The following is a 72089-nucleotide window of genomic DNA, read 5'->3' on the forward strand; positions in this document are numbered from 1 at the left end:
GCTGTGCGCCATTGCTCCCCATGCACACTTCACTCTGGTCACTGATGGGTGCAGGGCGCTGGGGGGGGCGCCCTGGGCTGCAATAAGATTACCTTACATTGGCAAAATTACACATAATATAGTCATTAAGACTATATATGTGTAAAATCCCCTGCCATATATCCATGAAAAAAGCGGGAGAAGTCCGCCGTGAAGGGGGCGGGGCTATCTCCCTCAGCACACTGGCGCCATTTCCTCTCACAGCTCCGCTGGAAGGACGCTCCCCAGGCTCTCCCCTGCAGTTTCCAGGCTCAATAGGGTAAAAAAGAGAGGGGGGGCACTAAATTTAGGTGCAAATACATATATATATAGCTGCTATAGGGTAAAATCACTCATTATAGTGTACATCCCTGTGATTTATAGCGCTGTGGTGTGTGCTGGCATACTCTCTCTCTGTCTCCCCAAAGGACTTTGTGCGGTCCTGTCCTCAGTCAGAGCATTCCCTGTGTGTGTGCGGAGTGTCGGTATGGCTGTGTCAACATGTTTGATGAGGAGGCTTATGTGGAGGCGGAGCAGGTGCCGATAAATGTGATGTCACCCCCTGCGGGGTCGACACCTGAGTGGATGGTTATGTGGAAGGAATTACGTGACAGTGTCGACTCCTTACATAAGAGGTTTGATGACATAGCAGATGTGGGACAGCCGGCTTCTCAGTCCGTGCCTGCCCAGGCGTCTCAAAAGCCATCAGGGGCTCAAAAACGCCCGCTACCTCAGATGGCAGACACAGATGTCGACACGGATACTGACTCCAGTGTCGACGACGATGAGACTAGTGTACATTCCAATAGGGCCATCCGTTACATGATTTCGGCAATGAAAAATGTGTTGCACATTTCTGACATTAACCCTGGTACCACAAAAAAGGGTATTATGTTTGGGGAGAAAAAGCAACCTGTGGTTTTTCCCCCTTCTGAAGAGTTAAATGAAGTGTGTGATGAAGCGTGGGTTTCCCCCGATAAGAAACTGGTAATTTCCAAAAAGTTACTAAGGGCGTACCCTTTCCCGCCAGAGGATAGGATACGTTGGGAGACATCCCCTAGGGTGGATAAAGCGCTCACACGCTTGTCAAAGAAGGTGGCACTACCGTCTCCGGATACGGCCGCCCCCAAAGGAGCCTGCGGATAGAAAGCAGGAGGCTATCCTGAAGTCTGTATATACACACTCAGGTATTATACTGAGACCGGCTATTGCTTCAGCATGGATGTGCAGTGCTGCAGCTGCGTGGTCAGATTCCCTGTCTGATAACATTGATACTCTTGACAGGGACACTATATTGCTAACAGTAGAGCATATTAAAGACGTAGTCTTATACATGAGAGATGCACAGAGGGATATTTGCCAACTGGCATCTAGAATAAATGCAATGTCCATTTCTGCCAGGAGAGTATTATGGACTCGGCAGTGGACAGGTGATGCGGATTCTAAAAGGCACATGGAGGTTTTGCCTTACAAGGGTGAGGAATTGTTTGGGGATGGTCTCTCGGACCTCGTTTCCACAGCGACGGCTGGGAAGTCGACATTTTTTCCCCATGTTCCCTCACAGCCAAAGAAAGCACCGTATTATCAGGTACAGTCCTTTCGGCACACAAAGTGGAAAGCTGCTCAATCAGATTGTAATGTCACTCAGGTGCTAAAAGGGAGGGGTAATTCTGTGTAGGAAAAAAAACTGTGTTCCCTAATGCACACCGAGTGAATAATATTTCTACATAATAATAGTCAGATAATACGGAGATCTTAGTTGCGTATATCTGCAGATATAGGGTTAAGCCCCCAGGCCGATCGACAAGGCTTCTCCGTCACTGGGGGTCCCTAATACTAGGTATGGGCCGGGGGTGCAGGACCCCACGATGTCGGCACAGGTCGGCCACCCCAGGTCAGCACACAGGTGAGAATTAATAAGGGTTAATAAGAAGCACAGAAGTGCTATGTAAGTGGTGTGATTAAAATAATGTATACAAAGTGATAGGAAAAATAATAAGTGTTAATAAAGTGTTAGGGTGTGCCGACCTGAAGCAGCCCAGCCATACCGACACAGGGGCCACCGCACCCCACACCCACCCCATAAATAATCATAAATATATCTGGGTTAAATTCCCAGTGTAAGGCCACATGGTAATGGCACCTACAGCATCTGAGAGCCAGCTTACCTGGGGATACCCCTGGCTTCCCCTATGGCACTTCTGGAGTCAGCAATCCCTCCTAATGCTGACCCATTTATGCCTCTCTATATACAATACACAAAGTGGAAAGCTGCTCAATCAGATTGTAATGTCACTCAGGTGCTAAAAGGGGAGGGGTAATTCTGTGTAGGAAAAAAAACTGTGTTCCCTAATGCACACCGAGTGAATAATATTTCTACATAATAATAGTCAGATAATACGGAGATCTTAGTTGCGTATATCTGCAGATATAGGGTTAAGCCCCCAGGCCGATCGACAAGGCTTCTCCGTCACTGGGGGTCCCTAATACTAGGTATGGGCCGGGGGTGCAGGACCCCACGATGTCGGCACAGGTCGGCCACCCCAGGTCAGCACACAGGTGAGAATTAATAAGGGTTAATAAGAAGCACAGAAGTGCTATGTAAGTGGTGTGATTAAAATAATGTATACAAAGTGATAGGAAAAATAATAAGTGTTAATAAAGTGTTAGGGTGTGCCGACCTGAAGCAGCCCAGCCATACCGACACAGGGGCCACCGCACCCCACACCCACCCCATAAATAATTACAAATATATCTGGGTTAAATTCCCAGTGTAAGGCCACATGGTAATGGCACCTACAGCATCTGAGAGCCAGCTTACCTGGGGATACCCCTGGCTTCCCCTATGGCACTTCTGGAGTCAGCAATCCCTCCTAATGCTGACCCATTTATGCCTCTCTATATACAATACACAAAGTGGAAAGCTGCTCAATCAGATTGTAATGTCACTCAGGTGCTAAAAGGGGAGGGGTAATTCTGTGTAAGAAAAAAAACTGTGTTCCCTAATGCACACCGAGTGAATAATATTTCTACATAATAATAGTCCAGAAAGGCAAGCGGGTTAGAGGCGCGTCCTTTCTGCCCAGAGGCAGAGGTAGGGGGAAAAAGCTGCACCAAACAGCAAGTTCCCAGGAACAAAAGTCCTCTCCTGCTTCCTCTAAGTCCACCGCATGACGCTGGGGCTCCACAGGTGGAGCCAGGTGCGGTGGGGGCCCGTCTCCGGAACTTCAGCGACCAGTGGGTTCGCTCACGGGTGGATCCCTGGATTCTACAAGTGGTATCTCAGGGGTACAAGCTGGAATTCGAGACGTCTCCCCCTCGCCGTTTCCTCAAATCAGCCTTGCCAACTACTCCCCCAGACAGGGAGGCGGTGCTGGAGGCGATTCACAAGCTGTACTCCCAGCAGGTGATAACCAAAGTACCCCTCCTTCAACAGGGACGGGGTTACTATTCCACAATGTTTGTGGTACCGAAACCGGACGGTTCGGTGAGACCCATTTTAAATTTGAAATCCTTGAACACTTACATAAGAAGGTTCAAGTTCAAAATGGAATAGCTCAGGGCGGTTATTGCAAGCCTGGACGAAGGGGATTACATGGTATCACTGGACATCAAGGATGCTTACCTGCATGTCCCCATTTACCCTCCTCACCAGGAGTACCTCAGATTTGTGGTACAGGACTGTCATTACCAATTCCAGACGTTGCCGTTTGGTCTGTCCACGGCACCGAGGGTATTTACCAAGGTAATGGCCGAAATGATGATACTCCTTCGAAAAAAGGGAGTTATAATTATCCCGTACTTGGACGATCTCCTTATAAAGGCGAGGTCCAGGGAACAGTTGTTGATCGGAGTAGCACTAGCTCGGGAAGTGCTACAACAGTACGGCTGGATCCTGAATATTCCAAAGTCGCAGCTGGTTCCTACGACACGTCTACTGTTCCTGGGGATGGTTCTGGACACAGAACAGAAAAAGGTGTTTCTCCCGGAGGAGAAGGCCAAGGAGTTGTCATCTCTAATCAGAGACCTCCTAAAACCAAAACAGGTGTCGGTGCACCACTGCACGCGAGTCCTGGGAAAGATGGTAGCTTCTTACGAAGCAATTCCATTCGGAAGGTTCCATGCAAGGGTTTTTCAGTGGGATCTGTTGGACAAGTGGTCCGGATCGCATCTTCAGATGCATCGGCTGATAACCCTGTCTCCAAGGACCAGGGTGTCGCTGTTGTGGTGGCTGCAGAGTGCTCATCTTCTAGAGGGCCGCAGATTCGGCATACAGGACTGGGCCCTGGTGACCACGGATGCCAGCCTTCGAGGTTGGGGGGCAGTCACACAGGGAAGAAACTTCCAAGGACTATGGACGAGTCAGGAGACTTCCCTACACATAAATATTCTGGAACTAAGGGCCATTTACAATGCCCTAAGTCAGGCAAGACCCCTGCTTCAACACCAGCCGGTGCTGATCCAGTCAGACAACATCACGGCGGTCGCCCATGTAAACCGTCAGGGCGGCAAAAGAAGCAGGATGGCGATGGCAGAAGCCACAAGGATTCTCCGATAGGTGGAAAATCATGTGTTAGCACTGTCAGCAGTGTTCATTCCGGGAGTGGACAACTGGGAAGCAGACTTCCTCAGCAGGCACGACCTCCACCCGGGAGAGTGGGGACTTCATCCAGAAGTCTTCCAAATGATTGTACACCGTTGGGAAAGGCCACAGGTGGACATGATGGCGTCCCGCTCTGGTGACACCGTGGGTGTATCAGTCGGTTTATGTGTTCCCTCCTCTGCCTCTCGTACCCAAGGTACTGAGAATAATAAGAAGGAGAGGAGTAAGAACTATACTTGTGGTTCCGGATTGGCCAAGAAGAGCTTGGTACCCAGAACTTCAAGAAATGATCTCAGAGGACCCATGGCCTCTGCCGCTCAGACAGGACCTGCTGCAGCAGGGGCCCTGTCTGTTCCAAGCCTTACCACGGCTGCGTTTTACGGCATGGCGGTTGAACACCGGATCCTAAAAGAAAAGGGCATTCCAGAGGAAGTCATTCCTATGCTGATTAAAGCTAGGAAAGATGTGACCGTAAGACATTATCACCGCATATGGCGAAAATATGTTGCTTGGTGTGAGGCCAGAAAGGCCCCAACGGAGGAATTTCAGCTCGGTCGATTTCTGCACTTCCTACAGTCAGGAGTGACTATGGGCCTAAAATTGGGTTCCATTAAGGTCCAGATCTCGGCTCTGTCGATTTTCCTCCAAAAAGAACTGGCTTCACTGCCTGAAGTTCAGACTTTTGTTAAAGGAGTGCTGCATATTCAGCCCCCTTTTGTGCCTCCAGTGGCACCGTGGGATCTCAACGTGGTGTTGGATTTCCTAAAGTCACATTGGTTTGAGCCACTTAAAACCGTGGAGCTAAAATACCTCACGTGGAAAGTGGTCATGCTGTTGGCTTTGGCGTCGGCCAGACGTGTATCAGAATTGGCGGCTTTGTCATGTAAAAGCCCTTATCTGATTTTTCATATGGATAGGGCGGAATTGAGGACTCGTTCCCAATTCCTTCCTAAGGTGGTTTCAGCTTTTCATGTGAACCAACCTATTGTGGTGCCTGCGGCTACTCGGGACTTGGAGGATTCCAAGTTACTGGACGTAGTCAGGGCCCTGAAAATATATGTTTCCAGGACGGCTGGAGTCAGGAAAACTGACTCGCTATTTATCCTGTATGCACCCAACAAGCTGGGTGCTCCTGCTTCTAAGCAGACTATTGCTCGCTGGATCTGTAGCACGATTCAACTTGCACATTCTGCGGCTGGACTGCCGCATCCTAAATCTATAAAAGCCCATTCCACGAGGAAAGTGGGCTCTTCTTGGGCGGCTGCCCGAGGGGTCTCGGCTTTACAACTTTGCCGAGCTGCTATTTGGTCGGGTTCAAACACATTTGCAAAATTCTACAAGTTTGATACCCTGGCTGAGGAGGATCTTGAGTTTGCTCATTCGGTGCTGCAGAGTCATCCGCACTCTCCCGGCCGTTTGGGAGCTTTGGTATAATCCCCATGGTCCTTACGGAGTTCCCAGCATCCACTAGGACGTCAGAGAAAATAAGAATTTACGCACCGGTAATTCTATTTCTCGTAGTCCGTAGTGGATGCTGGGCGCCCATCCCAAGTGCGGATTGTCTGCAATACTTGTATATAGTTATTGCCTAACTAAAGGGTTATTGTTATGAGCCATCTGTTCGTGAGGCTCAGTTGTTGTTCATACTGTTAACTGGATATAGTATCACGAGTTGTACGGTGTGATTGGTGTGGCTGGTATGAGTCTTACCCGGGATTCCAAATCCCTTCCTTATTGTGTCAGCTCTTCCGGGCACAGTTTCCCTAACTGAGGTCTGGAGGAGGGGCATAGAGGGAGGAGCCAGTGCACACCAGGTAGTCCTAATTCTTTCTTAGAGTGCCCAGTCTCCTTCGGAGCCTACGAGAAATAGAATTACCGGTGAGTAAATTCTTATTTTTTTTCACAGGCCACTGATATTAACGATGAATTGTTGCCTGGTAAAGCAACAGCAAGAAGTATGCATCTGAATATGTTTGTAACTAAGCTATTTTTCTGTGCACTTGTTTTTTTTTTACTAACATCCTCAAGTTGCTGTCAACTCTGTCAGTATTTGTACTGTACTTGCTCTCTCTTTCTTATGGATACAATACTGTTATTGAGTATGAGCAGTATAATGACTTTGTAAACATACTAAATGTAATAAAACTATGTAATAAAACCAACAGTGAGTATATAAATTATAAAGGAGTGTTCACATACATTAAAGAGGTCTGTTTTAGTGCTGAAGAACCTAGTCTTGGTAATGATCTATAAATCAGGGGTTTATAATATCGCAAATAGTCCAATGTAATAGCGTTATGAATGTTGTGTATTTTAGCAGAGTCACAAGGCATATACTTTTGTACTAATCATGGTGCAGCCTGATTGTGAGTTAGACATTTTTGCATCCTGAACAGCTGGTGATGCTGCCAGGTCTCTGCCGCCTTGTCCCCGCCACCTGTGCTCAGTAGTGTCCATCAGTCACATTACACCACATAGTAGTATCCATCAGTCACATTACACCACACAGTAGTACCCCTTATACACATTTACGCCAGGTAGAGCCCCTTATACAACACAGGAAAAACAAGCACACAGAAAAAAAATGATTGATGCCCTTTACATTATTTGTAATTTTTGCTCCTTATAGTAATGCCCCTTGCACATTATGCCACACGCCATAATGCCCATTACACATTATGCCACACTGTAATGCCCATTACACATTATTCCACACACTGTAATGCCCATTACACATTATTCCACACACTGTAATGCCCATTACACATTATTCCACTCACCGTAATGCCCATTACACATTATTCCACACACCGTAATGCCCCTTACACTTTATTACACACACTGTATTGCCCATGACACATTATTACACACACTGTATTGCCCATTACACATTATTCCACACACTGTATTGCCCATTACACATTATTCCACACACTGTAATGCCCATTACACATTATTCCACACACTGTAATGCCCATTACACATTATTCCACTCACCGTAATGCCCATTACACATTATTCCACACACCGTAATGCCCCTTACACTTTATTACACACACTGTATTGCCCATTACACATTATTACACACACTGTATTGCCCATTACACATTATTCCACACACTGTAATGCCCATTACACATTATTCCACACACTGTAATGCCCATTACACATTATTCCACTCACCGTAATGCCCATTACACATTATTACAGACACCGTAATGCCCCTTACACATTATTACACACACTGTATTGCCCATTACACATTATGCAACGTACATTTATGACCCTGATACAATTTTATGCTCCACACACAATAATGTCCCTTACAAATTATGGCCCACTGTAAGGCCTCTAATTATTTTAAAATGACCTGCTCGTTGCCAGGGGTCTAATGCTCGCTGCCAAGGGTTTCATGCTCATTGTCAGGGGTTTCATGCTCTGGGTTCCATGCTCATTGCCAGGGGTTTCCTGCTCATATTTTATGATTAAAGTTATCCAACCTGTGTTCTCTATTCCTTCCCTCCATCACTTTATGTACCTCTCCTTCCCTCTATCAGCCATATACCTCTCTTTCCCTTCATTCTTTGTCTGCGGGATCCAGCAGGTGGCGGGTATGGAAACTGGGTGCACACCATGTGGGTGCCCGACAAGCTACAGCGTCAGCGTGGGTATGGGTACCGGGTGCACCCCATGTGGGCACCTGGTGGCGGGTATGTAAATGAGCACACCCCAGATGGGCGGCCGGCGGGTTCCAGTGACGGTGGGTTTGGGAAGCAGGCTCCACACATGGACACAATGCAGCATCCTCCACAGCAGGCTCTCCACTCTGCTCGTCCACCTGCCTGCATCTTGCAGTAGTTATGCTACCTCTCTAGTGTCTGTACACAGTTAAAAAAAAAGTCCAGGTCAGTAACAAAGTGACAGTATGCTATACTGATGCATATATATATATATATATATATATATATACACTGCACAAGTGGCTCAGGTAGTGCAGCTCATCCAGGATGGCACATCAATGCAGCTGTGGCAAGAAGGTTTGCTGTGTCTGTCAGCGTAGTGTCCAGAGCATGGAGGCGCTACCAGGAGACAGGCCAGTACACCAGGAGACGTGGAGGAGGCCGTAGGAGGGCAACAACCCAGCAGCAGGACCGCTGCCTCTGCCTTTGTGCAAGGAGGAACAGGAGGAGCACTGCCAGAGCCCTGCAAAATGACCTCCAGCAAGCCACAAATGTGCATGTGTCTACTCAATCAGAAACAGACTCCATGAGGGTGGTATGAGGGCCCGACGTCCACAGGTGGGGGTTGTGCTTACAGCCCAACACCGTGCAGGACGTTTGGCATTTGCCAGAGAACACCAAGATTGGCAAATTCGCCACTGGCGCCCTGTGCTCTTCACAGATGAAAGCAGGTTCTCACTGAGCACATGTGACAGAGTCTGGAGACGCCAAGGAGAACGTTCTGCTGCCTGCAACATCCTCCAGCATGACCGGTTTGGCAGTGGGTCAGTAATGGTGTGGGGTGGCATTTCTTTGGGGGGCCGCACAGCCCTCCATGTGCTCGCCAGAGGTAGTCTGACTGCCATTAGGTACCGAGATGAGATCCTCAGACCCCTTGTGAGACCATATGCTGGTGCGGTTGGCCCTGGGTTCCTCCTAATGCAAGACAATGCTAGACCTCATGTGGCTGGAGTGTGTCAGCAGTTCCTGCAAGACGAAAGCATTGATGCTATGGACTGGCCCGCCCGTTCCCCAGACCTGAATCCAATTGAGCACATCTGGGACATCATGTCTCGCTCCATCCTCCAACGCCACGTTGCACCACAGACTGTCCAGGAGTTGGCGGATGCTTTAGTCCAGGTCTGGGAGGAGATCCCTCAGGAGACCATCCGCCAGCTCATCAGGAGCATGCCCAGGCGTTGTAGGGAGGTCATACAGGCACGTGTAGGCCACACACACTACTGAGCCTCATTTTGACTTGTTTTAAGGACATTACATCAACGTTGTTTCAGCCTGTAGTGTGTTTTTCCACTTTAATTTTGAGGGTGACTCCAAATCCAGACCTCCATGGGTTAATAAATTTGATTTCCATTGATCATTTTTGTGTGATTTTGTTGTCAGCACATTCAACTATGTAAAGAACAAAGTATTTAATAAGAATATTTAATTCATTAACATCTAGGATGTGTTATTTTAGTGTTCCCTATATATTTAAAAAAATATGGAGCAACACCATATTATGCTCCTTGGGGGTAATTCCAAGTTGATCGCAGCAGGAAATTTTTTAGCAGTTGGGCAAAACCATGTGCACTGCAGGGGAGGCAGATATAACATTTGCAGAGAGAGGTAGATTTGGGTGGGTTATTTTGTTTCTGTGCAGGGTAAATACTGGCTGCTTTATTTTTACACTGCAATTTAGACTGCAGATTGAACTCACCACACCCAAATCTATCTCTCTCTGCACGTGTTATATCTGCCCCCCCTGCAGTGCACATGGTTTTGCCCAACTGCTAAAAAATTTCCTGCTGTGATCAACTTGGAATTACCCCCCTTGTACCATATTTAGGGGTTTATTTACTAAGCCTTGGATGGAGATAACGTACCAGCCAATAAGCTCTTGTCATTTTTCAAACCCAGCCTGTGACATGGCAGTTAGGAACTGATTGGCTGGTACTTTATCTCTATCCACTTATCTCCATCCAAGGGGCGATTTAAAAAGGGATGATTATCAGCTTTCGGGGGAAGGGTGGGAGTATTTCTGTTATAGGGCAGTTTGTGAGCTGTTCATATGCTGCTGTGGTGAAGGTGTATCGTCAGTGTCACTGGACACATGGCACCATTGCAAATAACCAACGTGGAAACGGCGGAGCACCACATGCCATTGATGTGAGAGGTGAACGTCGGCTACAAAGGTGCTTGAGGACTGACCAACACGCTACATTGGAGCAGCTCACCATTAAAATGAACCTGGGGACTACCAGATGTGTGTCTAAAATGTCAGTTCAGCCCGTCTAGCTGCTGTCCGTGCTGCACACGGTGGTTACAGTGGCAATTAGCTGGTGGTCATAGTAATGTGACTCGACTCTGTAAATGTACCATCCTTCTTAATAATAATAGTAATAATAATAATAACAATAAAAAACGAAGAGGTATATTTGCTAATTTGCGGCTTTTAAAAATTGCCACTTGTCGAGTCTGTCCATGGGATTTAAAATGCCAATAATATTAAATAAACAACATTTATTTTTTGTTTTCCTATAACTACCTTTTAAAATCCTTGCAAAAAAAACTGCTGCTTATTACATTTTACCCTATGTTATAACACATGTAACTGTGACAGGGAGGGTGGGCCCCTCTCAGCTCTGGGCCCCATAGCAGCTGCACCCCCGAATCTATGGAAACTATGCCCTGGCCTAAGGCTGTTACATTAAAAACTACGCCCTGGCCTAAGGCTGTTACATTAGTACTTTCTTTAGGTTGTATGTGTTACCTAATGCAAAATCAAATAAATGCACTTTCAGTTCTGCCTTCGCAAATTAAGGAATACATTTAAGTAAAATCAAAGAGTGAACACTCCATTTGCATTCTCACTGGATTACATTTTAACTGTGAAGAAACTTTATTTTCTTTCCACTTGATTGTGATAAATGTTTTCCTCTTCCTGTGTGGGCAAGACACGTTTAATCCACTTTGTGAAAACTTGACTTCACCTTTAGAGGAGAGGTAATCCAATGCCAATGGATTTCCCCTGATCGGATAACTTAACTGGCCCAATTTAGAATACTAAGGAAGAAGGCGGGGACAATAAAGGGCACCGACAATAACAAAGGTCAGCAGCGCCCTTAAATATATTCAATATCATTAGTAACAGAACAAGCAGATAAACCTGAAGGAGTCTGCCACCGTGTTTCCCCGATAATAAGACCTACCCCGATAATAAGACCTACCCTTATTTCTGCAGAACGGTCCAAAATAAGCCCTACCCCGAAAATAAGACCTAGCTAAATCCCCATTTTTTCCGGTCTCTGTGCTACACTACAATGCACCCAGCTCCCCCACCCCCAACCCCGCATGAACTGGATGCCGCTGTTAAAGATTTAACAGTGGCATCAAGTCACAGCTGCAGCACTCTCACAGTGAGCGTGCACCCTCCCCCCGTTTTCTGTGAATGATGCTGGCGTGCGTGCCAGCGCCATTTACAGCAGCGCCGTGGAGGAGAGTACAGAAAAAGAAGAAAGTGAAGACAAAAAAAAAAAAAACCGGTAAGTAAAGTATTGTAAAGCAGGACTGAGGGGCAGGAAATGGAGGCGCAGTTAGATTTTTTTGTTCACACTTACCTGTTTATTTAAGTTAAAATAAGACCTACCCCGAAAATAAGCACTATGGTGTTTTTTGGACCGAAAAAAAATAAATAAGACAATGTCTTATTACCTGGGAAACACGATGTAAGTAATAGTTAAAACAAATGAGTCAATGTCCCACACATTGTGATTACAATAAAAAAAAATAGGTAACCTATTAACAATATTAATCATTTACAAAAATGTTGCAGGGTACTTGCCAACATCAGAATGATTTCCGATTTCATCTGGCATCTACATAACCAGTGCTGAGGAGCTACAGTATGCTAGGAAAAATCGCAATTGAAAATGTTTCCCAATGAAAACTACTGTGAAATGTTCAGGCTCTTAAATGACATGATAGATTGTCTCATATAAGGTGTGATACAAGATGAAAACACTTTACATTGTATAATGATGATAATAGTCACTTCAAAACATTGAGAAATATTTGAAGCTGACGGAATGACCCTCAGTTCAAGTTCCTGTGTATAGAATTGGAACAAGTTATTATAAACCTGTGAAATTGCATGACTTGTGGGTTACGGTGATCACAGTGCTTGGATGAGATAACATAGCAAGCCACTCGTGCACATATTTCCAGATAAAGAATACAAAAAAGAAAACATGTACAGTATCTGAATACTGTTGATAGCAGCTAAGATTATGATAAAATATTTGTCTTTAACATTTATATAGAGTACATATAGAGCCTTTGTCAGAGTTCCTTTATATACAAATCCGTCTGCACACGGATCTTGTGATTTTTTAGCAAACTGTGCATGTGTTAGAGCCTGCCTACACAACTAACAGCAATTACATGTGATTTGTAATTGTATGGGTCTCGGTTACATCTCCACTTGTGACTGAGTGGGTGTAATTAGGTGTTTGCATACCTGATAAGTGTGTATGGGCATGTCATGGGCACATATCTGGAATTGCGGGCAATATAGAGGGGAGCATGTACTTCAGGCTGATATCTTGCACCAAGGACAGGGATACTGCAAATGTGCGCTGACACCGCTGACCGTTACTGTTACAGGCGGAAGGATGGGAGCAGTGCGGCCAGATAGATAGATAGACTCTGAATACAGGTGGACATCTGCATTTATTTGTGAGTATGGAAAAGGGAATGCAATTAGTATCACTTTATGTTCTGAAACAAGCCTGTATACAATTTGTGCCGTGTGTACTGAGATAAGACTACCTCAAGCAGAAAAATGACTAGACACAATTCCAGTAACAATTTTTCCCCTTGGAATATGAACAAAAGTGCAACCATTGTCTAAGGAGATCTCCCGCCCTTATTCAAACCGGCAGAATCCTTCAGCCACCATTTATTCATTTAAGCTTAGGGCCATTGACCAATGTCTCAGCTACCCCATCTCTATATTTTCTACTGACCAAAGAGTCTGCAGAATATTCCCAGTGAGCGGGGCTGATCCTGTGTTTTTTGGATCTCAGTTATTCACCAATTGTCCAAGTAGCTGGAAAACTGACACTGTGCTTTGCATTTATTTAAACATAAAACAAAATAAAAATATGGAATATAAACAGGGAAGACAGACAGATACAGACACTCAAATGTCTTCGTGATATTTTCTTCTAACCCTTTTTATTTAACTTAATAAAGAGTAAATTGATGGTTAGAGGTAGGTTTATTGTTTTTCATTTCTCCTTGAACGAGATATCACTAGTATAGTTTTTATTTCAGACAGATAGTAGACAACAACAGTCAGTAATATACAAAATGTAGACAGAAAAGGTCAATCACAAAACTGCAAAAATCTGCAGAAGAAATGTGCCTAATTGACAAACATAGTTGGATAGTTGGACGTATATAGTTGGACAGTTGGACGTACATAGTTGGACAGTTGGACGTACATAGTTGGACAGTTGAACGTACATAGTTGGACAGTTAGACGTACATGGTTGGACAGTTGGACGTACATAGTTGGACAGTTGGACGTACATAGTTGGTCGTACATAGTTGGACAGTTGGACGTACATAGTTGGACAGTTGAACGTACTTAGTTGGACAGTTGAACGTACATAGTTGGACAGTTGGACGTACATAGTTGGTCGTACATAGTTGGACAGTTGGATGTACATAGTTGGACAGTTGGACGTGCATAGTTGGACAGTTGAACGTACTTAGTTGGACAGTTGAACGTACTTAGTTGGACAGTTGAACGTACTTAGTTGGACATGAATTCTCTGCATTCATGAAGAAGATCCATGCAGCTGTAAGATAATTTGTAATTCACCACACCTTTCAGTCTCATCTATGAGTTATATATATAAAATACATCATGAAAGTAACTTGGAGACATTGGTGTTGTCTTTTCTTCATGTGTAAGAATGATGAATTTTACTCTTTGCATTACATTAGTACAATGCCTGCGAATGCTAATTTGTATATAAAATGCACCTGGATGGGGACAAAAATATAACATTTCATGTAGTATAAACCAAGGATGTGCAAAAAAACCAAACAAACCCCAACCGTTTTGTTTTCGTGGGGATAAGGAGAATGTGATGCTACCTGATGGACTGGTAAAATGTTCACTCTCTACCCCTTAACATTCATAAAAAAATATAATTTTGTGCAATGCAAAATCTCATATTTTGGTGAAAATTAAGAACATTATTGTGCCTAGCCCAGATTCAGTAAGGAACACAATATTCCTCCAGCTCCTTTTATCAAAACAATTATGCCTTACCCCCTGCTATTTGATGCTATGAACCCATGCATACAGGAAGCAGTTCCTCAGGAGGAGAACATGATGTAACAAGTGGGGAAGAAGTAGCTGCTGCACTGTTCATCTACATTTTATAAATGCTACAGCTACAGCTTTATAAATGACCACAGAGTGTACAGAGAGAAGCACAGATCGAGAAAGAGGGACAGGGATATTTAACTTCAAAGGTTACTTTAGATTAGTCACATCATAGTCCTACACCTCATAAAACTGATGTTATCTATACATATTATCAATACCCACAAGGTAAATAACATACGTTGTGTGCCATGCACCTTAGCGCTGTTACCAGATCTGAGTACACACATCAATACCAGGCCTTCAGTTAAAGCCCACAAACCATATAAGTGGCGAGGATTTGCTGTTTTGCTACAAATCAGGTAGCTCTTTTAAAAATAGAAATAATCATGTGCCAGGCAAACATAAATGGTAGGTGGTGTGAGTGGAGTTATGTTGTTTCACAGTAATTGCATCATTAAAGACACCTTAGGTGTCATACCAAAACTACAAAATACTATACAATTTGCTGTGTATTGCACTGGTGCCAAATGGGATCCATAATGAGCCCATTTTCTTAGGCAATTTATAAACCCTCTAGGTAAATCTAGGGTTCTAATATGTTTTGTGATGTTTGCCCAATGTTCGAAGTGCCATGCCCCTTAGCAGTGCCGCTTGAATCCAGAGCATGTGACAGGCAAGTTCCAGGGATGAAAACATAAGTTCTCCTAACTCAGGGAAGGGAACCTTAAGTCAAGATTTCTTTTCAGGCCGTTCCGATATGTCCATCCTTTTACCATCATTCTGAATCATATAGACAATGTGTTTCAAGTCCAAACTGCGAGTCAACACCTCCAGGAGTAGCTCATCTTTCTGCACACCTTCCATAAACTCTTCCAGTGATAATTCACCTAGGATAAAGGACACACAAATAGTGTGAGACTCACAGTAGGCAGCCATGCATGTAGGTAGTTATATTGGTGTGAGGCTCATCATGAGCAGCAATGCATGCAGGTAGTTATATTGGTGTGAGGCTCATCATGGGCAGTATTGCATGTAGGTAGTTATATTGGGGTGAGGCGCATCATGGGCAGCCATGCATGTAGGTAGTTATATTGGTGTGAGGCTCATCATTGTCAGCCATGCATGTAGGTAGTTATAGTGGTATGAGGCTCATCATGGGCAGCCATGTATGTAGGTATTTATATTGGTATGAGGCTCATCATGGGCAGCCATGCATGTAGGTAGTTATATTGGTATGAGGCTCATCATGGGCAGCCATGTATGTAGGTAGTTATATTGGTATGAGGCTCATCATGGGCAGCCATGCATGTAGGTATGTAGTTATATTGGTGTGAGGCTCATCATGGGCAGCCATGCATGTAGGTAGTTATATTGGTGTGAGGCTCATCATTGGCAGCCATGCATGTGGGTAGTTATAGTGGTATGAGGCTCATCATGGGCAGCCATGTATGTAGGCAGTTATATTGGTATGAGGCTCATCATGGGTAGCCAAGCATGTAGGTAGTTATAGTGGTATGAGGCTCACAGTGGACAGCCATGCATGCAGGTAGTTATATTAGACAAAGTACACAAAGGAAAAGCTGCTGGATATCTTCCTGTTTGCTGGGGCCTATAATTGCAGTCTGCAGGTCAGTGGTGATTTTATACCTTAGTATACCAACATGTCTGATACTCTGATCTAACTCAATGGGCTTCGGTGTGAAGGATAACGCCAGCAAAAGCTAGCATCACCCTATAGAAGCCTATGGGCTTCTTTGTGCATCAGTGCTGTCAGAGGGATCCAATCGGATCTCTCCCAGTATCCCCCGAAGGCACCACGTCCTTTTTGTGCATGTGCAGATGGACTCCTAGGTCATAAACCCAGAAGTGCAGGGACAGACGGCAATCACAAAGTGCAGCTCTAACTCTTTGCGATACTAATTGCATATGTTAGTACATATGCAATTAGTATCGGCGTGATAAGTGGTGGGATGTACCGTGCAAGGTTGGTACATGTCGCCCATTGTATGTAATTACAATATTCTATACATTGTAGCACTTTGTTGTTCCTTACTATTCCTTGAGAGGGCACTCTCCAACAACACACTACTACTACTACTACAACAACAACAACAACAACTCTTGTGTAAGGACTGGAATAGAAATGCAGAAATACCGTTCAAGTAATTTCCTTATTATGTAAGCTATGCTTTTTGTATACAAAAATCCAGCAGTATTTACTATGGAATATAGCAGAAAATAAAGGCTAGAGCCACATCGAAGAAAATGAGTATGTGCTTGGCTGGGACATTCACTTTGCAGAAGCATAAGCAATTATTTGGCCCGATTCAGACCTGATAATTGTTTTGCGAATTCGCACAATGGGCAATTATCGAAAGACTGTGCATACATAGGCACCACAATGTGCAGGCATATCGCGACAGAATGGTGCGAAAATTTCAATTGCAAGGCGTTCTTAAGGTGATTGACAAGAAGAGGACGTTTGGGGGTGGTAACTGGACATTTTCAGGGAGTGTCAGGAAAAACGCAGGAGTTCCCAAGTGTTTTCAGGACGGGTGTGTGACGTCAGATCCAGCCCCGATCACCCTGTTTGTATCGCACTGTAGAAGTAGGTCTTGGGCTACGCACAGACGGCACAGACTGGAAAAATCATTAGATGGTGAGTGAGGTGCAAACGGATTTCTGGCGGAATTTTCACACAGCGTACACATGCATTTGCACACTTGCACAGGGCGGGTTTTCACTCTCCCTGGGTGGCGACTATCTGATTGCAGACCTCTGCAAATTTGCAGCACAGCGATCAGGTCTGAATCGGGCCCACTGTTAGGAAGCTCTGGTAAGTTGGAGTTAAACAATGTTAATAAAATTGTTATTTATCAGCAAAAAACCCTGATAAATAATAAATAGACCCCTTTGTCCTTAATAGTAGCATTGAGACCTCTAGTGGATTTATTTGGCAGGTGCAAGGGATGGAAATGTTTATTGCATACTAAAGCAGCCCACCCAAGTTAATCCTGTATACATGGTACCAAGGGGGTGATTCAGACCTGATCGTGGGGCTGTTAATTTCGCTGTCCTGCGTTTAGATAATTTCCGCCCCCAGGGGGAGTGTTAATTCGCCATGCAAGTGTGCGATCCAAAATCCACTTTGTGCAGTCTCTGTGCAACCCAAAACTTACTCCTACAGTGCGATCACATCAGGCTGATCGGGATTGGAGCTGATGTCAGACACCCTCCATGAAAATGCTTGGGCACGCCTGCGTTTTTCCGGACACTCCCAGAAAACGGTCAGTTACCACCCACAAATGGCCTCTTCCTGTCAATCACCTTGCGAACGCCCGTGCGATCAGGATTTTTTCACCATTCTGTTGCTGACCGGCGATGCCCGTTGTTGCTATCTGATGCATGGGCGCATTGCGGTGTATATGCATGCGCAGTTATGACCTGATCGCCCGCACAGCAGCGATCAGGTCTGAATCACGCCCCGTTTGTTACCAGATATCAAGCGGTCTCAGGAACTATCATTCGGCATGTTGTGCCCGCTTTGCATGGTATTACTTCTGTATTTTGTTATTGTGTTTCATGTTTCACCTTTATACAGCATTATTAATGTCATATGTAACCTGTTTCCCACTACTGCCACAAATACTGTAAATAACAATAACAAAAATACTTTATTTAAGTGCACGACATGAAAAAGGTGGAAATTTACTCACCATCCCCATTGATGTCAATTTTGTGAAAAACCATATCTGTGAATTCCTCTGCCGTCATCTCATCATTACATCTGTTAATAGCCCTAATTGCCTGGATAGAAAGACAACATAGCGTTAGTTAGTGAATGTCTATACAGCATAATGCACTCCCTAACGTGGATTATATAGAAGAGGTGGATTATAAAGAGGGAACAGTGGCACAAACCAGTGATTTATTACCAGTTATGAATATAACACATACAGATTCTGCATAAGGTATATGTACTAAGCCTTGGAGAGAGATAAAGTGAACAGAGATAAAGTACCAGCCAATCAGCTCCTAACTGCCATGTTATACAGTAGGCTGGATTTGCAATATGACAGGTAGCATACCTCCCAACTGTACCGATTGCCGTGGTACTGCCCTGTTATCCCACCCGAGGTCCACAGTGTCCCGTGGTGTGTATATGTGTGTGTGGGGCAGTTGAGAGGCACCTGTCACTAATTAAGTTGCTGCTCTGTAGTGGTGAATAGACGCTGTGCGCATGCGCACAGCGTCTTTTCACTGGAGGCAGAGAAGCTGGGGCATGGCCAGCAACTCACAGAGCGCTGCCCATGCCCCCACAATGACAAATATGGGAGGCGTGGCTTGCGATAGCGGTATTCCCGCTAAGCCTACGCATGTCCTCTTTCCCCGAGACCATGCCGCAGGAGTCCCGAATCCAGTATTTCAATTGTTGGGAGGTATGAGTTAGGAGCTGGTTGGTTGATACTTTATCTCTCCCCATTTTATCTTTCTCTTATATCTACAATAACAGGATCAGTATGGGTTCCGTATGTTTTGTTGACATACGTAATGTCAACATGAGAATGTCAACATGTTCTTAATGTCAACATTCAGCACACTGACATGCTGTGAATGTCAACAAAACAGTGGGTCCCGGCATTATTTCACCCAAATAACACACGGTGCGGGCGCAAACGCAAAAGGGACGTGGCTTCATAAGGTAGGATAGGCCTTTATTGGAGGGGTGGGGGGGGGGCTAAGCATTCCGACCCCTGTTTTCGTCACTTCAGGAGATGCGGCCTGTTCCCGGAAACTGGCATGCGTGCTGTGCTGGCTTCTACAGGGTGACAGAAGCCGGGTTGCTGCACGTAATGTCACTGAGCAGGAGCCGTCGGCGGGTGACACCCCCCCCCCCCCCCCCCACACCACTCTTGTGATGGGTCCCGGTACTGTGGCAATTGCTTCCCTCTGTTAAACTCTAATGGGCCCTACAGACATGCCGATCCGCCACCGAGGTGCCCGACGGGCGATACGGCCGACGGGCGACCCGGCGGTGGGGGGGGGCAGTGACGGGGGAAGTGAAGTTTCTTCACTCCCCCCGTCACGCGGCTCCATTGAAGTGCAGGCAAATATGGACGAGGTCGTCCATATTGGCCTGCATGCACAGCCGACGGGGGACCAGCGATGAACGAGCGCGAGGCCGCGCATCGTTCATCGCTGGAGCGTCCACACTGAAAGATATGAACGAGTTCTCGTTCATTTATGTACGAGATTGTTCATATCTTTCAAACAAATCGGCCAGTGTGTAGGGCCTATTACAGTGCAGCAGTGTCTTCTGGTTCTGACAGCGTCATGTGATATGGATTTCCAGAACGCTAATCCCAATCCCTAATCCTTATTTTATTCCTAACCCAGACTGTAACCCTAACCTTTGCCCCACTGCATAACCCTAACCCTGCCCGCAGGCATTTCACCTGTGACAATATCAAATGTCAACACTGTAAACATGTCAACATTCTGCAGATGTCAACATGTTCCATGTCAACATTTCATAAATGTCGATATCATAATTGTCAGTCTGTCATTCTGGTGTTGACATTATGATTGTCACATGGTGACTGCCCCCGATCAGTAGGTGTAAACACATATTGTACTCTTGTGTTGAACTTGACACCCAAAAGGAAGCTGCAGGTGTTAATTAAAAAGTGAATAAACCTTATGATACATGGTTAAATGTTTATATAGTTATCTGGTACAATAAATGTAAACCCTGAGAATGATATCACTTTTGTTAATTGATTGATGACTCACATTATTTCCACATTGAGCTACTGTATGTTGCTGCCAAACGTCTCCCACAAATAAGGGTGTGTGACCTATGAAACTGTGAATGAGTGGTAACTACAGTGCTACTAATTTGCCAGAAATAGAGTCTTGTAGGACATTAGCTGACGCCACAGCAATGTGGTTTACAGCACTATACTGTAGCTAACAAATAATCTGCAAATTGATACAAAATGTGTGAAAAATGAAACAGAGATACTGTAACCTTAAAAATGTTCAGCTTCATGTGAATGACATTTACTTGGAACTGCTTGTAATAATTTCCTCAGTTGAGAACTTGGCCAAGTCTAGTACTTGGGGCAGGGGCGCTGTAAGAGAGGAGGAGGGCTGTGTTTAGCCTCCTCCGTTCTGACCCCCTCCTCTCCACTGGGAGTGCTGTACTGCGAATGCGCAGATCTCCGCGAAAATGCCACGGCAGCCATTTTCCCAGTGATTTCTCTACTGCGCAAGTGCAGAATGCCGCCATTTTCACAGGGTTTTAACAGCGCCGGTGACATTGATGCCTGACTACGGAGGGGTGAGTATTACAATAATGGGTGCAGCGTGGGACCCCCCCCCCTGAACTCAGGGGCCTGTGTGCACTGCACACACTGCACCCATTAAAGATACACCAGTGACTTGGGACCTTATTCAGGTTTGTTAGTAAACCAAAAAAGCACACTAATGGGCAAAACCATGTGCACTGCAGGTGGGGCATATATAACATGTGCAGAGAGAGTTAGATTTGGGTGGGGTGTGTTGAAACTGAAATCTAAACTACAGTGTAAAAATAAAACAGCCAGTGTTTACCCTGCACAGAAACAATATAACCCACCCAAATCTAAATCTGTCTGCACATGTTACAACTGCCCCCCGTCCCCTTACAGTGCAAATGGTTTTGCCCATTAGTGGGCTGAATAACCCCCAAGATGCAGTGTGTTATATAGCAATGGTTTTACAATGTTCTGTGAGAAAAGTCTGAACATTAACTATGGCAGTGTGGTTTCCTTGAATCACGGCACCCTATAGCATCAGCATTTTTTTTAAATCACACCTTAGGTCAGTTTCTTATCAAGAAATTCAGAAAAATGACAGTATATTAAGTATATTGTACTTATCTGTCATCCTTAGGTTCAGTTATGTAGTGGCAGACAGGGTAATGCTTCTGCTTGTCCACACATTTTATGCTTGTCAGTCACTATCACTGGTTTTACCTATCACATTGACCATAAATAATTTAATTTGGTCCTGGACCCCCAACCCATGGCACCCCTGCAGGTACCCGGACGCTCTTCAGGGTGATACGGCAACCAGTTTGGGAAACATTGAACTACGGTAGAGCACAATGGTGGCTTCCACAGCAGATAGCCCACACATCATTGGACCACATGGCAGTCACATGTGCTACTACAGTGACAGTTACACTGCTAATAAAGGAGGACAATACAGATAACATTTATCAAAATTCCTCACCTTGATTATATTGAGAAGTTCACCTCTGTCAATACATCCATTTCCATCAACATCATAGAGTTTAAAGTACCACCTCAGCTTCTGCTCCACTTTGCCCTTCAGGACTAAGCTCAGGGCTGCCACATATTCCATAAAATCCATATAACCATCCTGAAAAACAGACATGTTCATGATTATATGGACATTTCACTTCATCATGAGGCTGGTGCATGAATATTTGTTCATGGAGAGAAAGAAAAATGTAACTGCATCAATCATCTGTGTTTTGCAACACATAAAATAAATCAGAGAAAATAAATTGCAGAAATATCTATATGCTTTACACCTAAATATACTTTACCATGGTGCTACTACTAGCATAGCTGTTTTAACCAGGACTATGTGCCTAAAACCAGGGCTGTATGAAGTTATGGTAGAGAGAATGTGATCAGATGCTGCAATCGCAGAGATTGTGACTTCTGATTGGTCCTCTGTCTCACAGTACCTCTTCATAGCCATATTAAAGAGGTGAATTTAAAATATTGGTCAGGTAATGCAACCTCAAGTGTTTTTTTCTTTTCTTATTTTACATACTTTCTTTTTCTTTTATTAATCTGTGCTGACAGCACACCCAATGCCACTTGTCACTCACAACATTTTACCTAGGGAACAATATTTGTGTACACCTTTATTGCCAGTATGTTATGTATCCTAGCTGTTATATCACTTCAAGGCCTTAACTGTGTATTTCCTCCTAGAACTCATGGTGACGTTATGTTAAAAGTATGTAACAAAATTTATAGCAACCTTAAATAGTTTCAGTAAAATAAGATTTTTTCTTCCATAACTGAAGCTTCCTTTCTATCACCCCCCTTCCCCCACAAAATAAATAAATAAATAAATAAATAAATAAATAACAAATAATAATAATAATAATAATAATAATAATAATAATAATAATAATAGTAATAATAAAAAATAAATAAATAAATAACAATCTTAAATAAAAATATGATATTAAGTTTGGCAGATTTGAGCAAGTTGAAATGCTCCTGCCTTACACTGAGCAGGAATAACTTTGTTTCTCCCGCCCAGATGACATGATACATGTATCAGTAGGTAGAAGACAGGGAGCCGTGGCTGCTGTTTTACCCATATCTATACTGTAATCTGTCATTCTGCAAATCCAGTAGGCATTGCTCTTCAATACAATACAATGTACTGTAATAAAACTGTTTCATTAAAATATGAATTTATTGAGTAGAATATCTTATGAATGCGATGTTGGAAGCTCAGGGAACGTTTAAAGATACATCCTCTATGTTGTTTGTGCCGATGATACCATGTATCTTTTCATGTGGGTTGCTGAAAATGCCTATTGTACATTGTCATGTATAATTCTATCTCTCATGTCACATAGGCTTTGAAAGTCATTTTCTCCATCCTATCCTCAAATCTTCCCTATTGATCATGTTGAAGGATAATCTTTGATATTATGTACATTGCTTTCAACATTGGGAGTTTATGAATTGGAATGGGGTGTTGTGGCCACACACTGGCTGCCTTATTGTGTCATGGTGGGTGTGCCCACACAATCAATATCCATGTCCCCCATGGGTATTTCTTGCATAAAAACACCTTTTATTACTATGCAGCAGGGCACATGCCTCTTATATATCAGGATAAATGATGGTGGGTGAGTCAACTCCTGCTGGGACTCTGCGGCCGCCCCGCTTTGGATTGGTGGGATCTGTGCTACATAGGAGAAAACTGGGAGTGTCTTGGGAAGTCATAACAAGAGTTATCAGGGATGTCAGTTCTCTGTGGCATGACTTGTTGGTGGAGGCTGAGGATCTATATAACAAAGAACGTTGTTAGCTCTATCAGGACTAAAAAAAACTCTTAATTTCTTATGTCATTTTGTGAAAAAAATACTCCGTGATTCTTTGATTATCCTGCTGATGTCTGAGATAATAAAAGACTGTCTGTCAGAGAGAACCATTGCTTCGTTACTACGCAGACATTCCATAATTGCACTAGAAATTACCATTGACCATTACAACATTTCACAAGACTCCAAATTTGGTTGGAAAATTAAAAATAAAACATCACGTCTATCCATAAAATACTCCCAGAAATTGTATCTATTCATTCCTGTCCAGGAAAAGGGAAAGCTGATTAACTTCTTAAGCCCTTTAATCATGACCACCAAATTATTGTTCATGCTTTACTCATGTTGTCATGTTAGTAAAAGCCTGAAGACAGGTACGAGAATATGACAATTTGATTCCAAAGACTCCTATACCTGTTAGCATTTACTTTTGAGGTCTGGAGCATTTTCTCTGTGCTGATGTTTTTTCAACTCAATTTATCCATTCACTTGTGTGTACTGCAAGTGAATACACTAGTGTGAAAGGGGTGTCCTGTATTAACCCCCTTGACTGAAAGTACAATCTCTCAGTAACCTCTTAATGGGCCAGATGTACTAAGCCTTGAAAAGTGATAAATATCACAGTGATGAAGTACCAGCCAATTGGCTCCTAACTGTCATTTTTCAAACACAGCCAGTGACATGGTAGTTAGGAGCTGATTGGCTGGCAGTTTATCACTGTGAAATTTATCACTTTTCAGGCTTAGTACATCTCTCCCAATATGTGCTGGTATCACTGGTGTTTCTTATGCCACCAGTAGGTAATCAGTCTAAATCAGCATACTTTTTTATAGAAAAACTTCTTTTAGATAGTGATTTCTCATATATGAATTCTCATACATTCCGATACTGTATATTACATGATACAGAGCTGCATAGGTGGATTTGAAAAGTATGAGATCCAAGTAGGGTCGTAATTCTGAGTTGATAGCGTGAAAACCACTGTCATAGATGATGGTGCAGAAATTTGTACTTATTTAGACCTGAATACAGACGCTGCATTAAAACAAAGCGGCCGCATTCAGAGGGACTGTGCACGCGCAGACCCTTCACCATGCGATCGCATCCCGGAAGGATGTGATCACATGGTGATTGAAAGGCAACAGGCTTCCGGGGGTGGCAACACAGTGTTAGGGAAAAGGAGAGCAGGAAACGCAGGCATGTCATGGCCGTTTTTGGAGTGACGCGATAAAGTTGCCTGCGTCTCCTGCAAGTGGAAACATGTCGCCGGGCCGCCTGCATACACAGCATGGCTGCATAGGTAGAGGTCTACCTCTATTCAGTGTTATTGCAATTGTGGGGCAAAGCCACACGTGCTGGGCAACCTTGCCCTATGCTGGGCGACCCCCAGCATGTGAGTAGTATGGTCGCAGATTTTGCTGCGATCGCAAAATCTGCGACCAACTAATTTGCCCCCTTCTGAGTGATATTGACAAAAATATTGCACAGTGTGTATGCCACAAATGGCGGCCAATGCACGTTTCCGGGGGTCATTAGCGACCTCCTCTGTCGGCCGTACATGCAGGTCAACTTTGGCTATGTTGGCCAAACTGCACGTATCGGCCAGCCGCGCCGGGACGTCACCAAGCGATATCGTTTGTGGTATCTCTCAGTGTGCATGCACAATGACGGGTGGCCCGGGAGGTAAGGGAGCACACGGTGCAATATCGCTCATGGAGCGTATCGCACAGTGTGTACCCAGCTTTATTGTGTTTGTTATACAGATAAATAAGTAAATTTTTTAGTGGTAGCACATTTTTTAATTACCTGGGAATCACTTTCCCATATGTGCCCCAAAATGATTGAAGATATTTATTATCTAACCACACCTCCGTGCATTGGCCTTGCCCCCTCGGATTACCTGGACACCACTGTTGGCGCCCCTGCCTGTAACACTCAGATTGAGGGAACGAAATAGCATGTGCTACACACATTGGGTTATATTCATGAAGCAGTGAAAAGAGTGGAGAAGTGAGCCAGTGCAGCAGTTGCCCATGGCAACCAATCAGCATTGAAATAAAATTTATCAAGTGCATTATATAAAATTATATGTAGCAACTGATTGGTTGCCATGGGCAACTTCTCCACTGTCTTACTTCTCCACTCTTATTACTACTTTATGAATAGACCCCTATAGATCACGATCGCTGAGCAAGAAATTGCTCAGTGTGTACAGGTGTATATGAATCCGATATTCACTCTGTCGGACCGGAGCGTTTACTGGCTTGGCAGTACCCATGGGGCTGTGTGTACCAAGCTTCAGGTTCTATCCTTGCTGTACTGCTGGGACAATGGGGCCAATGCAATTGCAGGCAGCCGTGAGATGCTGTTGAGTTACAGTGACCGCTAGATTCAAAGTTGCTAAATCTTAAAAGGAAAAATCCACCTAGTTTAGTGTTGTAAACTATTGCTTTCAGTTTACAGTAGCATTGAAATTGCTGAAATCTCACAACTGCCTGCAACTTAACCGCTATTACATTTACCGCAATATCGCCTTGTGATCATTTGGCCTAATAATAAACTATGAGTATAGCTCCTATTTCTAATTTCTACAACATTTATTTAATTATGAACTCATTTTCCTGACTTTATATTGCTTTTCCTAAAATCCAAGTATAGTTATTTTTAAATTCAACGATTATTGTTGTTGCAAGATTAGATTAAAATCTGATGTGGAGCAAAGCAACTAATTACTGCAACATACTACGTTTCGCCAGTTCTCTTTCTCTTATGTAAAGAGCGTGCACAGCATTAGCATGGAACGCCATAATAATATGGGATCTGGTCAGGATCCCAGCTGTCGGGATCCCAGCAGTCAGAATACCAACGCCGGAATCCCGACACTATTAGACTGCGGGAGGGGGGATTAGGGTTAGGCTGCAGAGGGGGATGGGTCAGGTTTAGGCTGCGTAGGGGGAATAGGTTTAGGCACCAACGGGGAGGGTTAGGGTTAGGCTCCGGGGAGGATGAGGGGGGTGGTTAGGTTTAGGTGGCGGGGAGGGTGGGTAGGGGATGGCGGGAGGGGGGGGGAGTTATGTATACTGACTGCTGGTATTCCATCCACTGGTGAATTGAACCCAACCCAGTAGTTTGGGTGGTTACCAGAGTAGTGCTGTGACTTTGTGCAAGGGATAGGAAATCACAAACCCCACATGTACATCATACTTTTTCAAAGATGACAATGGAAAATAAAATAACAATTTTTTTTTATTTAAGGTACATTCTTCTCTTAACATATGGTGAAATATAATACTGTATTACCTTGGTAGGATGAAAACTATGTCACACTTAAGCACACATTAATATGTCTCTCCAGGAGGCTTCTTGCAGAATAATTTAGATTTATAACACTGCCCAACAAAAAAAGTTTTTTTGTTTGGTGCCTGGCATGCCCAGGTCGAGGCACATCCCCATCTAGGCGACCTTCAGTCTGAGCAGGACATCATTTGTCCTGGTTATCAGAAATTTTCTGGGCAACCACAAAGCTCAAAACTATGCTGAGCTAGTAAACAACATGCTCATTAATTTCAGAGACCTTGGATGCAATATGAGCATAAAAGTTAATTACTTACACAGCCACTTGGACACTTCTCAGAAAATTTGGGTGATATGAGCAAAGAGCAAGGTGAAAGATTTCACCAGGACATTAAAACAATGGAAGATCGCTACCAGGGAAGATGGGCTATACATATGATGGCAGATTACAGCTGGAACTTGCAAAGAGACTGTCCAAACAAAGGGCCTAATTCAGATCTGATCACTGGGCTGTGTTTTTTGCTGCCCTGTGATCAGATAGACGCCGCCTACAGGGGAAGTGTATTTTAGCTGTGCAAATGTGCGATCGCATGAGTAGCAGAGCTGCACAAAATGAGTTTATGCAGTCTCTGCGCAGCCCAGGACTTACTCTTCCAGTGCGATTAAATCCTGCTGATCAGGGCCGGAGCTGACGTCAGACACCCTCCCTGAAAACGCTTGTGCCCACCCGCGTTTTTCCGGACACTCCCTGAAAATGGTCAGTTACCACCCACAAATGGCCTCTTCCGGTCAATCACCTTGCGAACGCCCGTGCGAATGGATCCTTCGCATCATCCCGTCGCTGACCACTGATGCCTGTTGTAGCTGTCCAACGCGCCTGCGCATTGCGGCTCAGACGCATGCGCAGTTTGGATCTGACCGCCCGCTGTGAAAAAATGCACAGCAGCGACCAGATCTGAATTACCCCCATAGTCCATTCAAGAATGTCCCACAGAAGCTTCCTAAACTAATTTTCTTTTCATTTATAGTTTCATTTTATTATTTTGAAGAAAAAGTGTTATGTGAGTCACTATAGTGTTACTGTAATATTAGTATGTTTTATTGATATCATTAAAATATTCTAGATAATATTTTTACACTGCTTTTTAACGTTTTGTGTTTTATTATGTGAATCATAGGCCTAATATGAAATAGAGTATCAAAAATCAGACAGTGTTTATTTCTCAAAAATCAGAGCTGATAGGCGAAAATGAATGTTATATTTGAAATCAGCACACCAAATATACATAAAATCAGCTAAAAAATCCTCGGCACCAAAACGTTTTGTGTTTTATTATAGGAATCATAGGCCTAATATGAAATAGGGTAACACAAATCAGACGATGTTTATATCTCAAAAATTAAAGCTGATAGGAGAAAATGAATGTTATATTTGAAATCAGCACACCAAATATACATAAATCATCTCAAAAATCCTCGGCACCAAAACTGTGTGGGCTGTGTAATCTGTTGTATTTATAGACTTTATAATTTTAGGATTAAAAATTCCAAAATTTGTGTTGCATGATTAAAAAAAATATATGGTTATGGAAGTACTACTTATATTTGAAAGATGTATTCTGCTTAACATTTCCTAAAGTCAATGATATGGCTGTTCTTGCAACTAGCTAACATTGAAGACTGTAATGTCTGTTTAAAAATGTTGCTTAAAGGTTTCCATTATTCACAACATGTCTGTCAAAGGGGGATATGTACTAAAGGGGGGTACTCACGGGAGAGATGTGTGCTGAGCGATCTTAACACAGACCGCTCAGCACACATCTCTCACCCCGCTCAGCACAGCGCGATGTGCTGAGCGAGGGGGAAAGCCGACGGGGGGCCGCTCACTTCACACAACGGTGAAGTGAGCGACCCGCTAGATTGAGCCTGCATGCAGGCTCAATCTAGCATCGGCGATAGCGATGCGCGGGGCCGCGCATCGCTATCGCTGGAGGGCATACACACGGCAGATCCGTGCTTAAAATCTAAGCAATCAAGCAAGATTGCTTAGATTTTAAGCACGGATCTCTCCGTGTGTACCCCCCTTAAGTATTGGAGAGTGATAAAGCAGAGAGAGAAAAAGCACCAGCCAATCAGCTCCTACTGTAACTGCCATGTTACAGGCTGTGTTTGAAAAATGACGGTTAGGAGCTGATTGGTTGGCAATTTATACCTATCCACTTTATCTCTCTCCAAGGTTAAGTACATCTGCCACACAACAAGTATACAGTATGATAGCAACAACCATATCTGAGTCTTCTGCTGCCAATTTTAGTAAGTTATGGTTAACCAGTAGACTTATATTAAGGTAGGCAGATTTATTATCTATGATTTTTGTGTAGATGTTTATTTCAATAATTGCTCTTTTTGTGCCAAGCAAATATTTTGATATTTAGTATTTTATAATTAGGTCTAAGGTGGCACTATTTTTAGATGTACATATACACAGTGCTGTTTTCATGGCCATTTAGGCTGTTTTAGACACCTGAGATCTAGTCAGGACAGACAGTAAATGCAGTGTGATGGTAACTACTGCGCATGTGAGTGACATCTGATAAATACCACATGTATGCACATTTATACCTCACAAATAATATTTAATGCAAGTTTTGCAGACCAAGCAGTATGTTAGCACTCAGATGTTAGTTAAGGCAAATATGTAGTAATAAAGCTTAACGTGCAGTTTTTAATATGTGCATACTTTTACTACTTCTAAAAACATTATATACATTCTACTGATAAAAAATATTTACTTTGCTTTAAACTGTCCTTTTCCCTATAATTTGCTACCAGAGATGCAAACTGAGCTAATTACATGTTTGTTAGCAAACCAAAAAAGTTAGCAAGTCCACCCATATCTAACTCTCTCTGCACATGTTACATCTGCCCCACCTGCAGTGCAACATGGTTTTGCCCATTAGTGTGCTTTTTTTAATTATTTCTGAACAACTCTGAATAACCCCCTATGTCCCTTATGTTCCTATGTATATAATAGCATATTATTGTTTACTAGTTAAAAGCCTTTAATACCTGACTCACAATTTGCAAGTCAACACTGGACAAATCCTGCATGTACGCAACTTTTGTATCTTGCACATTAAGAATCATCTGTTGTTATATAAGACTTCTGAATTTCTTATATAAGTACAGTCACTTATGGCACCACGCAGCCAAAAAATTATCATCATTATAAGTTTATTATACATTACTAGACCCAATAAAATGTATTTACAACTTACCTTATTAAAGTCAAATGTGTCAAACATTTGTTCAATGTATTCGTTGGATGCTGGGCTAAGGTTCTTGAGACCAAAGAACTGCTTGAATTCATGCTGGGTCAGCTGTCCGGATGGACACTCGGTCATAAACTTTTTATACCACCGGTGGATTTCTGTGGCGCTTAGTTCCTCCACAGTCTTTCCATCCATGTTCCCCATATTTTCTTTGTCTGTGAAAGTCACTTAAAGGATTATGTGTAATTGTGTACACAGAGCTGCTCCACACAATATTTTTCCTGAAAGGCCTTCTTTTTAAAGAGAAACTTTTTGGAGAAAGAAACTATCTTGATCCGTATTTCTACAAGTAAGGTCCCAGAGGTCAAATGTTCCAGTGTGTGTGCTCTTCGAAAGTCTATGACTAAAGTCGTTCCCAGATTGACAAAGGTCACCTAAAGAAGCAGATAATTAAACAGCTGGCCAATCACAGAGCTTCTAGAGAAGCCCTCGTGTCTACACCGATGGGATTCCAAGAGTGGATAAGAAAAACAAAGAACAAAAAAAAACCTCCAAGGAAGTGCCTGCAATGATTAAGGCTAAATGAGATTAGAGAAGGTGTAGCAGCCACTGAAAAGAGCTGTAATCTTTTAATCGGGGATCTGGCTCTGACATTGTTAATGACCTATGAGTGCTCCAACAATAGCATCAAATAAAATTAGCAATGCTTATTTTTCTGCCTAGCAATTGTTATAATACAATTAGCCTTATTGGCTATCTGCAATAAGAATAGGTCCTATATGAAATTAAAAAGGTTATATAAGCTTGAATCAACTATCTCACCAAGAACCTAGTTAACCAGAATCCACTCTAAGGGGGAATCCAATTATCTGCGTGGGGAAAAGTCTGTGTTTCACGCCCCGAGATATTCAATTAAACAGACTTTTCCTCACAGCTTTTTGGATTCCCCCCATAGAGGTAAATTTACTATGCAGCACTTTTGGGCTTAAAGTGACCCTAATATTAAACACCTGTTTGTTTGTTTGTTTGTTTGTTTGTTTGTTTGTTTGTTTTGGGGGGGACACCAGCAAATATGAATGAAGGAGGCAGAGCTGTAACTAGACTTTTTGGTGCCCTGTACCAGAAAGAGAAATGGCGCCCACCCCTCCTACCCCCCATTTTCCCAATAGGGACATAAGGTGCATGCCTCATGGGGAAGGGGCATGACAAGATTGATCCCAGAGAAAGCCCTTGCTGTGATGCCCCTTCCCACATTTTAGATATACACTGCAAGAAAATGTATTTGGACACAAATACTCCTTATACCACATTCATGCACTTAACTTGAGATCTTGTTGTTATTCAGTTACAATACCCTTTATTAAATAACAGATTTCAATATACTGAGGATTCCAGCCTATAACCTGTTAAATTCTAATCAGAAACCCTGCTCATTGAGCTATTTGATAATGCATAAAAACTATGAACATTATATGAAGCTACTGGTACTTTATAAAATTAATAATCAGCATTGCAATTGAGCAGATCTATGTAGTGTGGAGCCACACATCTAATCTCTTGCAGCCACACACTACATAGATCTGCTCAGCTGCAATGCTGATTATTTTTTCACAAAGTACAAGTTAACCTTCAAGTAGTTAGAATTCTCTAGCTTAGAATTATCTACCTTTCTATACAAGGGCATATAGCTCAATGAATAGAGTGCCTGACTGCAATGGGTTTGAGTCCTGGATATGTCAGCATCTTGAAATGTAATAAAGGACAGAGTGACTGAATAACAAAGAAATCTCAAGTTGAGTTCATGAATGTTGTATAGGTATTAGCAACAGAAGGGGTCAGGGTAGGAGACAGTGGCGGTCAGGAGATGCTGGGCTTCAAAAAGGGGGGAAGCTGAAAGTAATTAAAACAGATCATTGACAAGTGCTGCCAACAGCGCCCCCTACCCTGCAGCACTATGCGCTGTGCCCCCTCCGCACACACCTAGTTACGGCACTGGAAGGAGGGACTGCAGAAGATATCTTTGATATCTGCTGCAGTCCCTCCAATTCCAACAGTAGTAGGTTTCTTTGGGGCTGCAAAGCTGTCAGATTTATCTTTTGCATTCCGGGTGTTAGCCCTAACATCTCCAGATGGCAATTGACTGCTGTAACCTATGGGCTACAGATTCCAGAAAACACCAGAAGAGGGTTTCCCAGCAATGGCCGCTGCACATGTGTGGTTAGCAGACCATACAGGCCAGAACAGCTCTGGCTCCCTAAGCAGAAGTAAAATGATTGCTTTTGCAGCCATTTCACTTTGTTACACATTGCATGTCCCTGAATGTAATATTTAGTTTTATTTATTTATTTAGTATGTTGGGGGAATGTTAATTTCTAATTGCCGTAAATAGCAGTGATAAGAATTTCTATTTACCAGGTTTAAAGTCTGATAATTAGTAAATTAAATTACTTAATGTAGTAACAGTTTATGGTGACTATTTATTAAGGTCTGCATTTTTATTAACATTTGATTTAGCCACTACTTACAGCATTAACAGATTAATTAACATGCAATTTCTTATTATTGTCATGCTGGGACAATGCATCCTAAAGTAGTGGAGACTGTGATGATTTTCCCAAATCAAAAGCTCCTTCAGCGATTGCTTATGATAGTGGCGAGAAGGTGTTTGTACTGGCATGAGCATCCATTGAGCAGTCCATCTGTACACTGGCAGTACTGTAGTAGTCCATAGCCTATCAGGGTCAAGATTTTCATAATTTTTCACTCACACACACAACACTGACACAGCGCTACCACGCAGCTTCTGGAACACTTGCAGCCAATAGCATGTCCCTGTACAGACAACTTATCATGTCAGGAGAGGAGGCTTAGGAGCTTATTGCTACGGTGCACTGAGCCTCGCTCTAGGATAATAGAGAGACTATCTTGGAATGCAAAGCTGGCTGATTTCCTAACTTTATCAAACTAGATAAAACAATTATAGGTAGCTGAATAATAAAACCTGTATGTTATCTCTGTCCCTGAGTGGCACCAGTGGCGTAACTACAGCCTCTGCAGAGGTTTGGAGGTGCAGGGCTGCGGAGACACAGCTGCTGTTTACGCTTCAGATTCCCATGCGGATTAGCCGTCCGCATGTCAATCTGCTAAAAGTCCCTCCCAAAATGGCCACCACCTTGGAGGAGACAGATGCTAGAGGTCATACTTGAACTCTAACGTCTGTCTGACAGGAAGCCGGGAAGTGTCAGAAGTGCATAGCAATGGTGGAACCATGACCCTTAGAGTATGAAAACCCATGGCAATGAGCATTACACACCCCTGGCAATTACGCACCCCTAGCAACTAGCATGGAACTCAGACCATGAAACCCCTGGCAATGAACATGACAGCCAGAGCATGAAAACCCCTGGCAACGAGCATTACACACCCCTAGCAGCGAGCATGACACCCAGAGCATGAAAACCCCTGGCAACACACCCCTGGCAATGAGCATGGAACCCAGACCATGAAAACCCAGGCAACGAGCATGGAACCCAGACCATGAAACACCTGGCAACGAGCAGGTAATTTAAAAGTATTTAGAAGCCTTGCTGTGTGTCATATAATGTATCATGGGCATTGTGGTATATGGCATAATGTATCACGGGCATTGTGGTGTGTGGCATAATCTGTCACAGGCATTACAGTATGTGGCAAACTGTGTCACAGGCATTGGGGTGTGGGTTATAGTATGTCAGGGTGTGTGGCATAATGTGTCATGGGCATTGTGGTGTGTGGCATAATATATCACAGTCATTGTGGTGTGTGGTATATTGTGTCAGGGGCATTGTGGTGTGTGGCATAATGTATCACGGGTATTACGGTGTGTGGCATAATGTGTCAGGGGCATTACAGTGTGTGGCATATTGTATAATGGGCTTTATGGTGTGTGGCATATTGTGTAATGGGCATTATGGTGTGTGGTATAATGTGCCACGGGCATTACGATGTATGTGGTATAATGTGTAATGGGCATTGCAGTGTGTGGCATAATGTATAAGGAACATTACAATGTGTGGTATAATGTTTAATTACTCCCATTTAAAAAAAACAAAATACTGATCCTAATGCTCTCTCAAACTACCGCCCTTTCTCTCAGCTCCCTTGTCTCTCTAAGCTACTTGAGAGACTTGCCTACACTCGACTCATACACTTTCTTAACTCATACACTTTGTTGGACCCACTTCAGTCAGGCTTCCGTTCCCAACATTCCACAGAGACAGCACTGACTAAAGTGGTTAATGATTTGGTCACTACGAAGTCTGAAGGCCACTACTCACTACTTATTCTTCTAGATCTATCTGCTGCATTTGACACTGTAGACCACTCTCTTCTCATACAGACACTACAATCCCTAGGTCTTAAAGACACAGCATTTTCTTGGTTCCTATCCTACCTATCTAATTGCTCCTTCAGTGTTCGCTTCTCTGAATCTACCTCTTCTTCGCTACCTCTTTCAGTTGGAGTACCGCAAGGCTCAGTCTTGGGTCCTCTGCTTTTCTCTATCTATACCTCATCTCTTGGTAAACTAATCAGCTCTTTTGGTTTTCAGTATCATCTGTACGCAGATGATACTCAAATCTACCTATCCTCCCCTGACTTGTCCCTGTCTGTACTGGACCGTGTCACTGAATGCCTTTCTGCCATTTCCTCCTGGATGACATCTCGCCGCCTCAAACTGAATATTTCAAAGACAGAGTTAATTATATTTCCACCAGCCAATAGCAGGTACCAACCTGATATCTCTATCACTGTTGAAAACTCGACTATCTACCCTACCCCACAAGCTCGCTGCCTAGGTGTCATCCTTGACTCTGATCTGTCCTTTGTTCCCCACATTCAATCTGTCTCAAGATCATGTTACATGCATCTAAAAAACATATCCAAAATACGACCTTACCTTACACAAGACACTGCTAAAACTCTAATCCACACTCTCATTATCTCCCTCATTGATTATTGCAATAGTCTCTTAACTGGTCTTCCCAAAACGAGACTCTCACCACTACAATCCATTCTGAATGCAGCGGCGAGGCTTATCTTCCTCGCTAGACATTCATCGTCTGCAGATCCACTCTGTCAGTCCCTCCATTGGTTACCTGTACTCTACCACATTCAATATAAAATACTTTTACTCACACACAAGGCCATTAACCAAACTACACTAATGTACATCACTTCGCTTATCACAAAATATCTCCCAACCCGACCTCTTCGCTCTTCACAAGACCTGCGTCTCTCATCCACACTCATTACTCGCTCCCACTCACGACTGCAGGACTTTCATCGGGCTGCACCCACTCTGTGGAATGCTCTACCACGCACAATAAGACTCTTCTCTAGTCTCCAAACCTTCAAGCGTTCCCTGAAAACTCACTTCTTTAGGCAAGCATATCAAATTCCAGAACCGCCCACATAACTTTCATAAACCTTCCTATCAAATTGCATCCACTCTGTACAGTCCACACATATCCTCACATGTCTTCTCATTCTATGCATTCGATAGCACCTTTCCTTATGTACATATGCCTATTTTCCTATAGATTGTAAGCTTGCGAGCAGGGCCTTCCTACCTCTATGACTGTTTGTTATCACCCAGTTTGTTATTGTTATTTCAAATTGTAAAGCGCAACGGAATTTGCTGCGCTATATAAGAAACTGTTAATAAATAATAAATAATAAATAAATAATAATGGGCATTGCGGTGTGTGGAATAATGGGGGTCATTTAGACGCTGCTGTTTTCGCACAGCGGGCGATCAGGTCCAAACTGCGCATGCATATGCACCGCAATGCGCAGGCGCATCTCGCGGGTACAAAGCGGATTGCCGCTCAGTGATGGGTTTGTGCAACGGATCCGTGCGTACGGGCGATCGCAAGGAGATTGACAGGAAGATGGCGTTTGTGGGTGTCAACTGACCATTTTCAGGGAGTCTCTGGAAAAATGCAGCCTTGTACATACGTTTGCAGGGAGGGTTCCTGACATCAATTCCGGTCCCGGACAGGCTGATGTGATCACAGCGGCTAAGTCCTGGGCTGCGCAGAGACTGCACAAAATCTATTTGTACAGCTCTGCTACACATGCGTTTGCACACTTGCACAGGTAAAATACCCTCCCCCTGTAGGCGGCGACTGTCTGATCGCAGCAGTGCAAAAATCGCTTGCTAAAGAGTTAGATTTGGGTGGGTTATTTATTTCTGTGCAGGGTAAATACTGGCTGCTTTATTTTTACACTGCAAATTAGATTGCAGATTGAACACACCGCACCCAAATCTAACTCTCTCTGCACATGTTATATCTGCCTCCCCTGCAGTGCACATGGTTTTGCCCAATTGCTAACAAAAATCCTGCTGCGATCAACTTGGAATTAACACCGGTGTTGCCTACCCTCCCTCATTCTGCAGGAGAGTCCCTGAAATAGCAGCAATCTCCCTTACTCCCTGAATAGTCCAGCAATCTCCCTGATTGCACCTTATCCCCATTATGCAGCTGTTACATTCTTGGGGGGAAAAAGAAATTAGAGATAAATACATTCAAACGGGATCATCAGTGCCATTTCCCTGCATTGGTTATAAGGCACAATGATCCCTATGGCTACATGCATTTTAAATAAGGTTTCTTGTGGCCACTTACAGCAAATGGAACCTCTTGTAAAACACAAAACATGGTCAAATCCTGCAGAATATTAGTGTCTTTTCTTCAACAAATAGATATTACTAAGTTTGGGCCTCATTTACATTTGGATGTAAGTCATTTTCATATCACGCCTCTCCGGTGTAGCAGTATGCGCCTGCGCTTTTAGTTGTTACTTTCACAATCTCCCTGAAATGCTTTTTCAAAAGTAGGCAAGCATGGTTACTGAGTGGCACCCTGTGATCCAGTGCATTGACTGACACACACACACACACACACACACACACACACACACACACACACACACACACACACACACACACACACACACACACACACACACACACACACACACACACCTCCTTAATTATAAGCTAAGGAATGCTAAAAGTGTTTAAAATGATGTGTGTGCAGGACAGGTGTTGATATTAGAGTTGCAGAGGTGCAGAGTTATATACAGTATGTCTCAAACTATGAACAGCCCAGTTAGTTTATTAATAAATAAAAGGCACAATTGTACTCACTGCTACATGTACACTGGTAATAGAGTGAAGTCAGAGTGGACCTGGGTTTCATACAGCTCACCAGCCGATGAATTTATACTGCAAGCGGGTAGCGGTGCAGGGATGCTGGAACACCTTAATATGTAGGTATTAACTAAGGGGGAGATTCAGACCTGATCGTAGATGTGCTAAATTTAGCACATCTACGATAAGCTTCCCTGACATGCGGGGGGGGGGACGACCCAGCACAGGGCTATCCCGCCCCGCATGTCAGGGCCTACCCAGCGTTCAAGTACAAAAGCATTGCACAGTGGCAACGCTTTTGTACTGGAAGAGTAGCTCCCTACCAGCGCAGCTCCTATGCGCTGGCAGGGAGCTACTCATCGCTGCTTGTGTCGCAGTGGCTGTGACATCACGCAGCCGCCGTGGCCGCCCCCTCCCCACTGGTCCGGGCACGCCTGCATTGCCCTGGCCGCGCCCCCTAAATGGCATCCAAACGCCGCCGGCCCGCCACTTCCCACCCAGCGACCTCCTCTGCCTGTCAATCAGGCAGAGGCGATCGCAGGGCTAAGACAGCCGTCGGCTGTCTGCCATGTGCCGGCGCACTACGTTGCCGGCGCATGCGCACTTCAGACCTGATCGCACAGCAGCGATCAGGTCCAAATTAGCCCCTAGGTTTCACATAGGAGCAAAGCAGGAGACTTCTGTCTCCCACAGAGTCACACTACACAATTTTACACAGACTCGAGATTGCTTCTGCACATGCTCAGTAGTGATCTCGGTGGCCATTGTGGCATATGGGCATGAAGTCTCCCTGCAGAAGAGCACACTCCTCTTTTAACAGTAGATACACATCTCCTAGATAGATTTAAGCTAATTTTACCGTAGAAGAATTTACGTTTTTTTCCCAATAGTTCGGGTCCCACACACATAAACTGCAATTGCAATCAGATGAATTGTTTGTTTCAGTTCGTCTAATATGGTATTTATAGTTGCAGTCAGGATTGGACTGGTCAGGTGTAGTGAAAATGGACGATTTTAGAAATAAAAAATGCCTGGGTATGGAAAATGTTCTACCCCATGGTAATAATTAATTGCCAAACGTTTGTCGTCATAGGTCAATATCTTCAGCTCCCATAACTGCCTCAAAGTTTTGAAATTTGGTCCAGATAGGTAAGATGTGCAGCGCAACAGTACCACAATATGTGTATTCTGCACATCTTGTCTCACAGCACGGAAATCATTTCCAGACACTAAACATTACGCATTTGATGTTGCTACACAAGTGAAGACTTCAAAAATCATGTAAATTTTACTATATTTTTGCAGAATTCTAGTTCTATTGGCCTGCAGCTCAGAAAATATCCAGGACCCATTGTGAGGAGATGGCTGCAGTTCGGGTCCCACACCCCACCCAACCCAACCAACCAACCAACCAACCAACCAACCAACCAACCAACCAACCAACCATGGAGCAGGAGATAATCTTTGTGCATGTAGTACATATACATGTGTTGTGTCATCTATACATAAAGAAAAAAATGGTAAGTTATTTTGTAGCATCTTTATAAGATTTTTATGCAAATTGTAACATTTTCTCCATTGATTTTAGAGTATGTCTGATCATGCCGCCTCTTGCTTTAAATCCACATACAGACGCTGCGCCCATGGTAACCATCTTCACAGTCCTTTCAACGGCCTGTATGTGGCATGGAAACGGCCACATACCCAAAAGCAACTCGGCCCGTGACTAACATCAGTTCTTGAGCCGACATGTTTCTGAGGAGAGAGGTTGTTTCCCAACTTTAGTTGTTTCCCAGTCAATTACCTCAGTATAGTCTTTGGCTCTGAAATTTAGTGTAGGAATCTATAACATTCATAATTCCTTTCACAGCCAAACGTTTGATATCTGACCGTTCATCGAATAGCATTCTGACCAGTACATTTTCTGGATGCAAAAAATAAGCATTAGTCTGGATGACCTCATCGACTTTTCATTGTGCAGGATCAGGTAAGTTATCATTAGTATTGTATAGCATTACAGGTATGTATGTTTGCGTGTCTTATTTGCCAATCTCTTTTAATAGATAACCAAAGCCTGGCATATACCTTCATAATGTCATTTGTAATTGTTACAAGGTTTCGTGAAGGGCATGACGTTGCAATGTACAAGCGAAGAGTGCGATTCCCAGCTGTCAGTCATCTGGAATGATTTAGCGGCCTGGGACTCTGTTGGAAAGATCTTCGGGGTATGGAGCCAGCAGAAAATGCTCTGCACATCTCTAAGAAGTACTTTTGGTTAGTACTTGGGTCACTTGTGTCAACATCTGGAAGTTCTGTATCTATTTTGCTAAATCTAGCAACTGTATTTTTTTCATAGTCAGCAAGCTTCTGTCCTATTGTTATTAATAATAATAATAATAATAATAATAATAATAATAATTTTATTTATATAGGGCTCTTTCTCCAATAGGACTCAAGGCGCTTAACAGATACATAGCATAATATAGTACAGAAAATAATGAAGTACATTTTCATAAAATACAGAAGCATGGAGATACTAAAAGGGACACTATGGAAATGCTTGAGTAAACAGGAAAGTCTTGAGTCTACTTTTGAAGGATTCTATAGTTGGGGCCTCTCGCACTGTGCGGGGAAGTGAGTTCCATAGAGTCGGAGCCGCATGACTAAAAGCTCGACCCCCAGATGAATTACGGTGGATTCTAGGTACTGCTAAAAGTCCTTCATCTACAGATCGCAGTAATTGAGTGGGGCAGTATGGGGTCAGAAGCTGTTTCAGGTACCTTGGGCCCTGGTCATGTAATGCTTTGAAACTCAAGCCAATCTTGAAGATGATTCGCCATCTTACAGGCAGCCAGTGAAGGGAGTAGAGGATGGGTGTTATGTGGCTAGAACGGGGCTGGTTGGTTAACAGCCTGGCAGCTGTGTTTTGCACCAGCTGTAAGCGTTGCAATTCTTTTGCTGGGAGACCAAGGTAGAGGGCATTACAATAGTCTAATCGAGATGATACAAATGCATGTATGACTTTTGGCATATCATCTGAGGGAATTAAGTGATTGATTCTGGCTATGTTCCTCAGGTGAAATAATGAGGATTTGATTGTGGCTGATATCTGATGTTTAAGTGTCAAGCCACCATCCAGGACAACGCCAAGATTCCGCACACGATCACTGGTCTGTAATTCTAAATCCCCGAGTGTAAGTCCAGTTGGTTGGCTATGCTGCAGTCTTGTCCTTTGATGTTGCGGTCGTATTATAAGGACCTCTGTTTTATCCGGGTTCAGTCGCAGCCAACTGGCGCTCATCCACTCCTGTAGCTCAACTAGACAGCCATTTAGGGTTGCTATTGGGTTATCAGTGCCCGGAGCAAAGGACAAATACAGTTGTGTATCATCTGCATAGCAGTGGTAGACCAGGCCATGGCGCCTGATTATTTCGCCCAATGGGAGCATGTATACTGCAAAAAGCATGAGGGATAGTATAGAACCTTGTGGGACACCACATGGCAATGGCACTGGTGGTGATGAGTATAATCCAGTTAAGAACCGAGTACCTGGAACTCTGGAGATCAGAGGGGTAATTCAGAGTTGATCGCAGCAGCAAAGTTGTTAGCAGTTGGGCAAAACCATGTGCACTGCAGGGGGCGGGGGCAGATATAACATTTGCAGAAAGAGTTAGATTTGAGTGGGTTATTTTGTTTCTGTGCAGGGTAAATACTGGCTGCTTTATTTTTACACTGCAATTTAGATTTCAGTTTGAACACACCCCACCCAAATCTAACTCACTCTGCACATGTTACATCTGCCCCCCATGCAGTGCATATGGTTTTGCCCAACTGCTAACAAATTTGCTGCTGTGATGAACTCTAAATTACCCCCCAAGTGGCAACTGATGTGTAAAACTGCAGCTAGGGATGGAATAAAGCAGCAACACCAACACTACCCTCTGACTTCGTTATTTCTCCCAGTAGTCGGTTGGCGCCTGCAGAGCTAATTTTCTCCTTTAGCAGCCGCGTTGAATGGGTGAATTAGGTCCACCCAGACTCCGATGCTCCCAGGTCTTACGAGGTACAAGGCACCAACCGAGACTGCGAGAGAATAAGGGGAAACACTTGCTAAGTCAATGAGACTACAAAATGAGAGAAGGTAAAGAGAATACAATAAACAAATTATGTGCGGCGCTGCCGCCAGAACCCAAACACGAAAACTGATGCAAGTGGTTGACCCACAGAATACGACACTGTCGCTACTTAAGAAGAACAACCAAAGTATTGCGGCCTAGCCGCATACTGTGACCCCGTTGCGAATAAGCAAAAGAGCTATGTGGAAACCACCGCTGAAATAACACAAACAAAAGATAATAAAGATGCAGCCTCTGTCGCAAGGTGCGGCAGAGCCGCAAGCTCATGGTGCCACGAGGAATGAATACAGGGACAACCGTTATACTGAAGAGTTCCAAATTTAGGCTAATTCCACTGGAAGCCGATCTGGATACCAACTGGACACGATCCAAACTGATGCAGGGAACTGGAACACCAGGAATTACAGACGGGAACCAGGAACTACCAGAGACTGGCTTGCAGGAAGATATCACAGGCGGGGCTGCACTGTCCTGGCTCCCATAAAAAGGCCCAGAGGACCAATCATGGGAGACCCAGGCAGCCCAACCCTCCGGTCCCTAATTGCGCCAGCTGGGATCTGGCGCGCTGATCAGAGCATCCCAGCTGCTTAGTAATAGCCGGGACTGAGAGCGGCCGCCTGGCATCCCTGGTTACCAGACAACCAGCCAGGATGCCCGGCGGCGGAAGTGGTATGCCGGTCCCATTGCCTAGCAACGTCCGGGAGCTGGCGCGCCCCACCGCGGCCGCGGCGGCTAACACTTATAGGACCTGATAAGCTTTAAGAACGATTGTTTGCCATCAAGTAACATGAAGAGGTGACGAAGTGCCAATTCACTGAAATGAAGAAGGCCCACTGAAGATTTCTCTGCAAGTGATTTTCTATCAGTGTGATGACACCTACCAGACGGCCGGTATTTGAGTTTGTCCCATCGGTCCCGATGACATGCACATTATCAATAATTCTTCTTGCCCTTCATCTTTAAGGTGAGTAAGGATCCCTGTGGCTATACTGTTTGCTTTGCCTGACTCAGGGGTAATGTGCCCAATCTATTTCTCAAGATTCCTGAACCAGTGAAATATGTTCCTCTCTGATAAGTCGCCTGGGATACTTTGAGCCAATCTTTTCATGCAGGCCATTTTTACCAGAATTCTGCAAAATTATAGTAAAATTGACATGATTTTTTGAGTCTTTACTTGTGTAGCAACAAATGTGTAATGTTTTAGTGTCCAAAAATGCTTTCCATGCTATGTGAAACAACATATGCGTCACAGCGAGAACCGCGGGTCCCACAATACACTTATTGCGTGATTGCCTATCTGGACCAAATTTCAAGACTTTGAGGCAATTGTGGGTGCTGAAGATATTGAGGGTCATTCCGAGTTGATCGCAGCAGCAAATTTGTTAGCAGTTGGGAAAAACCATGTGTATTGCAGGGGGAGGGGGGGGGGGGGGGGGGGGGGCAGATGTAACATGTGCAGAGAGAGTTAGATTTGGGTGGGGTGTGTTCAAACTGAAATCTAAATTGCAGTGTAAAAATAATGCAGCCAGTTTTTACCCTGCATAGAAACAACATAATCCACCCAAATCTAGCTCTCTCTGCACATGTTATATCTGCCCCCCCCCTGCAGTGCACATGGGTGGTCATTCCGAGTTGTTCGCTCGCTGCTATTTTTAGCAGAATTGCTAATAGGCTAAAATCTGGCAGTTCTGCGCATGCGTATGCACAGCAGGGCGCATGCGCTAAGCAATTTTACACAAAACTATGCTATTTTACTCACAGGCGAACAAAGCTTTTCAGTCGCTCTGTTGATCGGAGAATGATTGACAGGAAGTGGGTGTTTCTGGGTGGTAACTGAGCGTTTTCCGGGAGTGTGCTAAAAAACGCAGGCGTGCCAGCAGAAAACGCAGGAGTGGCTGGAGAAACGGGGGAGTGACGTCAAACCAGGAACTAAATGGACTGAGGTGATCGCAATCTAGGAGTAGGTCTGGAGCCAGTGCCGGTGCTAACCGCTCAGCAGAGTCTGCAATGCAGGGAGGCGCCGAGCATGAAAGGCGCATTCCCCGCTCTGCTACTCTGCTGCCTTCCGCATATCCTGCCGGCTGCCGCTGCCCCTGTCAAACAGTCTGACAGGCAGCGGCGCTGTTAGCGTGAAGCAGCGCTTCACGGAAGCACCCCCAATAGCGTCCCAGCTGCTGACAGCTGGGACACACACGCTGCCCGCTGACACTCGCTACCCACGGCGGGAGAGACAGCATCTGCCTCTGCGCCTGGAGCTGCGGCATGCCTCTTCACCACCCGGTAAGTGTAGAAGCCGGGCATCCCTCATCTCCAAAATGGCTCAGGGGGGATGGAGGGTGGGTGGGGGACGGGAAATGGGGTAGTGACTACCTGCTGCAGTGAACACCCTAGTTCCCCATGGAAAACATAAGAAAATGTAGTACACTGTTCTTATTTTAAAAGCAAATTAATATGCATAAATATATAACCACTCAAATTGCATGTTGAGTAACTTCTTACATGAAAAAACCCTATATATATATATATATATATATATCCAGCAATAAAGATGGCACTCAGAGACTTATAGCGGTGAAAGAGACATCTGTATTAGATGTTGATACATCAAACGTTTTCGGAGCTGCTGCCCCGTCCTCAGGACAACATCTACAGCAATGGACAAACACAAAACACTTACATAAATACTCTTACCTGTCCCTCGATTCCCGCTCCGTCAAGCGCTCAAACTACACGCCTGCCGGAAGTACCAACTGCTGTACTTCCTGGTGCGCGGCCTCCGTTACTATGGATACCGCTGTGAGTGCGTTCCACAGCCAGCTTCCTGCGCTCCATTAGGCCAGCAGAGGATCCCGATGTGGCTGCAGCACGAGAACTGCAGGGAAAAGGAACAATAACAAGACAACTTTAAAAACACATAAGATCAAAAAAGATATTCAGAGGCTAAACACAGGGTCAAGTGCAGACAATGTTAAATATCAATGCCACAAGGAATTTAAGCTATATGATCACAGTGACTGTAATGTATCAAAGCATATTATTCCAATTGATCTTTTCATTTAAACCCATAGGATTCGTAGTGCCCAAACGGATGATCCAACGGGATTCTTTTAGCAACAATTGTTTAGCCCGATCCCCACCCCGAAGGGAAGCTGGCACATGATCAATGATATAATATTTTAAATCATCTAGTGAATGACCTGCCATCTTAAAATGTCGGGATACCGGCTGGTCAATATCTTTCCCGTTCAAGGTCATATTGATTGCCGACCTATGGGCATTCATCCTCTCCCTAAACTTGCGGGTGGTCTGGCCAATATAATATAGGCCACAGGGACACACAATGATGTACACTACATGGGTGGTAGTACATGTAAGGACAAATCTAATATCATAGATCTTATCTATATGCGGATGCTTAAATTCTCTACAGGCTACCATATATTTGCAGGTAATGCAATTATGGCATCTGTAACAGCCTGGAGGTTTGGTGTACACATTGGTAGGTTTTTTACTCCCTAACCCCGTAATATCAGCGTGAACAAGTCTATCACGTAGGTTATTACCACGTTTGAAAGCTGCCAAAGGTCTCATGTTTTTAAAGATTGGAAGCTCTTTATCAGAGCTCACAATGGGCCAGAGTGCATTAGTGGCTCTCCGAATAATTGGACTGGCCGTAGTATAATTACTAACCCAAGGGATAATCTTATCTTGGTGACGTTTGACCAGATTGAGTAAACTAGCTCTATCCATAGTTAACACCTTCCTTTTTTGTTCCTCTAAGGTTAATGGACAATATCCCCTGTCAGTAAATTTAACAATAAGGCCATCCAGGGCCTCTGGCAATCGTTCAGGTTCACTAGTGATGCGTGCAAAACGCATCATCTGTGATAACGGGAGACCTTTCTTTAAGGCCACCGGGTGATGGCTTGAGGCCCTCAGAAAGGTGTTCCTATCAGTACTTTTCGAATAAACATCTGTTGTGATTTTACCATTGGTGACTGTCACCCGCACATCCAGGAAGTTGGCACTACTAGTGCTATGGGTATAAGTAAACTTGATGGGTGAGTCAAGACTGTTAATGGAAACCATAAGTTGCAGAAAACTTTCCTCCCCCCCGGTCCACAGAAGAAACACATCGTCTATGTACCGGGTGAAAAACAATATATGCCGACTAACATTTGTATCACTGAAGAACATATCCGCCTCCTGGAAAAACATATACACATTTGCATACGAGGGGGCCACGGGAGACCCCATGGCACACCCTCGTAATTGGAGGAAGAACCCACCATCAAACAAAAAATAATTGCGCCTTAAAGTTAACTCTAATAAGGTCAAAAACAGCACATGATCAAAACTCGATATAGAAAGATGTCGTTCAAGAAAACGCCTCATAGCTGTCAGTCCTCCCTCATGGGGGATAGAGGTATAGAGACTGGACACATCTAGACAGCATAACAAAGTACCACTCGGTATGCTGTCAATGTCTCCTAGAAGGTTCAAAAAGGAAGTCGTATCTTTCAAGAACGTTTTTTCTTTCAGCAGTAATGGCTGGAGGACACTGTCCAGTAATTGAGAGATAGGCTGTAACAACGAGTCCCTTGCAGAGATTATAGGCCTACCTGGAGGCTCGGTAGGATTTTTATGTATTTTCGGCAAAGTGTACAGCACCGGCACCTTAGGGTGCTGCACACAAAGAGCCTTGAAAACTTTTTGGGGAATTTTATTCTCGTTGTATGCCTTCTCCAAGATTTCAAACAGTTCTTTTTGATAGGCGGCGGTAGGATCCATGCCCAATTTCATGTACACTTCCCGATCCTCCAACTGTCTTGTAATTTCCAATCTATACTTGTCTAGATCTTGGATTACTATGGCCCCGCCTTTATCGGCGGGCCTGATGACAATATCCTGGTATGATGCAAAATCTTTCAAAGCCAAATGTTCCAGTTTGGAGAGATTGGGGCGTACCTGGCAAGGGGTAGATGTAAATTTGTTCACAGACTCGTCCAACAGGCGATTAAAGGTTTTTAAAGAAGCATTGGTTGATATAGGATCATAATTAGACCTTGATGCAGACTTAAAAAAAGGAGTAAAATGTTATCATCATGTATGGGAGTACTTGATTGGAAATGTTCCTTAAGTCGCAACTTTCTAGAAAATTTATGTAGATTGACTTTCCAGTCAAATTCGTTGTGCTTATTAGTAGGAACAAAGCTAAGTCCCATATTGAGTACTCTTGATTCTATCAGAGTAAGAGACCGTTTAGACAGATTGAAGATCGAGTCTTCTTTTTGTTCACCAGCGTGACTTTTCTGGGTTCTCCTGTTCTGACCACCCCGGCGGGTGGGAGTGATTCGTGCTGATTTCTCACCTCCTTTTCTCGTTGATCTAAAGGGACCACAGACTGTGTTCCATTCTCCTCGGAGTCAGAGAACCTAAAGTCACTGTCACTGCTTGATTTATTACGGTCAAATCTTCCTCCTTGTGTTCTTTTCTGCCACGGTCTACGTTTTTTACCGCCATCCTTAGTGGATTGTGCAGTGTCACCACCGTACAGCCATTTATATACACGATTATCATCGTAGTCAGAATCAACTGCAAATTTCTTATTCCTTTTGAACTTTAATAGATCCGTACGATAACGATCACATTGCGTTTGTAATTTCTGAAGCCAATCTTGGCTGGCATCCTCCTCAAGTTTCTGTTTGTTATCTCTTTCAAATGAAAGAGATAACAAACAAACAAACAGAAACTTGAGGAGGATGCCAGCCAAGATTGGCTTCAGAAATTACAAACGCAATGTGATCGTTATCGTACGGATCTATTAAAGTTCAAAAGGAATAAGAAATTTGCAGTTGATTCTGACTACGATGATAATCGTGTATATAAATGGCTGTACGGTGGTGACACTGCACAATCCACTACGGATGGCGGTAAAAAACGTAGACCGTGGCAGAAAAGAACACAAGGAGGAAGATTTGACCGTAATAAATCAAGCAGTGACAGTGACTTTAGGTTCTCTGACTCCGAGGAGAATGGAACACAGTCTGTGGTCCCTTTAGATCAACGAGAAAAGGAGGTGAGAAATCAGCACGAATCACTCCCACCCGCCGGGGTGGTCAGAACAGGAGAACCCAGAAAAGTCACGCTGGTGAACAAAAAGAAGACTTGATCTTCAATCTGTCTAAACGGTCTCTTACTCTGATAGAATCAAGAGTACTCAATATGGGACTTAGCTTTGTTCCTACTAATAAGCACAACGAATTTGACTGGAAAGTCAATCTACATAAATTTTCTAGAAAGTTGCGACTTAAGGAACATTTCTAATCAAGTACTCCCATACATGATGATAACATTTTTTTTTACTCCTTTTTTGAAGTCTGCATCAAGGTCTAATTATGATCTTATATCAACCAATGCTTCTTTAAAAACCTTTAATCGCCTGTTGGACGAGTCGGTGAACAAATTTACATCTACCCCTTGCCAGGTACGCCCCAATCTCTCCAAACTGGAACATTTGGCTTTGAAAGATCTTGCACCATACCAGGATATTGTCATCAGGCCCGCCGATAAAGGCGGGGCCATAGTAATCCAAGATCTAGACAAGTATAGATTGGAAATTACAAGACAGTTGGAGGATCGGGAAGTGTACATGAAATTGGGCATGGATCCTACCGCCGCCTATCAAAAAGAACTGTTTGAAATCTTGGAGAAGGCATACAACGAGAACAAAATTCCCCAAAAAGTTTTCAAGGCTCTTTGTGTGCAGCACCCTAAGGTGCCGGTGCTGTACACTTTGCCGAAAATACATAAAAATCCTACCGAGCCTCCAGGTAGGCCTATAATCTCTGCAAGGGACTCGTTGTTACAGCCTATCTCTCAATTACTGGACAATGTCCTCCAGCCATTACTGCTGAAAGAAAAAACGTTCTTGAAAGATACGACTTCCTTTTTGAACCTTCTGGGAGACATTGACAGCATACCGAGTGGTACTTTGTTATGCTGTCTAGATGTGTCCAGTCTCTATACCTCTATCCCCCATGAGGGAGGACTGACAGCTATGAGGCGTTTTCTTGAACGACATCTTCCTATATCGAGTTTTGATCATGTGCTGTTTTTGACCTTATTAGAGTTAACTTTAAGGCGCAATTATTTTTTGTTTGATGGTGGGTTCTTCCTCCAATTACGAGGGTGTGCCATGGGGTCTCCCGTGGCCCCCTCGTATGCAAATGTGTATATGTTTTTCCAGGAGGCGGATATGTTCTTCAGTGATACAAATGTTAGTCGGCATATATTGTTTTTCACCCGGTACATAGACGATGTGTTTCTTCTGTGGACCGGGGGGGAGGAAAGTTTTCTGCAACTTATGGTTTCCATTAACAGTCTTGACTCACCCATCAAGTTTACTTATACCCATAGTACTAGTAGTGCCAACTTCCTGGATGTGCGGGTGACAGTCACCAATGGTAAAATCACAACAGATGTTTATTCGAAAAGTACTGATAGGAACACCTTTCTGAGGGCCTCAAGCCATCACCCGGTGGCCTTAAAGAAAGGTCTCCCGTTATCACAGATGATGCGTTTTGCACGCATCACTAGTGAACCTGAACGATTGCCAGAGGCCCTGGATGGCCTTATTGTTAAATTTACTGACAGGGGATATTGTCCATTAACCTTAGAGGAACAAAAAAGGAAGGTGTTAACTATGGATAGAGCTAGTTTACTCAATCCGGTCAAACGTCACCAAGATAAGATTATCCCTTGGGTTAGTAATTATACTACGGCCAGTCCAATTATTCGGAGAGCCACTAATGCACTCTGGCCCATTGTGAGCTATGATAAAGAGCTTCCAATCTTTAAAAACATGAGACCTTTGGCAGCTTTCAAACGTGGTAATAACCTACGTGATAGACTTGTTCACGCTGATATTACGGGGTTAGGGAGTAAAAAACCTACCAATGTGTACACCAAACCTCCAGGCTGTCACAGATGCCATAATTGCATTACCTGCAAATATATGGTAGCCTGTAGAGAATTTAAGCATCCGCATATAGATAAGATCTATGATATTAGATTTGTCCTTACATGTACTACCACCCATGTAGTGTACATCATTGTGTGTCCCTGTGGCCTATATTATATTGGCCAGACCACCCGCAAGTTTAGGGAGAGGATGAATGCCCATAGGTCGGCAATCAATATGACCTTGAACGGGAAAGATATTGACCAGCCGGTATCCCGACATTTTAAGATGGCAGGTCATTCACTAGATGATTTAAAATATTATATCATTGATCATGTGCCAGCTTCCCTTCGGGGTGGGGATCGGGCTAAACAATTGTTGCTAAAAGAATCCCGTTGGATCATCCGTTTGGGCACTACAAATCCTATGGGTTTAAATGAAAAGATCAATTGGAATAGTATGCTTTGATACATTACAGTCACTGTGATCATATAGCTTAAATTCCTTGTGGCATTGATATTTAACATTGTCTGCACTTGACCCTGTGTTTAGCCTCTGAATATCTTTTTTGATCTTATGTGTTTTTAAAGTTGTCTTGTTATTGTTCCTTTTCCCTGCAGTTCTCGTGCTGCAGCCACATCGGGATCCTCTGCTGGCCTAATGGAGCGCAGGAAGCTGGCTGTGGAACGCACTCACAGCGGTATCCATAGTAACGGAGGCCGCACACCAGGAAGTACAGCAGTTGGTACTTCCGGCGGGCGTGTAGTTTGAGCGCTGGACGGAGCGGGAATCGAGGGACAGGTAAGGGTATTTATGTAAGTGTTTTGTGTTTGTCCATTGCTGTAGATGTTGTCCTGAGGACGGGGCAGCAGCTCCGAAAACGTTTGATGTATCAACATCTAATACAGATGTCTTTTTCACCGCTATAAGTCTCTGAGTGCCATCTTTATTGCTGGATATTCATTCATTTGGAAGGGCACCTGAGCAGCTGGGACTTTTTACATTGAGTGCCGGCATACTGTGGATGGGTATATATATATATATATATATATATATATATATATAGTGTGGAAATGCCCGGCACTCTCAGTATAATATGACAAGTCCGGGTGCCCTCCGCAGCAAACAATGATTCAAATAAGGAAAAAAGAAGCAGCGGCACTCCGTCGGTATAAATAATCCAATGTGTATTCAAATCAAAAACATAACAGTGGTCACATAGAGAACCAACGTTTCGGGGTCCTGAGACCCCTTTGTCAAGGCGGGTCTCAGGACCCCGAAACGTTGGTTCTCTATGTGACCACTGTTATGTTTTTGATTTGAATACACATTGGATTATTTATACCGACGGAGTGCCGCTGCTTCTTTTACCCATATATATATATATATATATATAGAGAGAGCAATATATCAGGCGGCACTCGGAGTAAATAGTACTGTAACACAGGATTCACTACTGTGTAGCATAACGTAAATAAGGGACACTACTATGTGGTGTAATATGAATCAGGGGCTCTATGTGCAGTGTAATGTGATTAAGATTGTGCTACTGTGTGGCGTAATTAGAATTGCTACTGTTGTGTGGCCATGCCCCTTCCTTATGAGACCACACCCCTTCGGCATATGCTATCCCTTTTTTAAATATGGGAGGGAGGGCGCAAATTTATAGTTTGCAGGGGTGCGCCGAACACCCTAGCACCGGCCCTGTCTGGAGCTACTCAGAAACTGCAAGGAAATACTTAATAGCAGAATTGCTAATCTTTCGTTAGCAATTCTGCTATGCTAAGATACACTCCCAGAGGGCGGCGGCTTTGTGTTTGCATTTCTGCTAAAAGTAGCTAGCGAGCGAACAACTCGGAATGACCACCATGATTTTGCCCAACTGCTAACAAATTTGCTATTGCGATCAACTCTGACCTAGGATGACAAACCTTTGAAAATGAATTACTACCATAGGGTAGAGCATTTTCCATAGCCAAGCACTTTCACTTTCAATTTCTAAAATCGGCTATTTTCATTACAGCCTATTGGAATGGCCCACAGGGGTAAAGACACCCTCCCCCCCCCCCCCCTCCAACCCCGTGGGCCCCTCTGCCTTAAGGCCCTCCCGCTCTTTTAGGGAACAGGTTCCAGACTTTGCACTTGACTTGTGCACTATACATATGTTACATTATATTGTGCAGGAGGGATCAGTATGTAATCCCGCTGGACGGGATCCCGGCGGTCGAAATACCGACGCCGGAATCCCGACCACACAATCCCGACAGGGGTGGCGAGCAGAACGCAGCCACTTGCGGGCTCACTTCGCTCGCCACGCTGTGGGCACGGTGCCTCGCTACGCTCGCCACACTATTATATTCTCCCTCTATGGGTGTCGTGGACACCCACGGAGGGAGAATATGTCGGGATTGTGGCGGTCGGGATTCCGGCGTCGGTATTTCGACCGCCGGGATCCCGTCCAGCGGGATGTTGACCGCATCCCGTGCAGGACTATAGTGTATTTTACAAAGTGCATTCCTATTATTAATCTGGTACATAATTATGCATGCACTATCAAATATTTAATATCTAAATTTTTACATATTTATAAGGGGCTCCGGACCATGCACTCTCTAATGGTTAGCCACAGTGGTGCAAGTAGAAAAAATGTCTTATAGGTACTGTGTGCGCCAAAAAAATGCATGTGGCCAAATGCCACATGGGGTGTGGTCAATGAAAATGGGGGTGTGATACACATATGGGGGAGGGGCAGATACACATATGACCCCAATAGTGCCAGATACACGTTGCCCCACAGTGCCAGATATACATTGCCCCACAGTGCCACATATACAGTACATTGCCCCACAGTGCCAGATACACATGTGCCCCCAGTGCCAGATATGCCCCCAGTGCCAGGCACACATGCCCCCCCCCTTCCCCTGCTGCTGTCCTGTGTGTGAGGGGAGGAGAGTGCAGCCTGCGCCTCTCCTGCCCCTCAGTCTCCGGCTGCGGAGCGGGTGTCTACCTTCAATTCAGTGCTGATCCGTGAGCCAGTCAAAGCTCACGGTCCGGCAGCCAATCAGGAACGTTGGATGCTGGTCCGTGAACTCTGATTGGCCGGCGCTGAATTGAAGGGAGACATTGAGGGGCAGGAAAGGCGCACGCTGCGCTCTCCTCCCCTCAAGCAGCAGCGGCGGTGAGTAGCAGTAGAGGGAGGGAGCGGCGGCCCGTTGGCGGTGGGTACGGTGTACCCACGGCTAAATTCTTAAGGGTACGCCGTACCCACCCATACCCGCCCACTTGCACCGCTGGTTAGCAAAGCCTCTGTGTATGAGCTGCTATCACTGTATTTTCCAGTAGGCCCTTCATGCCACAGTCCGACACTGGATGCAAGTATTAATATCATGTTTTGCAACACAGCTTTTTGCACCACCTCTTTCAGGGAGGAATTATGCAGCCTAACTGTGTTTGAAATAAAACTATTTTTAGTTAAGAAAACATCTTTCCTTCAGTTGTAATTGACATTTTCTTATTACATGTTGCACTATGTAAAGTTTGTTAGCTATTTTATTAGCTAAAACCATCATACAATAAAAGTGAAAGGTAGGTATTTTTATATGTGTATTATTTCTAAGTAATAAACCTCACACGTCAGATGCTTCCACGCGCCACTCAAGCACACTTATCTTATGAAATAAAGACACCACAACTGTAGTTGGCGTGAAAGGGGTCAGCTTTTATTTTCTGACTGAGAGGGAGGCCTATTAAATACTAAAACTAAAATGCAGACTTCCCTCTCTAACTAAAGGTGGCGAGGAGAAGAACGGTTAAACATAATAAATGTAACATGGGTGATAAACATTATAATACATAAAAAACAAGCAGTAAAAAACATATGTGTTAGGGAGCCTCCTGCCCCAGATGTTCCGGGATCGGCCTGCTGCCTCCATCCCAGACATCGAAAATCAAAAATCCAAGGTCAGGGGTCGACCTTCTGCCACTACCCCTGTCCCCCAACGGTTGCAGGGACGGAGGTACGCTCCGCCCCTACGGGATAAAAGTTGGGCCACCGGCCCCGACATCCACATATGTTTTATACTAATTATATGGACCCACTTGTCAAAATGATGCCCGTAAACTAATTCTAAAAGATATAAATTACCTATAAATACACCCAAACTGACTAACTGTGAACTCATCATTAAACTTAAGTAACCGTTCAGAAAACCGGCCACCGAAAGCCGACACAAAGACCCCATAGTAAAACCAAAACCAACTCTGTTCCGGTTTTTTTTGGGGGGGCGGGAGGGCGGGCTGCGTGAAGACACTGAAAGAGGCAGGAAATGGTGGGTTAGCCACCTATATCCAGGCTGTACAGCCCCTTTCCCCAATCCGGCCAATGGCCTACCAGTTCCTCACTCAACGTTCCTCCCACTACAAAAACCTTAACCCCTTGCAGGCCAAAGTGATGCACCAAGCAGCGCTCTGCAAGCACGGACGGCGTGTTTATGCTGCTGCTGTCATATTATATTCCTTACGCAGTCTTAAACCTCACACGTCAGATGCTTCCACGCGCCACTCAAGCACACTTATCTTATGAAATAAAGACACCACAACTGTAGTTGGCGTGAAAGGGGTCAGCTTTTATTTTCTGACTGAGAGGGAGGCCTATTAAATACTAAAACTAAAATGCAGACTTCCCTCTCTAACTAAAGGTGGCGAGGAGAAGAACGGTTAAACATAATAAATGTAACATGGGTGATAAACATTATAATACATAAAAAACAAGCAGTAAAAAACATATGTGTTAGGGAGCCTCCTGCCCCAGATGTTCCGGGATCGGCCTGCTGCCTCCATCCCAGACATCGAAAATCAAAAATCCAAGGACAGGGGTCGACCTTCTGCCACTACCCCTGTCCCCCAATGGTTGCAGGGACGGAGGTACGCTCCGCCCCTACGGGATAAAAGTTGGGCCACCGGCCCCGACATCCACATATGTTTTATACTAATTATATGGACCCACTTGTCAAAATGATGCCCGTAAACTAATTCTAAAAGATATAAATTACCTATAAATACACCCAAACTGACTAACTGTGAACTCATCATTAAACTTAAGTAACCGTTCAGAAAACCGGCCAACTGCCAGGTTACAAACCTGCCACCGCCACCGAACTAAAAAACACACACAACAAAAACAGAAAAAACTAACTAGAGAGACTTAAGAAAGCACAAAAGAAAACCAAATGAACTATCAACAGGAAAGAGCTATCTATAGGGACCTAAGAATGTAAATAATGTCCTCCAGGAAGATCAGCATGCCAGCCGGGGACAAATGCACCCCGTCAGACCGGTATTGTGTCGGGTCACGGTAGGAAATACCACCGTGCGGCACAACCAGCCCGCCATGCTGGAGGACAGCACGACCAACGACCGAATTGACCCTCCTCCGAACCAGGTCAATCGCCCCGGGGTTAAAGGCTCCGCGCCAAGACCGCCGAGGAACGATGTCCGACCAGAGGATGAGGCAAAACGGCCAGTCAGCCATGAGTTCCAGTAGCTGGCACCTGATTTCGAGGCGAATGTCGAGCCCAGTGCGGCGTACCAGATCATTGCCCCCCAGATGCAAGACCAAAATCAGGGGGTACCCGAATCGGCCAACTGCCGCCCGAAGCCAGTCCCGCAGGCCATCCCAGCGGAGGCCTCTACGCCCCAACCAGCGCACAGCCTGCAGCTCCGGAAACCGGGCGGTGTCGCAGGCCAGAGCCGACACGGACAGCCAGTAGATGTAGGAATGGCCGACAAACCATAGAAAGTGCGGATCTAACCGCCGCCCTGCAAAATAAGGTGTGCTAAGGTTAGGAATGATATAAATAAGGTATGTAAATGAGAAACCTGACTGCAGCCCTAACGGGGGGGAGTGTGGGGGGGGGGGGGCCGCCCAATTTGACTTGAGGCAAAAACGAAACTTCGTTAGCCGGCAAAAGCCGAAATTAAAACCAACGATAAAACAAAAATTCCTCAAGGCCCCCGCAATCACAAAGTGCAACTGCGACGAGCGGCTAGTCCTCAAAGGGGCGCACTGGGAGGAAAAGGCCTGATATAGCGTCTGACTGCACCAGACCTCCACCTACCCAGTGCCCGGACTTCGACCTCGGACCAACCCGCTGCAGCGGCAGCTGAAGCAGCGCCGATGCGGAAAGAGTGAGTCCCATAGTCGGCCGGAGATAGACCCAGGTACAAAATACAACGCCCCAAAACCGACCGGAATTGATATCTGGTCAACGGGGCGCCGTCACAATGGACGAGCCACCCGGTGGGCGTTGGAGGCCGTATGGACGAATATGCCCGGGCCGCGGAAACTGGACAAATGCCCCGCGCACGAGCCGGACCCATTCGAACCCACTGCCCCCTGCCGGCTACGTCAGTCTTGGAGCGCTGAATTCTGCACCATAAACCGTCGGGGCGGATGACGACGTGGGCCTCCAGCATGGGCGAGACCGAAGCCCGAGAGACGGACACCAGCTCACCCACCCTGAACGCACCGTGGAAGGCCATAGTAAAGGCCGCCCGGAAGAGGCGAACCTCGTATCCCGAAAAGCAAATGCTCTGTAGGGATCCCAAAATCCGCCTCAGCAAAGCACCGGTGATCGGCTGGCGGGTATCCGGGAGGGGCGGGGTGGCCCGAGCCCAACCTTTCAACACCCGCCGGAGGAAAAAGGACTTCGTAAAATCCGCTTCCCCCCGCAGCTGCAGAAAGTAAGAGATACCTGCCAGAACCCTGTTGACAGACGCCCGCGAAATCCCGTCGGAGTACAGAACCCAGATGTAATCTAAAAGTAAATCATGAGAGGTCTTACCACACTGGCCTCTCTCCCGGATGAAGCGACACCACCGCTCCCAGGCGGCCCGATAGGCCGCAAAAGTTGCAGGGGCCAATGACCTGTGGGCTAACGCCTCCATTCCGGGTGGATGACCTGCCACACAGAAGCAGGACATAATTCCCCATGGAGGAGAGCTGCAGGAGCCAAGCGCCTAAATCGCTGCAAATCGCCGCGTGACAGGGCATCTGCAATTTCGTTACGCACGCCAGGGACATGTTTGGCTCGCAACGTAATGTTGTTGACCAAACATAACAAGACTATCTGCGCCATGACCCGCAATACCGGCAAGGACGTGGATTTTTGGCGGTTGATGGCAAAAACCACGCCTAGATTGTCGCACCAGAAGACAACATGTTTATTACGCAGGGCATCGCGCCATAAGTCTAAAGCGACCAGAATAGGAAAAATTTCCAGCAACAGCATGTTCGTAGTGAGGCCCATGCGAAGCCAGGCATGCGGCCAAGGAGAGGCACACCAACGACCCGCAAAGTAAGCGCCAAACCCGAAAGCGCCGGAGGCGTCCGTGAAAAGCTCCAGGGTCGGGCTAGACACGATCGCCTCCTGCCAAATACAGGTGCCGTTGAAACGAACAAGAAATTCGTCCCAAATGCTTAGATCCCGACGGATTTCGAGGGACAACCTGAGGAAATGATGCGGGCGTCTAACCCCCACGGTAGCCCGTTCCAATTTTCTACAGAAAACCCTGCCCATGGGGATCACTTTGCAAGCAAAGTTAAACAGGCCCAATAGGGATTGGGCCTGTTTGAGAGTGAGCTTGCCCGCGGACAGCGCATATATGATACCGTCACGTAAACGCAACACCTTGTCCGAAGGAAGCCTACAGAGACCCCTGACCGTATCAATCTGGATCCCGAGGTAAACCAAGGAGGCGGAGGGTCCCTCCGTCTTTTCTGGTGCAACCGGAACCCCGAAGCGCGCAAAGAGGGCCAGAGCCCCCTGCAGCAGGTTGACGCAGCGAGGGGAGTCTGAGGGGCCGATAAACAGAAAATCGTCCAAGTAGTGGGAAATTCCCCGTTCGCCCGTTGCCTGCTGGAGACACCAGTGGAGGAAGGAACTGAATCTCTCAAAGTAGGCGCAAGAGATAGAACAACCCATAGGGAGGCACCGATCTATGTAGTAGCCATCGTCCAGCTTAAAACCCATAAACCTGAAGGCGGAAGGGTGCAGCGGAAGGAGACGAAACGCAGACTGGATGTCCAACTTACACATAACTGCCCCTGGGCCAAAAGACCGTACGGTGTCAATGGCCGAATCAAAGGACAGGTAAACGACCCTACACTGGTCAGCAGGGATAGCGTCATTAACCGAGGACCCCGCAGGACAGGAAAGGTGTTGGATGAGGCGAAATTTGCCCGCTGTCTTTTTGGGCACTACGCCTACGGGGGACAAGACCAAGTCTGGCAAGGGGGGCTCCCGGAAAGGGCCTATCATCCTCCCTAAGGTCACCTCCGCCTCTACCTTGTGCCGGAGCACGTCCGGAAACTCCCGAGCCGAACGCAGGTTAGTACCCGCCCCAGGACCCACCCGTCCATGTATCGGCAAGGGGAAACCCGACGCGAAACCTAAGTGTAAAAATCGGGCGTCCTCCGACCGCGGGTATCGTCGCAGCCAGGGAATGATCGCGCAAAGTCTAATTGGGGTGGGAGCTGTGGCTAGCGCCGGTGGCCGCGGGAGCGCGACTCTGTCGGGGCTGCGAGCCAAAAGCACTCCCGGTCCCAGGACTGGGGCAATCTTTAATGCCGTGGCCCCCGCCACATCTGATACAGGAGTGGCGAAAACGACATCGCCCCCCCAAGTCGCATTGTGCATTATTAAAAGCGAAGCATTTCCCATGCCCCGCGCGCCCTGCGCCTCCGCGAAAGCCGGCAGAACGAGAGGCAGGTTTTTTTGCCCATCGTCTTGCCGTGCCGCCGTCATCTGTGGCGGCCGAACCTTGTGTCAGTTCAGAGCACAATTCCACGTCTTTTTTACCAAAGTTATAGATCTCCCGGCCATGTTGTTTGCGTCGGAAATCCTCGTCGTAGCGCCGCCAGGCAGACCCTTTGTACTTATGGTACAGAACGTGTATAAGAAATTGATAGCGCACCACGTTCATATGTTCATCCGGGCGCGTCTCTAGGTAACACGCCGCAAAGATCAACATGCAGCGGACCCAATTCTGGTAGGACCGCAAAGCGTCCTCGCTACCCTGCCCCTTTTTCTTAGCCGAAAGCAAGGCTTTGCGATCGTCGCTGGTAAGGGCAAAAATGTTCACATATTGGCCCTTACGGATACGGTCCCGGATCCGGGGCCTGAGTCCACGTTGTACCGCCGTATTGGCGCAGTGCACGGTGTCTGATTCCACCGATACTTGGGACGCGGACGAGGTGGAATACCGCCGCTTGCGTTGTCTACGACGCTTCACCCTGTGCAAGCCGCCATCTGAGGAGGACAGACCCTCCGAGGAAGTAGAGGCAAGGGAGGAATCTGTGCCCCGACGCCTGCGCCTACTGCGCTTGCCGGAAATCCTACCTGCGCTGCTACCTATGCTAGAGGCGCTGGAGCGAGTACCCGAACCCAAGCCGCTAGCGCTCCCCTTGGACCAGTCAGGGTCCGAGAAGGACTCACCTGCTCGCGAGGGAACGCCGTCCGCGCCTCCGGCCACCGAATGACTCGTGGATACACCGGCGGACTCCATTGCCGATCCGACTACCGTGGCTGGGGAGACAAAAGAGACATTGTTCCCCTGCTCTGCCACCGGTCCCGCAGCCACCGGGAGCGGGGCAAAAGGGGGGATAGTTGCGCCAGTAGACAGAAGTGGAATAAGGGATTGCGCAATGCTATCCGCCAGGGAAGCGGTGGGCCGCCCCAGTCCCCCGGGTACGGAGGATAACAAGGGAGCCACCGCTGACACTACAGCGGCACAAATGGCGGACAAGACAGAGGCGTCCACCAAGGGTGCAGTCGCAGGGGCAGGTGAAGTAAGGACGGACCTCCTCCGCGCGTCACGCGCCCGACGTGCGGTACGCAAACCTCCCGTCGGGAGCAAGGATCCGGAGGATCCCTCACTGTCGGGAATCATGGCACCGCGTATAGACTGCCGACCCCTCGACTGTCTACCGACCCGAGCGTCAGCCACAGGAGGAGAAGCCGGAGAGTCGTCGCCACTAGAAGGGAGGAGTCCGACGTCGGACTGAGAGCTGACCGCGGAAGCGTCGGCAGTTGAAAATTGGATGCGGGGAGGGGGTGCTGGGTCGTGATCCGCCTGCGCACGCCGCCCCCTAGTGGGGTGATTAGCTGGCAGGCGCGACCCCGGCCGCTGTCTGCCAGGCGGCGCGCGGCCGCGGGCGGCGGCCGAGCCACTTGCCAAGGCGGGCGTCCTGGATGGGCCCGACGCCCCGGGCCCCACCACGAAAGGGGAGGTCGGACGGGCAGGCACACCGCGGGCGGGCGCGGGCCGCCCCCGGGCGACAGGCCCTGCACTGTCTCCAATAGATAATGCCCCCCCCGCTGGCGCGGAGCGGGGGCGACGCCCCACCCCAACGCGGGAGGGCGCTGACCGCACGGGTAAGGGGGGTAGTGGCACAGAGGGGGTAAGCCTCATATGGGCCCCCCTGCTGTGCGGCATGTTTGCAGCACGCGCAGGCAGCATTCCGGCTGCCGCGCGACCCCCCACCCGCCCACTAACAGAGGCAGCCGTGCTGACTGGTGAGAGCCGCCGGGCCGCCGGGCGGGAGCTCCGCCCCCGCCCCACGTGACCCGCGCGGCCACCCGCTGTAAGAAGCGGCGGGGCCAGGGACGGTAAAACACCGTCCCTGGCAGGCCGCCTGAGGCTTCTCCTGCTCCCCGGCGCTCCGTCCCCCGCCGCTGATTGCAGCGGGGAAGGAGACGGGGAGGACGCACGTGGGGGAGCGCGGGCGGGCGGCCGAGCTCGGCCGCGCACAGCCCTCGTTTCCCTCACAGCCACAGCAGCTCCGTCCCCCGCCGCTGATTGCAGCGGGGAAGGAGACGGGGAGGACGCACGTGGGGGAGCGCGGGCGGGCGGCCGAGCTCGGCCGCGCACAGCCCTCGTCTCCCTCACAGCCACAGCAGCCGCAGCAGCAGGGCTTCCCCGACCCGGCGGAACATCAGGGGAATCTAAAAGCCGGGCGGGGAGGCCAGCGCGGCGTGCAGGACGGGAAGGGGGGTTTCGTAACCCCGACATGCCCAGGGCAAGAGAGGAGTCACAGCAGGCAAAGGGGGGGGAATACCCAGCAATAACCTCCAAGAGAGGAGAAGAATGAATAAAAGAGTTAGGAATAGGATGAATGTAGAAGTAGGAATATAGGAAAGAGAAGATAAGGAAAAAAGAGAAGAAAAATCAAAGTATATATTACTGAATGAATGAACAATACTTGCACTGCCTGCGTGAAGACACTGAAAGAGGCAGGAAATGGTGGGTTAGCCACCTATATCCAGGCTGTACTGCCCCTTTCCCCAATCCGGCCAATGGCCTACCAGTTCCTCACTCAACGTTCCTCCCACTACAAAAACCTTAACCCCTTGCAGGCCAAAGTGATGCACCAAGCAGCGCTCTGCAAGCACGGACGGCGTGTTTATGCTGCTGCTGTCATATTATATTCCTTACGCAGTCTTTCAACACATACCTTTTACCCAGTTACAGTCCATTTTTTTATGAAAGGTTTATTAAGGCATCAGATGAGAATACAAACATAGGTCAAGTATTGGAAAACATCCCAAGCAGGGGAGTGAAAAATAAAAGCAGGAAGTTACAGTAACAAGACAATAAGGGACTGATTTATAAACAAGTTTTATTATATCTAGAAATGTGCGGTGGGCACTTTTCGTGTTTTGTGTTTTGATTTTGGCTCTGGTTCCATGCTTGTGTTTTGGATCAGGATTGGTTTTGACAAAACCACCCTTTTGTGTTTTGGTTTTGGATCTGGATGATTTTAAATAAAAACAGCTAAAATCACATAATTTGGGGGTAATTTTGATCGTACTGTATTATTAACCTCGACAACATTAATTTCCACTCATTTCCAGTCTATTCTGAACACCTCACACCTCACAATATTATTTTAGTCCAAAAGGTTGCACCGAGGTCGCTGGATTACAAAGCTAAGCGACACAAGTGTGCGGCACAAACACCTGGCCCATCTAGGAGTGGCACTGCAGTGACAGACAGGATGGCAGATTCAAAAAATAGGCCCCAAACAGCACATGATGCAAAGAAGAAAAAGAGGTGCAATTAGGTAGCTGTATGGCTAAGCTAAGCAACACAAGTGTGCGGCACAAACACCTGGCCCATCTAGGAGTGGCACTGCAATGGCAGACAGGATGGCACTTAAAAAAACTAGGCCCCAAACAGCACATCAGACAAAGAAGAGAAAGAGGTGCAATGAGGTAGCTGTATGGCTAAGCTAAGCGACACAAGTGTGCGGCACAAACACCTGGCTCATCTAGGAGTGGCACTGCAATGGCAGACAGGATGGCACTTAAAAAAACTAGGCCCCAAACAGCACATCAGACAAAGAAGAGAAAGAGGTGCAATGAGGTAGCTGTATGGCTAAGCTAAGCGACACAAGTGTGCGGCACAAACACCTGGCCTATCTAGGAGTGGCACTGCAGTTGCAGACAGGATGGCACTTAAAAAAACTAGTCCCCAAACAGCACATCATGCAAAGAAGAAAAAGAGGTGCAATGAGGAAGCTGTATGACTAAGCTAAGCGACACAAGTGTGCGGCACAAACACCTGGCCTATCTAGGAGTGGCACTGCAGTTACAGACAGGATGGCATTTAAAAAAACTAGGCCTCAAACAGCACATCATGCAAAGAAGAAAAGAGGTGCAGTGAGGTAACTGTATGATTAAGCTAAGCGACACAAGTGTGCGGCACAAACAACATGGTGGCACAGGAGAGCGTACCCCTAAACCACACACACACGGCAAAGCCTGTAAAATTAATTTGGATAATAATAACCCTTTTATTTGGAGCTATTATAATAATATGCAGCACAGGCGAGCATACCCCTACACCACACAGGGCAAACCCTGTAAAAATTATTTGGATAATAATATAAGTAATGTATATAACCCTTTTATTTGGAGTAAATAATATACAGCACAGGACACTACCACTAGTCGGATGCAGGACAACACAGCGACACTGTAAGGGACTTATTATACAGCAGCACTGGACATATGGCAGCAGAGGACACCACCACTGTGACTGGTCACTGGACTGACTGATGCACAGCACACTACCACTGGTCTGATGCAGGACAACATAGCGACACTATAAGGGACTTATTATACAGCAGCACTGCACATATGATAGCAGAGGACATCACCACTGTGACTGGTCACTGGATTGACTGATGCACAGCATGTGATGTTAGTGTATTAGAATGCTTAATATTTGTAGACACTCCCTTACTAATATGTGTAAGCCTGAATCTTCAGTGATGGTCCCTGGGACCAGGGGGATGCTGGGAAGTGGGTGGTCCCGTGTGCAGTGTGTCTGGAGTTGGTGATGGAATAAAAACAGCACAGCAGTGAACTCACATGTCTCTGTATCCTGATGACTGGATTTACGAACATATGAACAAAACATGGTGTCAGAAGAAGTTTAACTTGGACTGCTAGTGCTCTCAGAGTGTGAAAGAATCTTGTAGACGTCTGTAAGGCTGTGATACTCAGTGTCTGCAAAGCCTGCCGTGTGCTCCTCTCTTTAAACAGTGAGTAACCATGGATAAACTGGCTCCCCCAACCGGCATGCTGATGTCTGGTAACTTGTCTGAAAACTAGAAAAGATTTAAGCAAAGGTTTACTATATATCTTGCTGCATGTGGAGCTGATACAGAGGCTGACAAAATGAAGGCATCCATCTTCCTCCATGTGATAGGAGAGGATGTGCTGGACATTTATAATAGCTTTCAGTTTGCTGAGGGGCAGAATATGGTGCTATCTTCTATAATGCAAAAGTTTGAAGATTACTTTGTGCCAAGGAAAAATGTGACATATGAAAGATATAAGTTTTTCACATGTGATCAGAAGTCTGTAGATGGATTTGATCAGTATGTTACAGAGCTGTAATCACTCAGTAAAACCTGTGAGTTTGGTGATTTAAAGGATTCGCTGATTAGAGATCGTATTGTCTGTGGAATACCTGATAATGGAGTCAGAGAGAGATTGCTGAGAGAGCACGACCTAACACTAGACAAGGCAGTGACTATGTGTAGATCTGCAGAAATAACTAGATTTCAAGCCAAAACGTTACACAAGGAAGCTGATGTACATGTAGTGCAGAAAACAGAGCCAAGCAAACCTCCATTCTCAAGAATGAAGCAGTCTAAGCCACAGTCTAATGAGGAAATGTGTAGTAGATGTGGAAATGCTCACAATCCTAAAATGTGCCCGGCTTATGGTAAAACCTGCATGAAATGTGGTAGACTTAATCACTTTGCCAAATGCTGTAAAATGAAAAGTGAAACAACCAATGTGCATGCTGTTAAACAAACAGGAATTCTTTGTGGATTGCATTGAACTTTGAAGTGCAGATAAGAAAGAATGGATTGTCCCTTTAACTGTGAACGAGATTGTCATTCCCTTTAAGCTTGATACTGGCGGGCAGGTGAATTTAATATCGTTTCAAGACTATAAGACTTTTAGAGTAAAACATAAAATTCATCCAGCCAAAGTGAAAGTTACAGGGTACACTGGGGAGGAAATTCCTGTGAAAGGTACATGCTTAGTGACACTGAAATATAAGGGACAACAGTTTAAAACATCTCTACTGATTGTGGATAAAAATGTGCAACCGATTCTAGGATTAAGTTCCTGTGAGAAACTAAGCTTGCTAAGGAAAGTTTTTATGGTGACATCACAAGTAGAAGATGACTGCAAATCGATGTTGACAGAATACAGAGACTTGTTTGAAGGTCTAGGTTGTTTGCCTGGAGAGCATAAAATAAATATAGACACGCAAGTTTCTTCAGTGATACACCCCTGTAGAAAAGTGCCGTTTGCACTGAGAGAAAAACTGAAACAAGAGTTAAATCGCATGGAATCCTTGGGTGTGATACAGAATGTTGATGAGCCTACTGAATGGGTAAGCTCCTTAGTAATTGTTGAAAAGAAAAATGGACAACTCAGAATATGTCTAGACCTCAGAGATTTAAACAAAGCTATTAAACGAGAACATTTCAAACTACCAACCAGAGATGAAATCATGTCGCAATTTGCGGGAGCAAAATGGTTCAGTAAATTGGACGCATCTTCAGGATTCTGGCAAATGAAGCTAGATGAGGCCAGCTCAAAGCTTTGTACATTTAATACACCAGAAGGTTGATACAGATTTCTTCGACTACCATATGGAATATTGTTTGCTCCAGAAGTATATCACAAAAAGATACACATGATTTTTGAACATATTCCAGGTGTTGAAACAATGATGGATGACATTATTGTCTGGGGATCTACAAAGGAAGAACATGATTCTAGATTGAGACAAGTAATGGAACTAGTCAAGAAAGTGAATCTAAAGCTAAACAAGGACAAATCTGAATTTGGCGTGAATACACTTACCTTTATGGGCGATGTGGTCTTGGATCAAGGTGTAAAACCAGACCCAAGGAAAATATCAGCCATAGTGAACATGGAACGTCCTAACAACAAAGACGACGCCAGAAGATTCCTAGGAATGATTACTTACTTAGGAAAGTTTATTTCTCAACTCTCTGAACGAACAGCCTCTCTTAGATGGTTGTTGGACAAAGATAACGAGTGGATGTAGTCACATGAACAAGAAGAAAGTTGGCAAAACTTGAAACAGATCATTACAGAGCAACCAGTGCTAAAATTCTTTGATCCTGCGAAAAGAATAAGAATTTCAGCAGATGCTTCGCAATTTGGCCTAGGCTCAGTGCTGTTACAAGAACATGAGGATACATGGCAACCAGTAACCTATGCATCAAGAGCACTGACAAGTGCTGAAACAAGGTATGCTCAGATAGAAAAAGAACTTCTAGCGATCACTTATGCATGTGAGCGATTTCATCAGTTTGTGTATGGTCAAACATTTACAGTGGAAACTGACCACAAGCCATTGGTTGCTATCATGACTAAATCATTACATGACTGTCCCATGAGAATTCAATGAATGCTTATCAGACTACAGAAATATGATGTACACTTGCTGTACTGTCCTGGAAAATACATGTACATTGCTGATACACTTTCTCATGCTGTGGACAAAAGTGAAGGTTCCAAAAGTCTTATGGATGAAGAGATAGAAGCCTATGTCAATTTGATCGTAGCTTCTCTACCAGTGTCTCTTGCAAGACAAGAACAGATTAGGAAAGAAACTGAGACAGATGACACAATGAAAGTGTTGAAAGATATCATTCTGAAAGGTTGGCCAGCAGAAAAACATGATTATTGGATGTACCGCAGTGACCTTACAGTTGTCGATGGTATTATTTACAAAGGCAATAGGTTTGTCATACCTGCACGACTAAGAAAAACTATGCTGTGCAAGATACATGAAGGACACTTAGGAGAAGAAAAATGTAAGCGGAGAGCGCGTGAAGTTATGTATTGGCCAAGAATGAACCAAGACATAGCACAGACTACAGCTACATGTGAATTATGTCTTACGTATAGACCGGAACAACTAGTCGAGCCACTGAGTCCTCACGCAGTGCCAGAGAGACCGTACCAGAAAGTTGGCGCAGATTTGTTTGATTGTAATGGGAAAACGTACATTGTCATGACTGATTATTACTCTAACTACCCTGAGGTGAAGACACTACATACAACTACTAGTAAAGCCATAATCAATTGCATGAAGTCAATCTTTGCAAGGCATGGTGTTCCTATGGAAGTGTTCACTGACAATGGTCCTTAGTGTTCCTGTACTGATTTTAGACAACTTGCTGATGAGTGGGAATTTGTCCATACTACGTCAAGTCCCCACTATCCACGCTCAAATGGGTTGGTGGAAAGTTCAGTAAAAACTGTAAAGAGTCTCATGAAAAAAGCTCAAGAAGGTAAAGAAGATTTCTACAAAAGTCTTTTAATCTACCGCAGTACACCTTTACAGAATGGACTTTCTGCTGCACAAATGCTGATGGGAAGGCGGATTAGAGCAAATCTCCCGATACATGATGAACTGCTTAATACACATAACTCAGCGTTGGTCAGACTGAGTAAGGAACGTCAACAGGCGAAACTGAAACTGTTCCATGACAGGCGAGCAAAAAGGTATTGTGCAAGCACAAGTAGCACCAAGATCTTATACTATACGTACAGAGCATGGAACGGAAGTAAGAAGAAATCGGGTGGATTTAAGATCTCAACCTAACCATAATGAAGACAACATGACTGAAGAATACCCTTCATCTGACATGTATGATGATCCTCATAATGGTGATCAAACCACAATTCTAGAAAGGTCCAACATGGTCGATGAAACACAACTGTGTATGAAAGACCCAAAAGGGAAATACGCAGACCTGAGAGATTCATTGAAACGTGTTAGATGATGTTCTTAATATGACGTTGTTAATTGTTGCATTGAAGCGTACAGGGCTTATCTTTAAAGAAAAGAGGATGTGATGTTAGTGTATTAGAATGCTTAATATTTGTAGACACTCCCTTACTAATCTGTGTAAGCCTGAATCTTCCGTGATGGTCCCTGGGACCAGGGGGATGCTGGGAAGTGGGTGGTCCAGTGTGCAGTGTGTCTGGAGTTGGTTATGGAATAAAAACAGCACAGCAGTGAACTCACATGTCTCTGTATCCTGATGACTGGATTTACAAACATATGAACAAAACACAGCACACTACCACTGGTTTGATGCAGGACAACACAGCGACACTGTAAGGGACTAACTATACAGCAGCACTGGACATATGGCAGCAGAGGACACCACCACTGTGATTGATCACTGGACTGACTGATGCAGCATAAGACACTACACTGGACTGAGCAGCACAAGACAGCACTATAATCACCACCCCACTTTCCCACCCACACAGACACTGAGGACGGAGACACATCCTCTCACTACACTCTCCAGGACTGGAGTGAAAATGGCGGCGACGCGTGGCTCCTTATATGGTATTCAAACCCTGCGAGAATCCAACAGCGGGATGATGACGTTTTGCCACGTTCTTGTTTCCGAGTCAGGTGGGAAAACCCGAGTCGGACTTGGATCCAGGCTCGAGATGTGATGTTTGGTAGGGTTCGGTTCCCTGAGAACCGAACCCGCTCATCTCTAATTATATCCAGTGAGCTTTAAAACTCATTGCTTATGAGAAATGGTGTGGCAGCCAATCAGCTCCCAACTATCATTTTTCAAACACACAGACAGTTAGGAGCTGATTGGCTGGAGCACCATTTATCATACACAATGAGTTTAAATAGCTAAAACTCATTGATAAATGGATCCCTAAATATATTAAATGGTATGAGTAGCAGAAGACACATTATCTATGTAAAAAGAGACTAGGAAGGAGGAAGAAAAAGAACAGGACTTGTGATGAGGGAGTTCTAGAAGTCCATAGCACCAAAGGCACAAAAAAAGGAGCAATTAGAGCAACAAACAGTAGACCATTAGAATGGGAGGACAGTAACATCATTATATTAAGTTCAAGGATCCCATATCTTATAGAAGGAATTATTTGAGCCTAGCAGGTATTCCATCATCCACTTCATCTCATAAATGACCCATATTTTCTGGAGAAGAGCAGAAACAGGAGGATTTGTAATCTTCCAGTGGGAAGCAATCAAACAAGTGGCAAGCCTGTTCTGGTGGTGTGTTACTGTAAATCAGGGAATGAGAGGTGGAGTAAAACATGCATGGGTAAAAACCATAGTGTAGTGCCAAGAAGGGTGGACAAGAGAGACTGAACCAGTAGCCAGAAATCTTATGGAAGAGACTGGACTACTAGATAAGGAAGTACCAGGTACCACCTTTAGAGCAGTTTATAGAGGATAGAAATGCCCCAGTCCAAATATCCGCCCAGTTTTCTGCATCAAGACTGGTAATAAGAAGCAATAAAAGTTATCTGGGCTTAGGACAGAGTTTGCATTTCTACATTTAATAGAAGCTGAAACTTTTTCTAATGCAAATGGAGAGTTAAGTGAGGTAAGGCCCTCTGGAGGCAACTGGGGGAGATAGCAGTTAGCAATGCCTGGACCCTGAGGGGAGATAGGTGGTTTGGGCAAGTTGTATAGGTTTTTGTAGAAGGAACGAAATGCAGCTTCTATTTTCTTGGGATTGATAGTCAGATTGCCAGGAGTATGTATGGAATCAATAGCGTTACATTACAAGTGTTTTGTTAACATAGTCTGCTAGCAAGGATAGAGTATGATTTGTCACCCTTCTCATAAAACTTCTGGTTCAGCCACTAGAATTTCTACGCTGCCCAATTTGAAAGAATTGTATTGAGCTGGCCCAGTGACGGACTGGGGCTGAAAATTGTCTGTGGCATGAAGGGGACGCATGCTCTGTGAAAGGTCATGTGCAAACACTACCCACTGGGGCGTGCCGAGAGTCAGGGTGGTGTGGGCTCGTGGCACTCCCCCATAATTCAAGGTAGCGTGCACTTAGAGCAGCGGGGGGAACAAATAGAGAAATGGAAGCTGCACTACACATGGCCTTCCCTGCTCTCTATGTCACCAGACCGGTCCAGGGGCCCGAGTCACCGAATCTCCATCCAGGAGATAAATCATGGAGGTGGGTAAAGAATGCAAAGAAGGATAACATTAGCTCAAAAGTCAATTGTTTCAAGAATCTCGTTGATCCGAGTGTTGTTTCTGTGAGCCCTTTTTTCCATGTCTTCTTACAAGCATGTTAGATCACACAGAAGACTGTTGTCAACCATAGCCATAGCCAAAGACATGAAGATGTTGTCCATCTTGCGTGCCAAGGAGTTTGTTCTGTTACCCAGGTCAGCCAATATCAAACCAATTTCCTGGACCACTTTATGCAATTCAGCTTGGAATGGGACCTTGATATCAGGGAGGTCACCAATAAACACTCCTGCCAAGTTACTGTGGTCGGGGATTGGGGGACCATGCAATCTTGAGACAAGAGTGAGGAGGCCCAGTCAAGTTTCTTAAAAAAGCTGGAAGTGTCCAGAGTTATCAGTTTCTTAGTTTTAGATGACATAGTGATGTGATGGTTCCAAAATACTAAAGCAGGCTAGATACTGGCCAAAGAGCTGGGCTCAATGATACATCTATGAGATGAAGATTCAGTGATGTGGAAAAGTATCAACAGAAGCAGAAAGAGGGACACACCAAATCCAGCCTGAGGAGCAGGACACAAGAGGACACTAGCCAGCAGATATACCAGATGAAAATTAATTCACTAGTGGATCATTTAGGGTAACTCAGCAGCTAGGCGGGAGGAGTACTCAAAAGAGCAGGGCTGTAGGAAACTAAGACACGGGCCAGTTCAGGCCAGCAAACAGACACCAGGCAAGATAACTGGGAGCAACAGCTGGCAGCCAATCAGGATGCCAGAAGGGTCTGGAGGAATGCTAGGCACAGGCAGAGGTCTGATGGGGTGAGAAGAAAACAAGTACTGGCTCCATACAGGAGCCAGAGGTGTCATGAGTGTCGTGGGGCCCCAAAATCACGCCAGTGGCTGCAGGATGGCATGTAGGCCCAGGTCTTGATCAGACAAGTGGGAGTGATACTAGACAAGTCCCCGGGACCATTGAGGGAGGTCATCACTGGTGGTAAACCGAGCCAAGAGAACCCACAGGAGAGTTCAAGAAAAGGCAGGTTGCAGCAGTTCTGCGAAGTCATGTCTGCTCATTACTCTCCCCAAGTAATAGTATTTTTTTTTTAAAATGTGTCGTTACTGCAAGTCTGATACATAGCTATTTGCATATGATAACTTTTATCACTGGTAAAAAAAACTAACTCTTGTTAGTACTAATAACCAGAGTTGATGAGGGGGGCTACTAAGTAGACTAGTAACACAGGCCATCAACCTCTTGACTTGCAAGATGTTGTAATCATTATTTTACAAGACTGTGCCTGTCTCCACGAGCCTGGATGCAAGGTATTATGTGCCATTTACACTCTGAAAATGTTGAGTAATAGGGCAATGCTTTCCCACAAATATAAGTGTAATTGGCAGAGCCGTAACTAGGTGTGTGCCGATGGTGCATTGCCCACAGCGCAAATGCACTGAGGCGCACCATCGGGCAACACACCCGCACGGCCGCAATTTCCAGACTGCACACAGTCACTGCCGCTGGCAGCGCCGCCTGTGTCCAGCGTGCGCCGCCACCTGTGTCCCGAGTCCCACTGGTGGTGTCCCCTGTATGCCACTGGTGGCGCCGCCTGTGTCCAGCGTGCGGTGCCGCCTGTGTCTCGACTCCCGCTGATGGTGCACCCTGTGTGCCGCTGGCGGCGCTGCCTGTGTCCAGCATAGGGCGCCCCTGTGTCCCGACTCCTGCTGGTGGTACCCCCTGTGTGCCGCTGGCGGTGCCGCCTGTGTTCAGCGTGCAGCGCCGCCTGTGTCCCATCCTCCACCGCCGGCGCTGCTTTTACACTTAAGGGTCTGGCTGCCGCTGCACTCACCCAGCTGTGATGCTGCTGCTCCTGAGAGATGGTAAGTATCAACTATTCTGTCTATCTATATATCTATCTATCCTGCCGTAATGTGTAAAAAGGGGGATGCTGGCTGCCGTAATGAGTAAAAAGGGGGACGCTGCCTGCCGTAATGTGTAAAAAGGGGGATGCTGCCTGCCGTAATGTGTAAAAAGGGAGACGCTGTCTGGCGTAATGTGTAAAAAGGGGGACACTGTCTGCCGTAATGTGTAAAAAGGGGATGCTGTCTGCCATAATGTGTAAAAAGGGGACGCTGTCTGCCGTAATGTGTAAAAAGGGGACACTGTTTGCCGTAATGTGTAAAAAAAGGACGCTGTCTGCCGTAATGTGTAAAAAGGGGCTCTACCTGGTGTAGTGGCACTACTGTGCAGCGTAATTTGAATAATGGAGACTACTATGCACCGTAGTATGAATTGGTATAATTTTGTGGCCACGCCCCTTCCCCATGCTTTGTCAACATGTCGGCATAATGAAAGTCGGTATTTTGATCACATCTGTATTTTGACTGTCGGTCAATGGCTGTTGGGATTATGACCGTCGGTATTGTGTCCATCGGTAAATCAACTGCTACCCATTTTGGCTGGGGAGCACATGAGGTGCATGCAGCAATGCAGAGTTCTTTACTATCACACACCTCTCTTATAAGCATTTATAGAGATGGGACCCAAGAAGTTGTATTATTATTAATATACAGTATATAGGCGTAATTCAGATCTGATTGTAGATGTGCTAAATTTAGCACATCTACAATCAGTTTCTCAAACATGCGGGGGGGATACCCAGCTCAGGGCTAGTCCGCCAACATTTCTGGACCTGCCCCCCCTACCCCCGCAC

The 72089-nt window shown here is 45.4% G+C and overlaps 1 protein-coding gene across 1 annotated transcript; it reads right to left on the reverse strand.

Moving 5' to 3' along the window:
- Positions 1-14251: 14251 nt before the first annotated feature.
- GUCA1A (guanylate cyclase activator 1A) lies at positions 14252-30661 on the reverse strand. The gene is made up of 4 exons (XM_063957283.1): positions 30464-30661; positions 22022-22171; positions 18460-18550; positions 14252-15630 (listed from the first exon to the last, which is right to left on the reverse strand). The coding sequence occupies exons 1-4, from the start codon at positions 30659-30661 to the stop codon at positions 15473-15475; spliced, it is 597 nt and encodes a 198-aa protein (XP_063813353.1). The 3' UTR covers positions 14252-15472.
- Between the last annotated feature and the right edge of the window lie 41428 nt (positions 30662-72089).

Source organism: Pseudophryne corroboree, chromosome 2, assembly GCF_028390025.1.
Source record: "Pseudophryne corroboree isolate aPseCor3 chromosome 2, aPseCor3.hap2, whole genome shotgun sequence".
NCBI classification, from domain to species: domain Eukaryota; kingdom Metazoa; phylum Chordata; class Amphibia; order Anura; family Myobatrachidae; genus Pseudophryne; species Pseudophryne corroboree.

Coding starts and splice junctions, on each gene's coding strand:
- GUCA1A (XM_063957283.1), bottom strand. CDS start 30,661: ATGGGGAACATGGATGGAAAGACTGTGGAGGAACTAAGCGCCACAGAA. Junction 22,172..30,463: donor ACACATTTGACTTTAATAAG/GTAAGTTGTAAA, acceptor TCTGTTTTTCAG/GATGGTTATATGGATTTTAT. Junction 18,551..22,021: donor AACTTCTCAATATAATCAAG/GTGAGGAATTTT, acceptor CTTTCTATCCAG/GCAATTAGGGCTATTAACAG.